Source organism: Castor canadensis, chromosome 2 (genome assembly GCF_047511655.1).
Source record: "Castor canadensis chromosome 2, mCasCan1.hap1v2, whole genome shotgun sequence".
Classification (NCBI taxonomy): domain Eukaryota; kingdom Metazoa; phylum Chordata; class Mammalia; order Rodentia; family Castoridae; genus Castor; species Castor canadensis.
The window spans coordinates 124,537,814-124,609,902 of NC_133387.1; the positions used below are offsets into that span (position 1 = coordinate 124,537,814).

General features: G+C 36.5%; 2 pseudogenes; both read left to right on the forward strand.

Annotated features, from left to right (window-relative positions):
- The first annotated feature begins 25,811 nt into the window (after window positions 1-25,811).
- On the forward strand, window positions 25,812-26,777 carry LOC109680583 (olfactory receptor 4F3/4F16/4F29-like; annotated as a pseudogene).
- A 16,017-nt stretch (window positions 26,778-42,794) lies between these two features.
- On the forward strand, window positions 42,795-43,685 carry LOC109680582 (olfactory receptor 4K3-like; annotated as a pseudogene).
- Window positions 43,686-72,089: the final 28,404 nt, after the last annotated feature.

Here is a 72,089-nt window from a genome sequence, read left to right on the forward strand (position 1 = left end):
TGAAAGAGCACAGAAGAACTATAAATTATTATAATTATATAATTCTAAGATGGAGAGACCTTAAAGTTATCAAAGTTCATTTTTTAATCATTACAAGTAACCTAAAGGCCAACCCGTATATTAAAAAGTGCTCAAAATAATTAATTATCAGGAAGTGTAAGTCAGGTTTCTCAAAAATTAAAATAGGACCACGGTGTGCAGTTCAGCAATAGAGCACATGCCTATCAAGCACAAGGCCCTGGGAAGAGGCTCTGCACTGAAAAGAAAGTCAAGGAGAAAATAAGATAGAATTTAAAAAATTTAAAATAGAACTTCCATATGATTCAACAATGCATTCTTTGGGTATATATCCATAGAAGATGACACCATTATACTCAAAAGATATGTTTTGATTTTAATTGCAGTACTATTTAAAATATCAAATACATGTACAAAACTTGGGTGCTTATTAACAGATGAGTGAACAACATACCTACACAGAAACACACACACATACATATATACATATATAGACACAAATGGAATATTCTCAAGCCTTAGAAAAGAAGAGAGTCTTGTGTTTTGTAATATTATGAATAAACATTTATGTCATTGTGGTAAGTGAAATCAAAGAAACAGAAAGACAAATACTGAAAGATCTCACTTCTGGAATGTAAAGTCACACTCATAGAAGAAGATAGTACAATGGTACATCATGGGCAAATGATGTGGGGTATGGAGATGGAATGGGAAGATACTGGTCAAAAGATACAAATATTCATTAATGGAATGATTATTTCTAGAGATCTATTTTTCAGAATGATTACTATGGCTTATTATAAGTGTATTGCATACTTGAAAATTGCTAAAAGAAGGTAGGGTGAGAAGGTGGCCTAGAGAAGAACCCACTGTTTGAATCCATTAATGAGAAGAGTTAAGTAACACTTAACTCTTTCTTTCTTCAAAGAAAGAAAGATGGCAGAAAACAATAGAGAAACCAAGGAAATAGAAAAGCAGCAAAGAGTGCCAAGCCCATCCTCAGCTGCCGGCAGTAGGAGGGGGAAATGGAGATGCCATCATAAGGTAAAACAGATGGCCCTGATGACAGACTGCCAATTCTAGCTGCAAGATAGGGTGACACATCCTGAAAGCCAAAAATCCAGTGCGAGGATTTATAAGAAAAATCCTTTGTGGAAGGCTAGACTTGATGACAAAAGATATTCTGTCACTCCCCTTATCTTGGAAGGGGACAGCAAGGTGCTATCTTAAGAGAGGGTCTAATTTTAAGACTCAGATATTCTGAGGGCCTGAAAACAAGGAAATCTCATGGCTCAAGATGTCTTGAGACACCTGTCACAAAGTCCAAATGAGGCAGTCACAAGAGGAACAGGGCTTGATGTGACCCTACAGAGAAGTTCCAACTGCAGGGAGCTGTGCCAGCAGATTAGGACATCACAGTGATCAGAGGGTTCACCTTTCCTACCAGAAGTAAGCCTAAGATTAGGGCAGAAACAAAGAACCAAGCTATGGGTGACTTAGTATTTTGCCTCTGGGGCCTTCCTCCTCCTGACTTTGTGTGGTGATTGATGAGTCAAGTAGATCTCTGCATCCACACCCTTTAAATCCCACAAATCCCACAATGTCCTGCTTCCACAGGGAAATAGGCTGTCACACAGGGTCTAAAGGCATTGAGATTTGCACTGAGAACTTCATCCTGTTGTGGGTTTGCTGATAATCAAAACTGAGGCCCCAAGCATGGACTCTTTGAATTATGAAACTTCCACAGCCACCTGCTCAGCAAAGGGAGGTCAAATTCTGGACAGCGTCTGTAAGCATTGAGACCAGAAGAATGAATTAATAGATCTTTCAGTAACCCCCATCCAAGGCAAAAATCAGTGCTCTGCTTACTCCCCTCCACTCTGATGCATTTGAAGGTCACCCCAAGGCTTGAATGTTTGCTTCCAATGTGGACATAAGCAAGGGATATGTGTAACAAGTAGGAATCTCCAAAGCCCACAAGCTGTAAATTACTCTACAACAATCAGCAGCTCCAAGTACAAAAAGAAGAGAAACCTTTATAGTGAAAGCATCCCAGCCAGAGAAAACTGACCCTTCTACAAGAGACTCCAGTTAGCTTACTTAGGTATTAGCAGTGCTGAGAATCAGGCCCAGTGACCAGAGTACCAGGAAAATACTTGTCTACCATTTTCCAGTGGTGAGAAATGCCACCCCAACCCAAACACTACACTATTGTTCCTGATAATTGAGACTCTTTTATAAGAAAAACATCCATCTGACAACTTAGCCTCAGATGCATAAATCCCAAAATAGAAATACATGTTGTGTGAAAAAAAACCAAGGCAAGGAGTCTCTACCAAAAGTCAAAGATTCCACAACAAAGGACTTGAATGATAGTGAGGTGGGTGAGATTTCAAATGATGAACTCAAAAGGACAATGACAATAATGGCCAATACAATTAAAGAGGACATGTAAAAACACCTGAATGAACAAAGAGACTTTGAAAAACAGATGAATAAAATAAGGAAGACAATGCAGGATATGACAGGGGAAATTAATAAAGATACAGAAATCCTGGAAAAAATCAAATTGAAATTCTGAAAATGAAAAGCTCAATAACCCAAATAAAAAACTAAACTGAAATCATATTAATAGAATGGAACTAGTTGAAAGTAGACTATCAGGGATTGAAGATAAAGAAGAATTAGACCAATAAGACACAGACAAAAAAAATTATATGAAAAAAATGAATAGAACATGAAAGGCCTATAGGACACCATCAAAAGACCAACCATATGAATCAAGGGAACAGAAGAATAAGAGACAAAAACTAAAGGACTAGAAAACATATTTCAACAAAATAACATAATATTCCTCCAGTTTTCAGAAAGAGATGGTCATCCAGGTAAGAGGCTTTCATAACACCAAACAGGCAAAATCAAAAAAGAAACAACCCCAGACATATAATAGTTAAAGCACTAAATATGCAGAACAAAGAAAGAATATAGAAAGAGAGAAGTGATAAGTCACAGGTAAAATAAATTCCATCAGAATAACAGCAGATATATTAATAGAAATTCTGAAAGCAAGGAGGTCACATAATTACATATTCAAAGCCTTGAAGGAAAATGACTACCAACCTAGATTCATGTATCCAGCAAAGTTGTCCTTCATGATTGAAGTAGAAATAAAAACCTTCCATAAAAAGCAAAAATTAAAGGAATTCATGACCACTGAGTCAGCACTACAAGAGATAAATAAGGGAATCAATACACAGAAGAGGAAGATAATGAAACCAGAGAATTACAGAAATGAATAAATCCTACTAGACAAGTAGATTAGCAAAAAAAGATTATCAAAGAAACAAACATCACAAAACAAGTAAACAGCAGGAAATACTACATACATTTCTGTATTAACACTGAATGTTAATGGTCTTAATTCTCCAATTAAAAAGACAGATTGACAGGTTGGATTAAAAATCAAAAACCAAACTGGTGGACTCAGAGCTATCCTCCAAGATGGTGGAAAGCTGTGATACCAAGAGATCTAAGATTTATGATTTCAGAAAAATACTTCAGATTCATACTAGCAATGATTAGATAACTCTACTTTTTGCCAAATAAATCATTAATACATAGGGTATAATGTTCAATGACTAATCTTTAAATTACCTTTTCATAGCCAGGGAAAGGCCATACTGGGACTGGCTAGTTAGTCTAGTCCACCTGCTGGGAATCCATTTCCCTCCCATTTTTTCTTCCTCTTTTGTGGCTTCTTTTCTACTTCCTTGGAAGTTAAAAAAGCAAAATTAGAATGTAGAGAACTGCAGAATGAGTCCTACAAGCATCTGGGAGGTCTTGGATCCACCATAATTTGTGAACATAGAACCTCCCTGTACTGCCTGACTTTGTCATTCCAGAGCTGAGTTAAACTGCAACCCTGGCAGGTAAGCACCACACATCATCTGCTCTGGAGGGAGACACACAGTCCAGAGCAGCTGGTGGGCAGACTGCACCATCCCTGAATTAAAAAGGTGGCCAAATAAATGAAGGGATTATTTCACCTGTACCTTGTCAGGGTGGGATGGAATGCTGAGCTGACCCAGTCTGAGTGGGGCAGGGCTGCACAATCACTGCCCAGTGAAAACAAAACATTCCACCACCTTGTAGAAACTGGTAGTGATTAGAAACTTACAAACTTCTAAAAGACAAGTGGTTGAACAAAAAGCTCAATTATACCTCCTAGTTCTGCCCAGAGAGCAGTAGGGGCTGGTGACTGCTCACATACCAACTCCTTGGATGACTTCAGAGATCCTGCCTACACAAGATAGCCCATTCCACCAAGGAAAGCTTGGGCTCAAACACCCTGAGCCAGTCCCCTCCAAAGCTGCCTGATAGAAAGGGACAACATCCACAGTCCAACAACCCAGCATGCTAACCTGATGAAGGGACAGAGACACAGAGAGAGGCTCTGCCCAAAGAGTCACCAACTGGATTTGAAATCAGAGGAAAGAGTACAGAACGCTCATTGAACTGATTTTTTGTGTGGTATGTTTACTTTTGTTCTTTTCATTATTTTCTTGTTCTCATCAAATTACTGTTACTTATCCCCTCTTCCACTCTGAAAGCCATTCCAGCAGAGTAGAACAAGTGGAAGACAGAATTTTAGGATTCTAAGACAAAATAGATATTAAAGGAAAATCAGAATTCTTAGATGAAAGACATAAGAGCTGTGAAAGGAAAATGCCAGAACCCTAGGACTCCAACAAAAGGTCAAATCTGTGAATCATGGGCATTGAAGAAGGAGAAGAGGTGCAAGACAAAGTTATATGTAATATATTCAACAAAATGATAGCAGAAAATGTCCAAAATCTCAAGAAAGATATGCCCATTCAGGTAGAGGAAGCCTCCAGGACTCCAAACAGACATGACCAAAACTGAACTTCTCCATGACATATTATCATTAAAACAATTAGCACAGAGAACAAGGAAAGAATATGGAAGCCTGTAAAAGAGAAAAATTAAATAACATGTAAAGTTACACCCATCAAAAAAGCAGCAGAGCAGATTTCTCAACAGAAAAATTAAAACAAGAAGGGCATGGAGGTAGATATTCCAAGCACTGAAAGAAAACAATTTAGGCCCTAGGGTACTCTACCCAGCAAAGGTGTCATTCAAAATTGAAGGAGGAATAAAAATCTTCCAGGATAAACAGAATCTAACACAATATATAACCACTAAACCACCACTACAGAAGATTCTGAAAGAAATCCCATACAAAGAACATGAAAAAAATATTGCCACAAAACAAGGGGCATTATTAAACCTCGAGAGGAGCAGACAAGTAATCAGAGAGTAGCATAAAATAAACTTCACACACACAAACCACTACACAGCAAAAATAACTAAATAGCAAGAATCAACACAAACTTTTCAACATTAGCACTGCATGTTCATGGGCTCAACTCCCCATCAAAAGACACTAATTGGCATTTGGGTTAAAAAGAAAGACCTGAAATTCTATTGTTTACAAGAAGCCCACATAACTGACAGAAACAAATACTGTCTTAGGGTTACAGAGTGGAACATTTATCTAGATAATGGCCCCCCAAAACAGGCAGGAGTAGCAATGCTTACATCAGATAAAGTAGACTTCAAACCTAAATTAATGTGGAGGATCCAAGATGGTGACTAAGGTACAGAACCAGACAGTGTGCACTCTGTGAATCGAAAACCTTGCTGAGATACTGGAGCCACACTTGCAGAAATAAAGCACTAAGGAGAATCAGAACTTTGGCATCCTGAACCCCTTGCCCATAGAAAGCTCCTCCATGGCACCTTACACTGAGAAAACTGGTGGGCTGCTGCTGCCACCAGCTGCCAGCTCCAAACCTGCTTGGGAGACATGTAGCAGAACAAACAGGTGAGCACCAAGCATCACATGGTATTTCTCCAGTCACCCCTGGGATAAACCAGCATAGCACTCTGGGCTGACTGACCCTCCCCCACAAAAGAAAACTAAGCAACAAACAATAAACTGAACACTAGCACATAGCAAAGGGGGCAGAAATGCTCAAAGTGCACTGGAGAATGGGGAAGGGGCAAGGAGCTAATCTCTGCACAAACTATCAGTAAACAAATGGCTGGAAGGGCATGAAGACTGACAGTGGGAGGGTGATAAGCCACTGCCTGAAGTAGCACAGATAGCAGACCACACAGCTCATCTCCTGAGCCAGTGAGCAACACCCAAATTCAAAGAGCCCTGCAAAATTGAAAAACAAACAGCAAACCATCAAAACACACTGATGGCAGGGTGCCATCTGACAGATCACTAACTTTCTCCCCAGAGAAAATGGGCAAAGCAAAGAAACAAACCCCAGGAAACAAGCACAGTGAAAACCCAACACCCAAGCAGAACAGCTGGTAGACTGCAGAGCTGATCTCTGAAAACTGAGGACAGCATGCAAACTTAAACTGCCACACCTCACTGAGGGAGGAGCTGACCAAGCAGCTGCCACTGAAATACAGAAGAAAAAAACCACTGCCCAGCCACCTGATGAGACTACGACAGAGCTTCTGCTTAAAAACCAACACCACAACTGGACACTAGAGGATTAACACCAGAACTTAAACTAGGACTAAAATTCTATTGTTCCTGAACCTTCAGTTTTGTTTGTTTATTTTGTTGTTTTGTTCCTTGTTTGTTTGTGTTTGTTTGTTCATCTCTCCCCATTGACTTCTTTGGGCTTTCTTTGTTAGTTTTATTATTGTGAATTAGTTAATACTAAATTACACCCAGGCCAGGAACAGAAATAGCACACATACACTTAGCTAAAAAGCCAATACAGCCACAAGACATAGAGAATCCAACACAGTGGTAGTGGGTGACTTTAATACTACTCCATCACCAATAGATAGGTTTTCCAAACAAAAAATCAGCAAAGAAATCCTAGAAATAAATGACACCATAAATCAAATCACTCTAACTGATATCTACAGAATATTTAATCCAACAACACCACAATATAAATTCTTCTCAGCAGCCCATGAAATGCTCTCCAAAATAGATCATATCTTAGGGCACAAAGCAAGCCTCAGCAAGTATAAGAGAATAGAAATAATCCTCTGCCTTGTATCTAATCACAATGCATTAAACCCAGAACTCAACACCAAAACCAACAGCAGAAAATATCGAAGCAATTGGAAACTGAACAACATATTGCTCAATGATCAGTGGATGATTCACAAAATAAAACAGGAAATTAAAAGGTTCCTGGAAGTTAATGAAAATGAAAACATGACCTACCAGAACCTATGGGACACACATAGGCAGTCCTAAGAGGAAAGTTTATAGTCATGAGTGCATATATTAAAAGATCAGAAAGATCTCCAATCAATGACCTAATGCTACATTCAAACTCCTAGAAAAACAAGAAAAAGTAAAACCTGAAACAAGCAGAAGGAGAGAAATAATAAAAATAAGGGCTGAAATTAAAGAAATAGAAACAAAAAAAACCTATACAAAGAATCAACGAAACATAAAGCTGGTTCTTTGAAATAATAAATAAGATTGACAGACTCCTGACAAATCTGACTAAAATGAGGAGACAAAAAACCCAAATCAGTAAAATCAGAAAAAAATGCTCACCATCTCTGGCCATAAAGGAAATGCAAATCAAGCCCACATAAGGATTCCACCTCACCCATGTTAGACTAGCTATCATCAAAAACACCACCAACAGCAGGGGTTTGTGAGAATGTGGGGAAAAAGGAATCCTCATACACTGCTGGAGGTAATGCAAGCTAGTGTAACAACTCTGGAAAACAGTATGGAGGCTTCTTTAAAACCTAAACATAGATCTGCCATATGATCCAGCAATCCAACTCCTAGGGATATACTCAAAGGAATTCAACTCAGGTTACTCCAGAGATACTGTACACCCATGTTCATTGCAGCATGATTCACAATAGCCAAGTCATGGAAACAGCCAAGACACCCCACTACTGATAAATGGATTAAGAAAATGTGGTATTTATACACAAGGAATTTTACTTAGTCATGAAAAAAATGAAATCTTATAATTCTCAAGTAAATGGATGGAACTGGAGAACATCATTCTGAGCAAGGTTAGCCAGGTATGTTCTCCCTCATATGCAGACTTTAGATCTAGGGCAAATACAGCAATGTGGTTGGATTTAGATCACATGCCAAGGGGACAGCATATGTGGGAGGAATGGGATAGGTAGGAAACCCAAAACTTGAAAGTGTTTGATGTCCCCACTGCAGAGGAGCTAATACAGTAACCTTAAAATGACATAGGTCACTATGGGAAGGTGAGACTGGGAAGTAGTGAATAGATAAGGTAGATATGAATCAACAATTCAGATTGTAATACAATTGTGCATAGAAGCAATGCTAGGAATCTCTCTGTATAGCTATCTTTATCTCAACTAGCAAAAACTTTATCTTCCTTATTATTGCTCATGTCTAATCATCAGCAAAATTGGAGAAAAGGGCAGAACAGGTTCTGCCTGGAATTGAGGGAGGTGGGGGGAAGAAGGAAGGGATGGGGGCCAGGGAAAAGAAATGGCCCAAACAATGTGTGCACATGTGAATAAATGAATAAAGAAAAAAATCTAAATTAATGTGAAGGGACAAACGTGACTTCATTCTAAAAAAAGAAATCACACATCAAGAGGAAATAACTATTAACTCATATGCACCCAGTGTTGGAATCCTCAACTTCATTAAACATATACTACTGTACTTAAAAACACTGATAGACCCCAACACAGTGGTGGTAGGAGACTGAAATACTCCTCTATCACCAAGAGATAGGTCATCCAGACAAAAAAAACCAAAAAACAAACTCCAGAATTGAGTGACACCATAGATCTAATGGGCCAGACAGCTATCTGTAGAGTATTCCATCCTGCAACAGCACAATATACATTCTTCTTAGCAGCCCATGGAAACTTCTCCAAAATAGACCATATTTTAGGTCACAAAGCAAGTCTTAACAAATATAAGAAAATTGAAATAATTCCCTACACACTGTCTGACCACAACAAACTAACTAGAAGTCAACAACAAAAGAAAGAGCAGAAAATACTCAAACATTGGCAGCTGAACAACATATTGCTCCATGATCATGGGGTTATCTACGAAATTAAGGAGGAAATCAAAAATTCCCTGGAATTGAATGGGAATGAAAACACAACCTACCAGAAACTATGGGACACATCAAAGGCAGTCCTAAAGGGAAAGTCTTAGATATGAGTGCACTTATTAAAAATACAGGAAGTTCTCAAATAAATGACCTAATGCTGGATCTCAAACTCCTAGAAAAACAACAAAAAGACAAACCCAAATCCAGCAGAAATAACAAAAATAAGGGCCAAAATCAATGAAACAGAGACCATAAAAAAACATACAATGAATCAATAAAACAAAAAGCTGGTTCTTTGAAAAGATAAACAAGATTGATGAACCCCTGGAAAATCTAACTAAAATAAAAAAGGGAAAAGATGCAAAGGAACAAAATTAGACATGAAGTGGGGGGGATACCAAAAACCCAAGGAAATCCAGGGAATCATCAGACACTACTTTGAAAACCAACATTCAAAGAAACTGGAAAATCTAGAAGAAATAGAAAAATTTCTAGACACATAAGACCATCTAAAACTGAACCAAGAGATATTAATCACCTCAACAGATATATAATACAGAGTGAGATTGAAGCAGCAATAAAGAGTCTCCCAAATAAAAAAGTCCAAGATTTGATTGATCCTCCACTGAATTCTACCAGACCTTTAAAGAAGAACTAATACCAACACTCTTCAAACTTTTCCGCAAAATAGAAAGGGAAGGAACACTGATTAATGCATCCTATGAAGCCAACATTACACTCATACCCAAACCAGATAAGGATACAACAAAAAAACAGAATTTCAGGCCAATCTCTTTAATGAACATAGATACAAAAATACTCAATAAAATATTGGCAAGCCAAATTCAACAGCATATAAAAATGATCATACACCATGATCAAGTCAGTTTCATCCCAGGGATGGTTCAACATACACAAATCATTAAATGTAATAATACAGCATATTAACAGAAGCAAATACAAAATCCACACGATCATCTCAATAGGTACAGAAAAAGCCTTTGATAAATTTCAACATAGAAGCTCTTCAAGATAAAACCTCTTATGAAACTAGGAATGGAAGAAATGTCAATATAATGAAGGTTACACAAATCTATAGCCAACATCATACTAAATGGGGAAAAACTGAAAACATTTCCTTTGAAGTCAGGAACAAGTTTAGGAACAGGAATTCTACTCCTACGGGTATACCTAAAGGAATGTAAGTCAGGTTACAACAAAAGCACCTGCACAACCATGTTTATTGCAGCAATATTCAAAGTAGCTAAGTTATGAAAACTTACGGATGAATGGATCAGGAAAATGTGATGCTATACATAATGGAATTGTATTCAGCCATGAAGAATGAAACATTGTCAGTTGCAGGTAAGTGGATAGATCTTAAGAACACCATCTTAAATGAAGTTATCCAAGTGCAGAAGGCCAAAAGTCACATATTTTCTCTCATATGTGGGATTTAGACCAAATACAAATATAGCAATATTATGAAAAGCATGTTATACTGAGAGGTCATTTACAAGTGGGGGATGGTAAAAGAAGGAAGTGAAGAAGGTGAATATGGTTGATATGCTCTCTATACAAAAATGAATGCAGAAATTTTAAACTGGTTGAAACTACCATAAGAAAGGGACTAAGGTAGAAAGAAGAAAAATAGAGGAGATGAATGAAATCAGGCTATAATACATATAAACACGGATGCGCCACATTAAACATCCTGTGTTGTTAATCTCAAATAAACAAAACTGTTATTTTCTTCTTCTTCTTCTCTTATATAAAATTGGAAAACAGGAGGGGGGAAAAGATCCTTCCTGGGGGGTGGGGGTGTTGGTACAGTGCAAGGGGGAGGAGGTGAGAAAATGGTTAAGGAGGGTGAATATGGTGCAAATACTGTTTACCCAAGTATGTAAAAGGAAAAGTGATATCCTCTGAAACTGTTCTAGGAGTGGGAGGGGATGAAGGAGGATGGTGGAAGGGGAGAATTCTAGTACAATATATTTGATATACGTAAGAACTTTTATAAATGCCCAGCACAACCATAAAAAAGAAAAGAAAAAAAGAACAAAACTGGCCATTTTCTGCCTGTAAGAAATGCATCTTACTGACAACAACAATCATTGGCTTAGAGCAAAAGGATGGAAAAAGATTTTCAAAGCAAATGGATCACAAAAGCAGGCAGGAAGATGCTTGTATCTGACCAAATGGGCTTCAAACCTGTTGTCAGAAGAGACCAACATCACTTCATACTGATCTAGGGAATAATCCATCAAGAGGAGATTACTATTGTTAACATATATACCAAACACTGACTCACCAATTTCATTAAACTAACACTTCTGGGCTTATAAGTATACATAAATCTCCCAACACAGTAAGAGTGATATACTTTAATACACACTCTCAACAACAGGCAAAGTCATCCATCAAAAAAAAGGATCTTCAGAATTAAATGACACTGTAGACCAAATGGACTAAGCAGACAACTACAGAATATTTTATTCAGCAGCTTCACAATATACATTCTTCTCAGCAACCCATAAAGCATTATCCAAAATAGATTACACCAAAAAAATAAAGATCTGAAAAAAACTTTTGGTCCTGTGGCAGATTATAAATGTGACATTCAGATATCAGTTGTTCTTCTACATACCAACAATGAATGGGTGGAGAAAGAAATCAGGAAACAATTCTGTTCATAATAGCCTCAAAAACGAAAATACCTAGGAATAGTTAATTAAGGGTGGTAAAGAAATTGAAGAAGACACCAGAAGATGGAAGGATCTCCCACATTCAAAGATTGGCAGAAAAATATTGTGAAAGTGGCTATAAGACCAAAAGCAATCTTCAGATTCAATACAACTCCCATCAAAATCCCAATGTCATTCTTCACAGAAATGGAAGAATCAATCCTAAAATCCATATGGAAGAATAAAAGACCCTGAATAGCAAAAGAAATACTGATACAAAATAGTGATGTTGGAGGCATAAGAATTCCAGAGTTCAAATTACCCTACAGAGCCATAGTACCACACAGCATGGTACTAGCCCCAAAACAGACATGAAGACCAATGGAATTAATGGAAAATCCAGAAATAACCCCGCACAGCTAAAGCCATCTGATTTTTGACAAAGGATCCAAATACATACATTGGAGAAAAGACAGCCCCTTTAACAAACAGTGCTGAAAAAATGTTTATCTATATGCAGAAGAATGAAATTATACCCCTATCTCGCACCCTGTGCAAAATCAATTGAAAACGGATCAAAAATCAGAATGTAAGTTCTGAAGTGATAAAACTACTATAGGAAAAAATAGGGACAACTCTGGAAGATGTAAGCACTGGCGATTATCTTCTGCCTAGGACTCCAATTGCCCAGTAAGTAAGAGTATGAATAGACAGATGGATTTGAATTAAATTAAAAGCATTTTGCACATTAAAGAAAACAATTTCCAGAATCAAGACACATCCTACAGAATGGAATAAATCTTTCCCAGCTATTTAACAGATAAAGGACTAATATCCAGAATATACAAAGAGCTAAAAAATTAAATAGTTAAAGGACATATAATCCAGTTAGTAAATAGGTAAATCATTTAGACAGCTATCAGGAGAAATACAAATGATTAATAAATTCTTGAAGAAATGTCCAACATCCTAGCCATAAAGAAAATGCAAATTAAAACTATACTGAGATTCTATCTCACCTCAGTCAGATTGGCCTGCATCAAGAAAATAATCAACAACAACTGCTGGCAAGGATGAAGGGGAGAGAGAAACTCTCATCATTTTGGTGGGGATATAAATCAATATATTCACTATAGAAATCAGTGCAAATGTTCATCAAAAATCTGAAAATGCACCTGCCTGAGGTTTGTGCCATACCACTCCTGGGCATATATCCAAAGAAGTACGAATGAAATTTAAGAGACACCCACATACCTATGTTTCAGCACTGTTCACAATAGCCATGCTGTGGAATTAACCCAGGTGCCCAACAACTGATGAGAAGATAAAGAAAATGTGGTATACATACCTCATGCAGTATTATTCATCCATAAAGAAGAATAAATTATGTCATTTGTGGATCATGATGTTCAAGAAATAAGCCAAAGTCCTAATGCCAATCATCACCTATTTTTGCTCATATGTGGAATCTAGAGCCATAATGATGATGACACAATCTGCAATAAGTTGTCCCTGGTAAATTTGTCCCTGGCAGCTGCCCACTTTTTCACAAAAAATTATTTTCAATCTCCCTTCAATTCTTCCAATTATTTAGACATGAATATACCAAAACATTTTTTTAAATGATATGATGATATGAAAGTGTAAAAGGGGACTGTCGAGGGCACTCAGCAAGAGAGGGAGAGGAAAAAGAGAGAGTGTACTTGAGATTTGAGGAGGGTGGAAGCACATGTACCAATATGAAGATAACCTAGTGAAACCCACCAAACACTGTTGGAAAAAGGGTGGAGGGCAAAAGGAACTTAGTTAAGGGATGAACTTGTCCAAACTACTCTGATTGCATCATTGGAATTATTGCAGTGAACCACCATGAATGCTTATAAAAATACCAAAAAAAGAAAATTTCTAAGATTGTACATCTTCAAATGTTCTCACTCAAATATGTGTGTGGTGATGAACAGGACAGGAAAAAGAAATAAAAAGAATTCAAATGGGAAAGAAAGAAGTCAAACTATCCCTATTTGTGATGACATGATTTTACCCAAAAGACCAAACAAACAAAAACTCCTCCCAAAACTCCTAGCTATCATTAACACCTTCAGCAAAGTAACTGGATACAAAATCAAAACAAAAAAGCAGTATCCTTTCTATATGCCAATAATGAACAGATTGGGAAAGAATTTATGAAAATAATCTCCTTTACAATAGTCTCAGAAAATTACAATACCTTGGAATAAATTTAATAAAGGAAGTGAAAGACCTCTATAATGAAAACATAAACAATTGGAGAAAGAAATCAAGGAAGACATCACAAGATGTATTGAAATAAAAGATGGAATGATCTCTCATCCTCATATATTGGCAGAATAAGTAAAAATAGCTGTGTTACCAAAAGTCATCTACATTTTCAATGCAATCCTTATCAAAATTCCAATGACATTCATCACATAGATTGAAAAATCAACCCTAAAGTTCATATGGATGCGCAAAAGACCTTGAGTAGCCAGGAAAATACTCAGTAAAAAGAGCAATGCTGGAGGTTTCACAATACTTTACTTCAAAGTACACTACAGAGCCATAGCAATAAAAATACCATGGAACTTGAACAAAAATAGACACAAAAACCAATGGACCAGAAGTCCCAGATATAAATCCACACTGTTATAGCCACCTAATTTTTGACAAAGGTACCCAAAACATACAATGAGGAAAAGATGGCCTCTTCAACAAATGGTGCTGGGAAAACTGGATATCTGCATGAAAAAGACTGAAACTAGAACCATGCCTGTCATCCTGTAGTTGTATCAACCCAAAGTGGACCAAAGACCTTAAAATAAGGCTGGAAACTGAAACTACTGCAGGAAAGAGTAGGGCATAACTTGGAATATATAAGCATAGGCAATAACTTCCTAAATTGAACTACATTTGATCAGCAAGTAAGACAAAGCATTGACAAATGGGACTACATGAAATTAAAAATCTTCTACACAACAAAGGAAATAATCACTAGATTAAAGAGGTAGCTTACAGGATGGGAGAATATCTTTGACAGCTGTACCTCTAACAAGGGATTAATAGCAAGAATCTATAGAGAACTGAAAAAACTCAACTCCCCTAAAATCAATGACACAAGGAGGAAATGAATATATGAACTGAGCAGAAATTTTCAAAAGAAATACAAAGGGCCCAAAAATACATGAAGAAAAGCTCAACTTCCCTGGCCATAAAGGAAATGAAATCAAAACCACATTAAGGTTCCACCTCACTCATGTTAGAATGGCTATCATCAAGAACACAAACAACAATAAATACTGATGAAGATGTGGGGGAAAATGAACCCTTGTATTCTGCTGGTGGGAATGTAAATTAGTACAACCAGTATGGAAAACTGTATGGAGGATCCTCAAAAAAATGAAAATGTGAACTGCCATCTAATGCAGCAATGTCAATCCTAGGCATAACTCAAGTAATGCAAGTCAGGTTGCACCCAAGTTTATTGCCTCATTATACCCAATAGTCAAGCTATGGAAGCAGTCAAAACACCCACAGACCCTGTCACGGATGAATGGAATAGAAAATGTGATATATCTATCTCTATCATCTAACTATCTATCATCTATCTATTTATGTATCTATGCAAAATGGAATTTTATTCTGCCATAAAGAGGAATTAAATTCTGTTGTTTGCTGGTAAATGGATCTAGATAACATTATATTCTCGAGAACATTTTGCTACATGTCGGTGTAGAGGGTCCTTGCCTTCACAAGCCAGAGAACTGGCTCAGGAGGCAGCTGAATGATGAGCCAAAGCTGGTATATAAAGTAGGATTTATTAGAGAGAAAGGAAAGGATACAGCTAGAGAAGAGTAGAAGATCCCAGAAGCTGGTAGCTCACTGCACAGGTGAATCACCTTGTGGCCAGAGTTGGCAAGGAGCAGCTGGCTTGACATCACGATGGAAAAGTCCCTCAGGAAGATGGGATAGGAAGAGACAGGCAAGGCAAGCAGTGTAAGGAAGTCTGCTTTTGACTAGTCCTCAGCAGGGGTTCCCCCAGCAGAAGTATCTAGCAGGGCACCGGACATTCAATGGTCACACCTTAGTCATGCTCCTGTTGGTTTGGTGCTCAAGTCATACCGAACTTGGTCCAGAAGAAAGGAAGTCCCTTCGTGCATCACCAAATGTTATGTGCCAGTGTCAAGGGTTCCTGCCTTCACAGGCCAGAGAACTGGCTCATAAGGCAGCTGAATGATGAGCCAAAGTTGATATATAAAGTAGGATTTATTAGAGATAACAAAAAGGCTAAGCTAGAGAAGAGTAGCGGAGCCCAGAAGCCAGTAGCTTGCTGCTCCAGTGAAGGCTAGGGTTTTTATGGATGTTTTAACTCTGGATCAGGTGGGTTTTTTGTATGTGGGCTCTCTTAGATGGGCTGGTCTGTTTGCCCCTTATTGGGGGGGCAGTCACTCTTGAACGCATTTTGTTTATTAGTCCCATGGCAGATTTATGAGACCCTGTATCTCTTTTTTAGGATGCAGAAATACAGGCCTATAACTGCTCAGGATGCAGGAATGATATTGTTCTCCATGGGGGATGGGATATTCACTCATCTGTCTTAGGCCTCCAACCCAACAACCTTAAGTGAAGTTATTCAGATTCAGAAAAAGTTCTTATGTTCTCTCTCACTTTTTCTTTCTTTTTACATTTACTTACATGTATATACGTTGTTTGTGCTACCTTCCCACTCGCCCCTTCCAGCTTCTTGGCAGAACATGTTCCACCCTCTTGTTTCCTGATTTTGTTGAAGAGAAAACATAGGTGATAATAAGAAAGACATAGCACCTTTACTAGTTTGAGATAAAGATAAAGAGAGCTGTACAGAGAGATTCCCACCATTGTTCCATGCACTTGTGTATTGCAACCCACATTGGTTCATCTCTGCCAGACCTCTTCACTACTTCTTGGTCCCCTTACCATAGTGCCTCAGCCAGTTCATGATTACTTTATTCACTCCTCTGCAGTGAGCACATCAACCACATTCAACTATGTTCTTGATAGGCTAGTTTGTGGTTTTAATTGCCTTTTTTCTTTCCCTTTATTTAATTTTTGTGTTGTGACTGACTTGGTTGTTAGCTAGGTTGATGTGTTCTTTCTGTCCCTGGCCTGGAGGCTTAATTTAGGATAACAAATGCACAGGTTCAATGCCAGACCAGTTGTTTCCATATTATATAGAAAATCACTTGGTGATAATATGTATAAACAATGGGAGTTGGGGACAGGTGATGGTTATTAGACTAGATGTAGAAATTTGGGTAACTGATCAAGGTGGCACTAAAAAGGGGGGTGGGAATAGATGCATGTGTGCAGGGGAAGAGGTATGCAGGCTGCTGTGTTTTGTGGCCCTTGTTTGTGTTTGGGTGTATTTCTGTTGTTGTAGTGGAGGGTGTTTGTGTCAGGGATTGCAGGGGGCTGGGGTGTGTGTAGTTGGTACAGTAGACTAGTTAGCAGTCAGTGAGTGTGTAAAAGGGAAGTGTAGTGTGGTGACAGGTTGGGCGAGGATAGGAGAGGGAAGTGAAGACAGGGTGAGAGAGTGGATGAGAAGAGGCAGAGAGAGTAGTTCAGAGAGAGAACAATGGATTGTAGCACAGGAAAAGGAGGGAAAGCAAAGAGGGTAAGAATAGGAATAAGAAAATAGTGATATTGAAGTTAATAAAAACCACCAGGTACAGGAAAAACAAAAAGTTCAGTCTTTTGGTAAAAGTTCTGGCATTATTCCTTAGGTGTGTCCAATCCTGATATTAGTGTACAAGTGGGAGCTCTGATGTGTTCTCACCAAGTGAATGTCTTGTGATTAGTATTTAGTTCCTTCTGTCCACAATCTTAATTGCAATTTTGAGGTGAAGTAAGTCTGCCAGATAGTGCAGGGTGGTCAGAGCTGTTGAAGTTTTCACTAAGCACCAGCTGTGTTGCCTTTAAGCTGCAACTCTGGTCAGCTCCTCCCCCGGCAAGGTGGGGCAGTTCAGTTTTGAATACTGCCCTCTGTCCCACGAGTTCAGCTGTGGGATGGTTGGCCTGTTGCCCTACCTCTGTTCTCAGTCTTTTTGCCTCTCCTGACCTCTGCTCCATACAAGCAGCTCCTCTGGGAGGTTGGCTTGTCACCTCAGCCCTTCTCAGCATTGTTGCTTTACCCACTTTTGTTCACTAAGAGTTTGGCACTGAGAGTTCAGCTCCTTCCTCACCCCTGCTCTCTGGGCAGGTTCAGTGTTCCAACCCCCACCTCCACTGATGGTATTAGATTACAGTTCACTTTTTATACTTTTCAGTTTTGTTAGGGAGGTTCAGTATGCCCGTGGGCTGTGCTAAATTATGTTCCCCAGAAGATAGGGAGGGGAGTCACACATGCTACATTATGCTCACCTGTTCATTCTGCAGATTCATGCAAGCAGGTTTGAAACAGCTGGCATGGTGTAGGGAAGCTTTCCACGAGTTAGTGGTCCAGGATGTCACAGAATTTGATTATGATTGATGCTCTGTGTTCTGCTTATTGGGAGAACAATAAAAATAAAAAAGAGAGAGAGAGAGCAATAGCCAGGGGACTTTTTTCCCAGGGCTGGACACACCTTGATGGCTGTGCTGTGTGAGATTTTTTTACTGTTAGGTGCAATTAAAGACTGATTTAAGGGTCAGTTTTTTAATTTTATGTGCATCTAATGTGATGGCAATTATTATTTTGGCTAGAAGCAATCAGAATTACCCAAGCGTAGCTCAGCAACTCAAAGTGGTTTCGGGAGTTACAGAGCTTAGGATTTCTGATTCCCTATCCTAACTGCACTCCTGGATCTCCTGTGTAGGAATTCCTTTGAGTACCTACTGGGGCACTGATTTCGTGGTCATATATTGTTTTAGTGTCTGTTTATAATTAAAGGTTTTTATTTCTTCATCAATTATGAATGGGAGTTTTTGCTGGGAGTTTTTGCTAGGAGTAAAATTGTTTTCTATCAGTTATCAAAATATTTCACTCCATTCCCTTCTTGTTTTTAAGGTTTCTGTTGAGAAATCTATTATTTTTATGTATTTACCTTTATAAGCTATTTGATGTTTCTCTCTTTGTTCTCTGTATCAATTGTTTTAACTATAAAATGCCATGAAGATGTTCTATTTTGGTTAATGTCTGTTTGGTTCCTAGAGGCCTTCTGTATTAGGATGTGCATCCCTTTCTTGATATTTGGGATATTTTCAGCTATTATTTTGTGAATATGTTTCTAATGCCTTTCTCTTGTATGTCTTCTCTTCTTCAATGTCCCTGATTCATAGATTTCACCTTCTAATAGAATTGCAGATGTCTGATGTGTTCCTTTCATAATTCGGCAAGCTTTTATCCATGTATTCATCTGTTTTTTCTTTTATATCTATTTTTTCTTCAAGTCCTAAGATTCTGTCTTCCACTTGTTTCAGTCTGTTGGAGTGACTTTCAACTGTATTTTTTATTTAACTTAGGAGCTTTTTATATCCAGGATTTCCATTTTTTTTTCTTTTTAAGATTTTCTATATCTTTCTTAAACTTATCTTTCACATCTGTATTGCCTTCTTTATTTCAATTATCTCTGTTTTCAATTATCCATGGTTTTGTTCTACTGTTTCTTTGTAGCCTCTTTGCATTTATTTGTTTCTGTGTCTTCTCTAGCTTTTTACCTAAATTCTCTTGGAATTCATTGAGTTGTTTTTGTATGTCCTCTTTGAGCTCCTCAAACTTTCTTATCAGCATTCATTTGATCTCAGAAACTGAGTTTTCATCCCCATTGCTCACCAAATCTTCTATTATGTGATTGTTAACTTTTTGAGGAGTCATATTCCCTTACTCTCTTCCATTTTTCATTTTCTAAATTGAGATTTTCTCATCTTTTATCAGTTAGTTGGTTGGCAGGTTTAGTCACCTGCAATCTTTCCCTTGACTTAAATACTATGTTTTGTCTAGATCGGTTGTTAGCTAGGTAGTTGTATGGATTTTGCTGACTGACTTGCAGGTATAACTTAGCAATAACAAATTCACAGATTCAATGCCAAACAAGTTGTTTATGTGATATATAAAACCCTTGACATATAACCTAAAAGGACAGGAGTGTTAGGGAAATAAATGTTGTTTGCATAGAGATGAAAACTTAGGTACTAAAAGTAATGGGAGTGGAAAAGGAGATGAGGAAGAAAGGAGATGTGGAGAGGGAGATAAAAAGTGTGAGGTGTGGGGGATACAGGGTAATATGATCTTATTTTGTGTAGAGGTGCTGTTCAATCACTTTGTTGTCAGGGATTACAGAGGGTAACAAAGGATGGGAGTATTGTATAAAGGTGTTGAAATAAAACATTCAGTGATTGGGTAAAGGGTAGAGAAGGAAAGGAAGATAAGAAGAAGGAAGGAAGAAAAAATAAAAATGGAGCGAAATAAAAAGAATGAGATGAAAGGTGTCTAGACAAATTGAAATTTCAACAAAATGGAAAAAATAAGTAAAAGAAAATGTTTTTTAAGTCTTTATTTTCTTCCTTGTTGGGGAGAGGAGTGGGTTTCCTCTGTGTTCAGTAATTACACTGGGTGGGAACCTCCAATTTCTGTGCTCCACAAGTCTTAGATTGTGGCTGTCATTCCAGGTGCTGTCCACTTAGACATGGCTTTCTCTTGCTCCCTGACCCTCAACAGGATAGATATGCCAGGCTGGGTTGCAATTGGTGGTACCTCTCCTTGTTGGGCAGGTTTTGGGTGTTCCACTCAAGTTGTTTAGCTACAGACTCTTCTGGGGGAGGGGAGGGCAGTCAGGTTCAGCTTGCCTGGGTAGGCAGATTTCCAAGGTATTCCTGAAAGGACCTGATCTGAGAGAAGTGGCCAGCCCCTGACACCCATTGGTCAAACCTGGGAGTTGTACCTCAGGGTGTTTGGGTTTTCTGGTGAGGGGGTGTCAGTCAATTTCAGCTATATACTTGCTTCTCAGAGGTGTTAGAATGAGTTATTATGGTTTTTATTTCCCACTGGTTGTTCTCAGGCTTGGCTAGTATGCATCCTATACTATTTTTCTTGCATAGAGTAATACTCCCTCACTCACCAAGGGAGATTTCACTCCATTTATTGGGCCAAAAGCTTTCTTCTGGAGTGGTGCAATCAGCCCACAGCTGAGCTAGATTATGCAGTCCCGAATGGATTATAGGCAGCTTTTCTGCTCTCTGCAGAAGAGGTCAGGGCCACAGGCAGCAGACAGCACTTCTGTAGTGAATTTCTTCCTATCTTCTTTGAAGTCTGGGACTTTGCAGGTACTTTCAGGGCTCAGTTTACAGTCTTGTGCATAGATTTTTAGCCCTTCCAGTAGTCTTTAATGGACTGGAGCTTGCTTCAGTCCAAACAGATAAAAGAAATAAAACTCACATGGTGGTGCAGCCACTACCTTGCTTCTGGAACTGTTTTTCTTTTTAAAAGACTTTTCCTAATGTTTGTCATTGTAGATAAATTCTGCCTGTTTATTAGTGATCACCTACCCTTGCCATCTCAAGCCTACTTTGTGCTTCAGGCAAAGGGCCAAAAGTGCCCATCAGCTTTTGTCTGATGCCCAGGAAAAGGCTTGCTGGCCAATACTGAACTCTCCATGCAGTGCAGGTTTTGGGGTTTTTTGGGGAGTAACAGGATTTGTTTTGTTTTGCAGGTTGGCACACACAGGTGGCTGGTGACAGGAACAACAACCAAAAAAAAAAGAGCAAGGAATGTGACTCAGGTTATTCCAAAGGCACCTGAACGCCCATGTTTGTTGCAGCACTACTCACTATAGCCAAGCTACGGAAACAGACAAGATACCCCACTACTGAAAAATTGATTAAGAAATTTTGGTATTTATACCAATGGAATTTTATTCAAGAACAAAGAAGAATGAAATTTTCTCATTTGCAAGTAAATGGATGGAACAGGAGAACATTGTCTTAAGCGAAGTTACCCAGGCTTAGGGAACTAAAAATCATATGATCTCCCTCATATGCAGATCATAGACCTAAAAGAAATTCAGTAATATTATTGGACATGGGTCACACACTAAGAGGAGAACACATATGGAAAGGGGAGAAAACCTAACATTTGGATGTTGTTGTGCTGTCTGTATAGGAGTGAATAAAGTTATCTTAAACTAGCAGAGGCCACTATGGGAAGGTGACCAAGAAGTGTGAAGAGGTCTGGTAGGGATGAACCAATATGGCTTGTAATACGCATATGCATGGAAACACTAGGAATCTTGTTATATAACTATCTTTATCTCAAACTAGCAAAAATGTTATTTTTTCTTTATTATCTCTTATGTTTTCTCTTCAATAAAATTGGAGAACAAGATGGCAGAACACGTTCTGCCTGGAAGCCAGACTGGTGGGTGGTAATGGGGAAGGAGGAGGAGGCAGGGGGAAAGGTGACCCAAACAATGTATACACATATGAATAAATGCAAAATCAATTAAAAATAAAAATTAAAAAATAAAAGGACAGCCACTATCTACATGGGAAAAATAAATAAATAATTAATTAATTAAAAAATAAAAGGACAGTCACTATCTACATGGGAAAAATAAATAAACAATAAATAAATGAGGTCATAGAAAGTATTTCTGGAAATCACATGTTTATTTGAAAGCTTTATGACATGATGGTTCTTCTACTCCAGTAATGTGCAAATAACAAGACAGTATCTCTGCTGGAAAGAGTCTGAAGCCTGAGATCCTGGGTTTGGGGCCTTGTTGACTGCAAAACATGTAGAAAACCAAGACCACCAAAGTGAAAGATAGCCTTATGTTCTGTGGTTTCTCATTTTCTTGGCCCCCATTGTCAGTTCAGAATAGGCAGACACTCTTTCTCCTTCCAGCTCTGCTTCTCAGGTATTCTGAAGTGCTGGATTTCTCACCAGTTACTCCCCCTGAGCTCCATTGAGAAAAACATTCTGTGCTTCCATGTTGGTCCCCATTACATCTGGTACCCAGAAGCTGCTTTTTGTCTTATGTTCTTTTGTCCTTTTTATTCCATGGTGGAAAGCAGTGTGGATTCTGAGGTGTAATTCCCACAAAAACCTAATCAAGGAAGTACTAACTATTCCCCCGACTCAGTACTGTCATTTGGTCACCAGGAGTCACATCACTAATTAGAAACTTCTTTAGATGAGAAAAACAACATAAGCTTCTTTGTTTTAGAAAAAATTATGAACTCAGCCAGAATGTGAAAATTTCCTCCTCCAAGTCTGCAGAAATGCTCCCATCTCAGGTGCTATCTGGTAAAGCATACATGGAACAAATGTTTTACGTTTTAGTTATTAACCCATCCTATCTTTGAACAGAGCATCTGTGTCCAGCTATTGCCCAGTAATCATTTTCCTCCTCAGTATAACTCAAAATTCATTTCTTATTTCACACTTTTGTTACACGTGTGTCCTTGGAGAGGCATGGATGGCACCAAGTGAGCAGCTATGAGTTATGTTGAAAAGACACAGCTGGAACTTGAACAAAAGGGGAAGCTTCACCAGAAGAAAATGTTCCAAGAGGAGGCAACAATATGATAGTTTCTGGTTTTATATTCCTCAGTCATTTCTATCCCCTTATTCTGTATTTCCTTTTAGTTTTCCATGATAAATAAGTTCCTAAGTTCTACTTTCAGCTTATATGTTGATAAAGTCCCAATTTCTGTCGTTTAGTTCTCAGGATAATACAAAATAATTCTGATTTTAGTCTTTAAGGATGACATCTCTCGTGTAATTGAAGCTTTTTGTGTTCTTCCAATTTTTTGAAGGAATTGACCTTTCATCTGAGATTAGATTAGATTTTTTATCTAACTAAGGTAAGAGAGAGTTCTGTTTCTGACTGCATTTCTTTGTAAATCGGGTTGACATTTGCATCATTGTATTGAATCACTTCTAAGGATTGCAGATTTTCATTTTTATCTCCTTTTTATTTTTTAATGCAATTAATATGAAGAAGACTGCAATTCTCATGAAAAACTGCCATAGAGTCTAAGCAAGGGGTATGAAATGTTTCAAAAGTGGAATGTAAGGTTTTTTGTAGCTTTCCCAAGTGTGCAAGGTTGACAGGGTGAGAGTTAGAGAGTTATAGCAGCCTTTGATACTCAGGATGCATAGCACAATTAAGTACATATAAGAGTCACATATGTGGAAGTCTTTGGACAGCCAGAGAGGAGTATAAAGGTAGCAGATGTTGCAGCAGGGTAGATGGCACTGTGATAAGAGGTGGCAGAGGATCTGAGGATAATGTCTTAGATGCCAAAGAACCACATTGTCTTCTATAAAATTCTACAGACTACTCTGGTGGGAAGTATGCATTCTCAAAGTTTTGAAAATTATCTTTGTAGATTATCAGTGAGTTAACAAGGTAGTATAATGAAAAACTGCTTAACTCTGGAGTCAACTTGCTCTTGAATGTTTTTCTTTAAAGAGAAATACATGTGAATAATAGAAAATTTACAAAATAAAAGTAGAAAGGAGAAAAATCGCCTATAATCCCTTCTTAGGAAGATTACAACTGTTTAATTTTTAGTATTTCCTGAGATAGTTTACTTCCCTGCATTTACCAAACAATTCCAAGAACTGGGCTTGAATTTACTCCTTATCTAAACAAATTATGAAATTCATTTAAAATCACTCAGTCCTTATTTTATAATCTATGAAGAATGGATCATCCTTCACTGGATATTTTGCAAAAAAAAGCCATGAAAGCGTTTTAGACTCTGTAAACATTCAGGACCAAAGCAGCTGAATACTAAAATATTAAAATTTTTTGAATTTCTGTCTTCAAGGAAATGTTTAATTAAAAAGACTTTTAAAATAAAGAGCAGACTTTATGATAGGACAGAATTTGAAGAAATTGTCTTAGCTACATATATGTGAGAGAATAGGAACACTGAATACATACAAGTTTATAACTCAGAGGGCTAATCACCAGGAGCTGATTTTAATGAGGGCAGATTATCCATGAAATTCACATCTGAGGCTGGAACACCACGGTCACTGAACATTTTAAACTCATAGCATAAAGATGATGAAATGGAAATCATGAAAACAAGATATGGAGGATAGACTCAGAGACAGAACATGTAAAGCCTGCAGAATTTCCAGAAGTATGAAAGGAACTGACTTTAGGTGGGAAGGGGAAGGAAACAAAGTGAGGACAAAAGATTTCTGAAGATTTTGTCTTAATTGATGTTGGGGGGATGAATTAAATTATGACATATTATAATAACTTTGGTAAATGTCACAATGTACCCCCAACACAATATAATTTAAAATTTTTTAAATGGTGTTGGGGAAAAGTAAAAAGGAAATGGAACATATTGATGAGGGAAAATCTGACATCTGTTTTTTTAAAACAGTAGAGCCAAATGTCACTGGAAAAAGGACAATGACCATGAAAAGAACAGAAAAGAATGGTAAGACTTCCATGTTAACAGAGGGTAATGAAATGAATGCAAACTTAAACCACAAAATGAATTGATGATATAACTGTAAACCTAGGCAACCAAAGACATGCCAATAAAAAAGCTCGAGAATGTTTTGAGGTTTCTGTGTATAACCTGCTTGGTTTAGAATGTTTCCATTCAGTGATTCTTGTCCCAAGAAGAAATTAGGAAGTATAATGCTCTCCATTTCCTGAAATTCCTGTCCCTAACTTCTGAGGGGAGTTGTTTGTATTTTCCTTTGTTGATTATACAGTAAAGCCCAAAACTAAATTTGAGATTACATGAGCAAATAAGCCTATAATGGGGAAATGTCTGGAGTTGGGTCTGTGCACTGTGTAAAACCCAACTGTGTAAAATGTCAAGGAGGTCTTTATCTTTTATACTCAAGTCATTGCTTTATATCCAGGACATCCCTCTCAACTTTGAATTAAGTTTTTCCCCTTGTGCTCTTCAGGTAACAGTAACTTCAGCATTATCCTTGCATGTGAAGTTGATGGATGGAGGAAATCACTCAGTGGTGTCTGAATTTTTGTTGCTGGGACTCACCAGTTCTTGGGAAATTCAGGTTCTCCTTTTTCTGTTTTTCACCATATTTTATGTAGCAAGTATGCTGGGAAACCTTCTCATTGTGCTCACAATCATCTCAGACCATCACGTACACTCTCCAATGTACTTCTTGCTGGCAAATCTCTCCTTCATTGATATAGGTGTGTCCAGCATTGCAACTCCAAAGATGATTTATGACCTCTTCAAAAAACTTAAAGTCATCTCCTTGAATGGTTGCATCACTCAGATGTTTTTTATTCATACTGTTGGTGGGACAGAGATGGTGCTGCTTGTAGTCATGGCCTATGACCGATACGCTGCTATCTGTAAGCCCCTCCACTACCTGACCGTCATGAGCCTCAGAATGTGCATTTCTCTTCTGGCTCTGGCTTGGACCATTGGGATCATCCATTCTGTGGCCCAACTGGCTTTTGTTGTGAACCTATCCTTTTGTGGGCCCAACCAAATGGATAGCTTTTATTGTGATTTTCCTCGCTTCATCAAACTTGCATGCACAGACACCTATAGACTGGAGTTTCTGGTCACTGCTAACAGTGGTTTCATCTCCATGGGCACCTTCTTCCTCTTGATTGTGTCTTATGTCTTCATTCTGGTCACGGTTCATAAACACTCTTCAGGTGTTTCATCCAAGGCCCTCTCCACTCTCTCAGCTCACATCACTGTGGTGTTTTTTTTCTTTGGTCCCTGCATTATTGTCTATGTGTGGCCATTCCCTACCTTACCCATAGATAAATTTTTAGCTATCTTTGATGCCATCATCACTCCTTTTATGAATCCCATCATCTATACATTTAGAAACAAGGAGATGAAGGTGGCAATGAGGAGACTCTTTGTTAGGGCTTTAAATTTCAGGATGAATTTTTTCATGCACAGTTGAAGAAATTCAGATTAATATAGACAATACGAAGCCAGGCATCAGTGGCTCATGCCTGTAATCTTAGCTATTCAGTAGGCAGAGATCAGGAGGATCATGTCTCAAAGCCAGCCCAGGCAAATAGTTTGTTAGCCCGTATCTTTAAAAAAGAAAACCTATCACAAAAAAAGGGCTGGTGGAGAGGCTCAAGGTGTAAGTCCTGAGTTCATACCCCAGTACCACAAATATAAATTAAAATTTTATATATTCTTAGAAATAAATATTTTTATTTAAAAGATTTCAAAAGTCTTTTCAATTTGTTGTTGTTTTAAATATGCACCATGAAATGTCTTTGCAAGTACTGTAGTTTTACATGGTTAGTTCTTCAGAACCCTGCTCTAAGGATTCTGACTATATTGGGGGAGTGAATTCAACCTTGGAATTTTGTGTTCATTTTTGGAAGATATGTCTAATATTGGAAGTTTTAGTGATGGTGATTGCTGAAACCTAGTGTATTGAGCCCACTTTCCATTAATATCAGGTATTGCACACTCTTATCTTTGTAATGATTCTCAAAGTCATGTCTCAGCTAATCCACGTTTGTTCCTACATTCATGTCTTCTGAGTTTCACCAGGTCTATGCACCAATAGGAATAAACAAAATGAAGATTGTATGTTAAATAGCATTGAGAATTGAGTGCTTTAACATCTGAAAATGCCTACCTATATATTTAATTAATACTAAGATTTTTAGATTTAATTAGAATTTAGCATAAATCTTAAAGAGACAACTAGGAAACTCTCCTTTTATTATTAGCCAATAAATATTTTGAGACCAGGAGATGCAAACATCTATACATTCAGTGTGTATGATAATTATTTCACTCCAGTTTTTCCTAAATGATAGTGATTTTGTCAGGAAAGAAAACTATATTATATTCAAATGATTGTAAATGGTTTAACTCTTTTGTATCTAAAAAGAGGAGACATTGATTTATGAACAAAAATGTATTTTGTGTGAACCAGATTTACAACTAAATTGACAGCAAATTATATAACTAGAAAATAAATACAGGAAAAAATTTGAGATTTGTTGAAAGGTGACCTATCTTTAGTGGAAGTTGGGCAGCACTGTGGGAAAAATGAATTAATCATCTATATACATAGCTGAAGTCTATGCTTCCCGAGTACTGGTGGATTTTCCTTAGTCAGGGGCTCCTGGGAACCATACATCCACACACACCAAGACTCTACTGTATTTACATCTAAAAATCATACTATCATGCAGAACTACAATATGGAGCAAATCTGGAACTTTGCAACATTTTATTTGACTGCAAATCCAATATAGACCAACAATATCCTAACTCCTGAGAAAGATAATAGAATTTTTAAAATTATTTCTGTTAATACAAGTTTACAGTTCAGAACATGGAAAATAGAATTCTGTTGTTCTGCACACTGGCCACACCCCAGACATATTATTATGCCAAAAGGTAGACACCAAATGTTACTGGATTTGTTAAATTTCTGAGAATTTGGGCATACTATACCAAGTGTACACACTACCAGCCCTCTGCAATCCATGACACAAGCACCTCCACTACAACAGTGGAACTACACCCAAATACACACAAAGGCACCAAAATCCAGCAACCCCCACAACTTGTACCCACACATACCACATCACCATTTCTCCCACCCTTTTGGTGCCACCTTTACCAATTACCCATTTCCATCTCTAGCCAAACAGCCTTTAACCCCCCTCAACTTCCAGTGTATAGAGATATTATCACCAAGAGTTTTCTTTTACATAATATGCAAACAACTAGTCTTGGAACCTGTGAATTTGTAATTGCTAATTTACACTTCCAGGCCAGGAACACATTTAGCACATCAACCTACATAACAATCAAGTCAGTCACAACACAAAAACTTTCAAGGGAACGAAAACAGCCAATAAAAACCACCAACTAGCCAATCAAGAGCATATTTACACAGCACCAATTAGTACCATGGAGAGGAGGCAAGGAAACTGAAATCCTCAAGAAAACAATTCAAGGGAGGATTTTGTGATAAATGATGATAATGGATACCCAGTTCCTGAACCCAACAAAACAATGATAAATGTTACTAATGAGCTAAGAGATACCCACAAAAAAATCTCTCAAAGAGGAATTCATGGAAGAAATTACTGAAAAATTCATGGAGAAGCTACAAGACATGGTTAACCAGAAATACAAGATACACTCAAGAAATATCAAGACACCACAGATAAAAAACGAGAAGACACAGAAACAACTGAATGAACTCAGAGAGGATTTCAACAAACACCAAAGTGAAACAAAAGAGACTATTAAAAAAGAGATATGAAATAAAGAAGACAGCACAAGATATGAAGAAGGAGTTGAATTAAAATATGGAAAACCTCAGAAAAAAGAATCAAACAGAAATCCAGGAAATAAAAAGTCCCTTTAGTCAAATAAAAATGACAATGGAAGGTCACTCCAGCAGACTAGAACAAGTGGAAGACAGAATCTCAGAGCTCAAAGATAAAATACATATTAAAGAAAAAAATAGGAAAAATTTTAGTCAAACAATTCAAAGGCTGTGAACAGAGTATGCAAGAACTCAGTGACTCCATCAAAATGCAAAAACTTAGAATTATGGGCATTGAAGAATGACAAGGGGTACAATCTCAAAAGATACATAATATATTCAACAAAATAAAAGGAGAAATTTTCCCAAATCTCAAGAAAGAGTTGCCCATTCAGGTACGGGAAGCCTCCAGAACACCAAAAAGATTTGACCAAGATAGAACCTCTCCATGGCATATTATCATTAAAATAACAAGTACAGAGAACAGAGAAATAATATTGAAGGGTGTAAGAGAGAAAAAACAAATAACGAATAAAGGTAAAGCCATAAAAATAACAGAAGATTTCTCAACAGAAACCTTAAAAGCAAGAAGGGCATGGAGTGAGGTTTTTTGAGCAGAGAAAAAAAAACAATTTCAGCCCTAGGATACTCTACCAAGCAAAACTATCATTAAAAATTGATGGAGGAATAAAAGTCTTCCACAACAAAAAGAAACTAAAACAATATATGACCAATAAGCCACCACTACATAAGTTTCAGCAATGAATTCTAAACACAAAAGTCAAAAGCAACAAAACCACGATGTGATGGGAAATATTAAACCAGAGGAGAAGAAAAGACATATAATTAGAGAGTAGCATTGATTCACCTGCATACACTCAAATCCTTCAAAAACAACTAAATGGCAGGAATCACCACATATGTATCAATATTAACACTGAATGTCAGTGGACTCAGCTCCCCAGTCAAAAGACACCATTTGGCAAACTAGATTAAAAAGGAAGATCTCAGAATATATTGTTTACAAGAACCACCTTATTGATAGAAATAAACACTGGCTTATGATGAAAAGCTAGAAGAAGATTTACCAAGCCACTGGCCTCCAAAAGCAAGCAGGAGTAGCAATAATTAGACAAAGTAGACTTCAAACCTTCATTGGTGAAATGAGATAAAGAAGGACATGTCATATTAATAAAAAGGAAAATAAAAGGAAATAATAATTATTAACTTATATGAACCCAAATCAGTTCATGCACATCATTTAACATACAATAAAGGACCTAAAACCACATATAGACTCCAACGCAGTAGTAATGGGAGACTTTAATAACCCTCTATCAAATAAAAGGGCCCAAATTAATGAAATAGAGACAAAAAACCCATATAAATAACAAAATAAAAAGTTGGTTCATTGAAAACATGAACAATATTGGGAAGCTCCTGTCAAATCTGACAAAAATGAAGAGGGAAAAGACCCAAATTAGTAAAATCAGAACCAAAAAAAGGGGAGAAAAGAACACCAAGAAATCCAGAGAATCATCAGGGACTACTTACTTTGAGAACCTACATTTGAATGAATTGGAAAATCTTGAAGAAATGGACAAATTTCTAGATACATATGACCATCCAAAGTTGAACCAAGAGAATGTTTACCACATAAATAGATCTATAACATGCAATGAATTTGAAGCATCAATAAAGAGTTTGTCAAAAAAAAGAAAAGTCTGGGGCCTGACGGATTCTCAGCTGAATTCTACCAGACCTTTAACGAACTCTTTCCAATATTCTTTAAATTTTTCCATGAAACAGAAAAGGAAGGAACACTGCCTAACCCATTTCATGAAGCCTTTATTACACTCATCTCAAAGCCAGACAAGGAGACATCAAAAAAGGAGAACTACTGGCCAATTTCCTTAATGAACATTGGTGCAAAAATCCACAATAAAATAATGTCAAACTGAATTCAGCAACATATATGAAAAATTGTACATCATGAGCAAGTCAGCTTCATCCCAGAGATACAGGGATGGTTCAAAATATGCAAATCATTAAATGTAATATAGCACATTAACAAAAGCAAAGACAAAAACCTCTTGATCATCTCAATAGATGCAGAAAATTCTTTGATAAGATTCAACACCATTTCATAATAAAAGATCTGAGGAAAATAGGAATAGAAGGAATGTACCTCAATATTTTAAATACTATATATGACAAACCTATAGCTAACATACTTAATGGGGAAAAACCAAAACCATTTCCCTTAAAGTATGAATGACACAAAGGTCCCACAATCCCACCACCTATTCAACATAGTTCCAGAATTTCTAGCCAGAGCAATAAGGAAAGAAGAAGAAATAAAAGGACTATAAAGATGTAAAGAAGTAGTCAAAGTATCCCTATGCATAGATGACATGATCTTATGCCTTAAAGTCCTGAAAAATCAACCCTAAAACTCCTTGACACCATAAACAGCTTCAGCAATGTAGCAGGATACAAAATCAACTTACAAAAATCAATACCCTTTGTATATACCAACAATGTGCAGAATGAGAAAGAATAATATAGGGGGAAAACCCATTTACAATAGCCTCAAAAACATTAAATACCTAGGAATAAATAACTAAGGATGAAAATGACCTCTAGAAGGAGAAATACAAACCATTGAGAAAGAGATTGAGGAAGACTACAGAAGGTTGAAAGAACTCCCATGTTCATGGGAGTACAAATGGCTATGCTACTAAAAGCAATCTACATACTCAATGCAATGCCCATCAAAATCCCAATGACATTCATCTCAGAGATTGAAAAATCTGTTCTAAAGTTCATTTGGAAACACAAAAGAACATGAATAGCCTGGGCAATGCTGAGCAAAAAGAGCAGTGCTGGAGGTATCACAATACCCAATTTCAAACTATATTACAGAGCCATAGCAAAAAGAAAAAAACAGCATGGTGCTGGCACAGAAACAGACATGAAGACCAGTGGAACAGAATAGAGGACCCAGATATGAATCCACACAACTACATTCACCTAATTTTCAGCAAAAATGCCAAAAACATATGATGGAGAAAAGAAAGCCTCTTCAAGAAATATTGCCGGGAAAAGTGGTTATCTGCCTGCAGAAAACTGAAACTAGATCCATTCCTGTCAACCTCTATTAGTATTATCTCAAAGTTGATTAAGGACCTTAATATCAGACCCAAAACCTTGAAGCTAGTGCAGAAAAGAGCAAGGAATACACTGGAAGCAATAGGCATAGGCAAGGACTTCCTTAGTAGAACTAAAGTGGCTCAGCAACTAAAATAAAGAACTGACAAATGGGACTACATGAAATTCAAAATCTCTGCACAACAAAAGAAGCAGTCTCTAAATTGAAGAGGCTACCCACAGAGTGGGAGAAAAATCTTTGCTGGCTATACATCAGACAAGGGACTGAGAACAAGAATATATATGGAGCTCAAAAAAGTAAACTCCCAAAAAATCAATGACTCAATAAGAAAAAATGTATCAAAAGAAGCGAAAGTTCACATGGACACAAGTCATGAGCACAATGACAATGTGCCAGTGTTGATCTGACTGTCACTGCCATCTGTATATAACTCAGTTAACTTCTACTGGCACTGGAACAAATATCTTGGATCTGTTGTATTATGTAGTAGGTACGGAACAAATACAGTTGTTGTATACTCCGAACAAAGTAGAAACATATTTCAAGCATCAATTTTTTAGCAACATTTTTGTTGTTTTACTAGAATAACTTCAATACCACTTTGATAAAATTTCTTTATCACTTGAAATATAAATTCAAAGAAAGTAGGTGTCTAAAGGATCACCCAAGAGAATATGAAGGGAAATCTTTCCAACATTTGGCTCTTTAAAATTCACTGCTGAAATGTATCTCCACTCAGACACTATACTACATGGTGTTCCTCACTGTAGAGGACACATCTCACTAAAATTCAGCATTACAATAAACAATCTGGATGATATTTCTAGCTTAAAATGCAAGCTACAGATAACAATCAGACAAGAAGGATCTGGTTTTAAAGGTGATTTTATCACAATCTGTCTGATTTTGGAGCTTTCAGTCACCAGATTTTGGAAGTCTCACTTATTATCCCATCTATGAATTGAAGATTTTTTTCTGCATAATTTTCCATATTGACCATAGAGTTCTGAATGTGTTATTTAGTTGATGTGTTTACCCAGAAATCTCCACAAAAACCTCCTAAACAACATAAATAGCTTCAGCAAAGTAGCAGGATATGACATCAATTTGCAAAAATTAGTATCTTTCCTATATACCAACAATGAACAGATTGAGAAAGAATATAGGAAAACAATTTAATTTGCAATATCCTGGTGTGTAGGAGGTTTTTTTGGTGAGTTTTTGGGTCTAAAGATCATGTCATCTGTGAAAAATAATAGTTTGACTTCTTCTTTACCTCTTTGTATTACTTTTGTTTCCTCTTCGTGTCCTTTGCTCTGGTTAGGAATTCCAAGACTATGTTGAATATGAATGGAGAGAGTGGGCATCCTTGTCTTATTCCTCACTTTAAGAGAAATGGTTTCAGATTTTCTCCATAAAGAATAATGTTAGCTATAGGTTTGTCATATATAGCCCCTTATAATGTTATCTTCCTTCTATTCCTAGTTTCATTGGAGGTTTTATCCTGAAATTATGTTGAATTTTATCAAAGGCTTTTTCTGCATATATTAAGAAGATCAAGTGTATTTTGTCTTTGCTTCTCTTAATGTGCTGCATTACATTTGATGAATTATGTATGTTGAACCATCTCTGCATCCATGGGATGAAGCCGACTTGGTCATGGTTTATGATCTTTCTGATATGCTATTGAATTTGCCTTTATTTTATTGAGGATTTTTGTATCTATGTTCAGAAAGAAGATGGGCCTGTAGTTCTCTTTTTTGATATGTCCTTAGCCAGTTTTGGGATGATTGTAATACTGGCTTCACAAAATGAGTATTGCAGTGTTCCTACCCTTTCTATTTTTATGGAAAAATTTAAGGAGTGCTGGTATTAATTCTTCTTTAAAGGTCTGGTGGAATTCAATGGACAATCTGTCAGGTCCTCAACTCAACTTTTTTTTTTCAGAGACTCTTTACTGCTGCTTGAATTTCATTAAGTTAAAATCTTCTTGGTTTGGTTTTGGACAGTGATATGTGTCTAGAAATTTGTCCATTTCTTCTAGATTTTCCAACGTATTTGAATGTATGTTTTCAAAGTAGTCCGTGATGATTCTCTGCATTTGCTCGTTATCTCCGCATTTTCATTTCTGGTTTTATTAATTTGGGTCTTTTCCCTCCTCATTTTAGTCAGATTTGCCAGGGAATTGACAATCTTGTTTATTTTTTCAAAGACCCAGCTTTTTGTTTCTTTGATTCTTTGTATTTATGTTCTCTATTTTATTGATTTTGGCCCTTATTTTTTATTACTTCTCTCCTTCTGCTAGTCTTGGATTTAGTTTGTTCTTGTTTTTCTAGGAGTTCAATATTCAGCATCAGGTCATTCATTTGAGGTCTTCTGTGTTTATAATACTTGCACCCATGGCTATAAACTTTCCTCTTAGGACTGCCATTGCTGTGCCCCATAGGTTCTGATAGGTGGTGCATTCATTTTCATTAAATTCCAGGGATTTTATGATTTCCTCCTGGGAACCATGAGCCACAATCTGACAAGGTCGTTGCACCTTAGCAGGATCCTGACAAGGTCAGGACATGGTGCAGGTGCACCAGGTCTCTCACTGGGGTTTTGAGGGAATATGGAGTGGCTCCCTTTGTCTGGAGAAAAGAAACATCAACCTGAAGGTATTTGTTTATGAAATGTTAAGAACAGGGCATCATGCCCTTGGTAACCAGACCAAGGCTTTGTGTAGGTGAAACTAGGGAGATCTGGGTTTTGTTTATGAAACTAGAGAGGTCCGGGTTTCTTTTATGAAACCAGGGAGTTGGGAGTGAGGGCATTGTTTCTCAGGTAGAGAGCATTGTTTCCCAGGCATAGAAGTTCTCTTTGTATTGTATAACTTCCTGCTTTGTACTGCTTATAAGCTTGATACAAAAATAAAAAATTTGCCAGTTGGTCATCAGCCTTCTGGTCCTCTCTATTTGTGACTTGTCTGTACATTCCTTTCCTGAGCCCTTTCTGGTCAAGAACCTCTGAGGTCCCAGCATCCTCCCTTGTTTCTTCCATGACACACTGGTTGTTGAGCAATGTGTTTTTCAGCCACCAATTTAATGTGTAGTTTCTACTGTTTCTTTTGTTCTATAATCCTAGTTTTATTCCATTGTTGTCAGACAGCATGCAGGGGGCTATTTCAATTTTCTTATATTTATTGAGGCTAAGATATGTTCTTTCTTGGAGAAAGTTCATGGGTTGCTTAGAAGAATGTATGTTGTGCTGTGTGGGGTGGGATACCCTGTAGACATCTGTCAGTTCCATTTGATCTATGGTGTCACTCAATTCTGGAATTTCTTTGTTGATTTTTTGTTAGATGACCTATCTATTGTTGATAAACATGTATTAAAGTCTTCCACTACCACTATGTTGGGGTCTATCTGTTATTTTAAGGTTTTTAGTGTATGTTTAATATAGTTGAGTTCACTGACATTGGGTGCATATCAGTTGATAATTGTTATTTCATCTTGATGTGTTGCTCCTTTTATTAGTATGAAATGACCTTCTTTGTGTTTTCTGACTAATTTAGGTTTGAAGTCCACTTGATTAGATATAAGTATTGCTAATACTGCCTGTTTGGGGAGCCATTAGTTTGGTAAATATTTTTTCCACTTTTTCACCTTAAAACAGTGTTTGTTTCTGTCAATAAGGTGGCTTTCTTGTTAGCCACAGATTATTGGGTATTCCATTTTGCTATTGTTTGCCAAATGGTATCTTTTGATGGAGGAGTTGAGTCCATTAACATTCAGTGTTAGTATGGAGAGGTATGTGGTGATTCCTGCCATTTAGTTCTTTTTCTTATTTAAGGATTTGAGTTTGTGTTTCTGATTCAATGCTACTCTCTGAGTGCTTGTCTGTTCTCATGAAGTTTAATACTTCCTGCCCTTGCATTGTTATGTTTGTTTTTGTCTTCTGTGTGTACAATTCCTTTCACAATCTTCTGTAGTGATGATTTAGTGGTCATATACTTTTTTAGTGTGTTTACCATGAAAGACTTTTATTCTTCTATCCATTTTGAATGATAGTTTTGTTGGGCAGAGTATCCTAGAACTGAAATTGTTTTCTTTCTGTGCTTGAGATACCTCATTCCATTCCCTTCTTTCCTTTAAGGTTTCTGTTGAGAAATCTGCTGTTATGTTGACAGGTTTACCTTTAAATGTTACTTGTTTTTTCTCTCTTATACCCTTCAATATTCTTTTCTTGTTCTCTGTGCTAGTTGTTTTAACAATAATATGCTGTGGAGATGTTCTGTTTTGGTTATGTCTGCTTGGTGTCCTGGAAGCTTCCTGTACCTGAATGGGCATCTCTTTCTAGACATTTGGGAAATTTCCTGATATTATTTTGTTGAATATATTTTGTATCACTTTCTTCCATACCTCTTCTCCCCCTTCAATGCCCATGATTTGCAGGTTTGGTCTTTTGATGTAATCACTGAATTTTTCATATTCCTTTCTCAGTTTTTCAGTCTTTTGTCTAAGAATTCTCCTATTTTTTCTTAAATATCTACCTTATCTTCAAACCCTGAGATTCTGTCCAGCACTTGTTCTAGTCTGCTTGAGCAAATTTCCACTGTAGTTTTCATTTTGTTTAAGGAAATTTTTAATTTTGAAATTCTGTTTTATTCTTTTTTTCTGAGATTTCCATATTTTTGTTAAATTCCTCTTTCATATCTTGTGCTCTCTTCATCATTTCATATTTTTCTTTTTTTATAGTCTCCTTTTTTCATTTTGAAGTTCATTGATATTGTCTTTGAGTTCATTTAATTGTTTCTGTGTCTTGTCAAGTTTTTTATTTGTGTTGTCTTGATATTTTTTGAGTTGACTTTATATGTTCTCTCTAACCTTCTCTTGAAACTTCTCCAAGAGTATCTCAAAGAACTTTTTCTTGATTTTCTCTTTGAGCAACTCTTTACATATGTTACTGTGCTCATTGGTCATATTCTTTATAAGTCTTTTGGGGTGAAGAACTGGGTATTCATTTTCTTAATTCCCCCTAAATCCTCTATTGAATTGTTGATCTTTTGAGTGGTGGTATTCCCTTGCCTTCTTTTTCTGTCATGCTTCTATTTTCTTCCATGCTCCTATGTTATTGATTGGCTAGTTGGGATTTTTAATCACCTGTTATTTTTCCTTTGACTTAATAACTGTGTTCTGACTGGGTTAGTCATTTGCTAGGTTGATGTGCTATTTCTTTTCCTTACCTGGAGGTATAAATTAGTAACAGCAAATTCACAGACTCAATTCCAGATCAGTTGCTTACATACTATATGGAAAAACCCTGGGTTATATTATTAAGCAGTGATATTTGGGGGGTAACAGTTGTTTGGTTAGAGATAGATGCTTAGGTAATTTTAAAAGATGGTGCTACAGGGCAGGCAGAAAGCTGTGTATGGAGGGATGGGGAAAAGAGGCATGGGGGCCCTTGTGTGTATTAGAGTGTAGTTCAGTTGCAGTGGTGGTGGGTGCTTGTGTAGGAATTGCAGAGGGATAGGGCTGTGTAGTGTTGGTACTGTAAACTAGTCAGCAAGTGATAAGTGTGGAGGAGGAAGGGGCAGTGAGGTGAAAAGTAGTAGGAAGACAGGAGGCAGAGGTGAAGACAGGGGGAAAGAATGGATGAAAAGGGGCAGAAAGAAATAGTTATGGGGAGAAAAATGAATTGTAGTATAAGAAAAGGAGAGATAGTGAAGGGAGTAAGTTAAGATAAGAAAAAAATAGTAATAAAATTTAAAATACTAAAAAAGGAAATAACAAAAATAAAAAATAGAATAAAGTAAAAAATAATCCGTTCCGTGAAGGCTCTGGATTTACTCCTTTGGCATCAAATCCAGGTACTATAGCTTATGACTGGAGCTTTCTCAGCATTCCTGTCTGGGCCATGTGGCAAAGGATGCTGTCCCTCTTTGTCAGGTAGTTAGGAAGGAGTCACCTTAGGGGTTTTGACTCCTGTGTTTCCTCAGTCTGATGGGCTGTCTGGTGCAGGCTGGATCCCTGAAGTAGTCTCATCAAAGGACAGGTTGTGAGCAGTCATTGCCCTTTCTGCCCATATGGCAGGTTGTAATTGAGGTCTGGGTTTGCTCATTACCATACTGTCCAAGGTGGTCAGATATGTCATTGTTTTTGCCAGGTGGCCACAACTAAGGCTGGCCAGATTCTCCCCCCACAAGGTGGAGCACTCAGTGTTGTGCCCTGCTCACAGTCCCACAAGATAAGCTCAGTGATCCTCCATGCCCCTGCTATGGGAGATTTGTTTTCTTACTCTGCCCCTGCTCTCAGAGTTCCTCTCCTTGCCCTCCCCCTGTTCTCTGCGTTTGGTTCAGTGTTCCACCCAACCCCTAATGACAGTGGTGAATTATGTTAATTGTCTCTAGTGTTCAATTTTGTTTTGAAGGGGTGGGTGCAATCTAGCCATGAGATGCACTGGATTACTTTTTGTCTCCCAGTTTTATTGAGAATTAGAAGAAGGTTTTAGAAAGACTCATAAATTTGTCAAATTAGCACTGGGTTATTTGATCAATTACACCTTATCACAACCCTTGCCACAATTCTTCTGTGACCTGCTGTTACTCTCCTGGTCAGGTACCCATCAATCAAGATGGGAATAGTCCCATCTTGGAAGAATCCTTTGTTTTTAATACTAAAATGTATTTACATACAAAATTCTTTCTTATCCAATTTTTTCTTGATAATTTCTTTTTTTTTTTTTGCATCATCTTGTCTCCTCCTTCCTTGTTCCTTTTAACTTTGTTTCTTTTAACACAAACTATATTCATGACAGAACAAAATATAATTGCCAGTCCACACATAGCTGGAGATATTACGTAACTATTGTTGCCATTTGGATTTTTAAATAGATACTTTAAAATAGATACTTTAAAAAATTCTTGGTCTTACATGAGTCTAAGAGTTACAGAATGTTACATTCCAGCTGGGGTTGGCTAAAATAACAAAATTCCCAAACAACCTTGAACAGATCTTAGTAGAAGCAAGAGGATGCAGAAAGAGAGAAAATACCCAAAGAACACAGAATCTTTACATGTCAATCACCGTGCACTTGGAAATAACAGTACAAAAAGCAAATTGATTGGTCTGAGTCATGAGAGGGAAGAGGAGAAATTCACTTGCGCAAGTTTGCAAAATGACAGTCCACATTGGAGAGCAAAACTAAAAAGTCAGTTTTCCATATCAATAAGGACTCAGGGAGGCTTTCAGTATCAGAGAAAAATAAAGTCACCTGCTCCTTGACTAGGGGTCTTCTTGAGTGTCCTTGTTTGTCTTGGCAAAACATGTCATTGGATTTTGGTCAGTGGTTTCATAAGCTAGAAATTTTTGTCTCTTCAGAGAAAAAATTTAAGGATGGATGCAGGGAGACATAAGCAGAAGAAGTTTTATTGATGCAAAACAAATGTGCACCCTCAATACAGGAGAGTATGCAGGCTCAAAAAGGAGCAATACACTGGATGTCCCAAGAACCCAAGCTTGTATCAGAGTCTGCAGACATGGTGGTGAATCCTAGATTGACCTGGAATCTGGGGAATGTGTCACTAACTTCTGGAATCTGGGTTGTGTGTCAACAACTTCTGCAAGTCAGGTGAAAGAGTTTTTTATCCTTGGATGGTCAGGCTTGTGCTGTCATTTTCTGCAGGTTGTGGTGACTGTAGTCATCAAGACCTTGGTGTATGTCACAAGTTACTCTGTTAACATCAGTATCCAGGATGTGATTTCTTATCAATATCCAAGCCACATTCAGCCACCAGGCTTCCTAGCTCCTTGACTAGTATCTATATGACTAGGTCATAGATGTTCTGTTTTTATTTTTTGAAGAAATTTCCACACCGTTTTTCATAACTGCTGCACCATTTCACATTACCACCACCAACATACAAAGATTCCAGTTTCTCCATCTCTGGGCCAACATTTTTATCTTTCATATCAACTGTCTTATCTTACATTCTTGTCTTACTTTTTTCAACATACTTAACTTGAGACCAACACTGAAAATGGTGCAGCATTTCATGATATCTTCAATTCAGGGAAAGTTTGGGGCTAAGGATCCCCACAGAGTGTGAGAGTAAAAGTCTCTCCAAATACTTGGCCATATTTTACACGTGGAACTGAAAAGATTCCAGCTTGGATGCTAATTTCCAGAGTATATATGCAATCCCAGTGAATCCACCATTGCTATACTGGTCACAGCAGAAAATGAATTGGACATAACTTCAGATTTAAGGTAGGATTTACAGTAAGCCTAATCATAAAGGAAGAATTTCATTTTAGAGGTGATTGCTACAGGTAAGTACATCACAAAGTCTGATTTTTACACTTTTATCACCTGCACTAATTTAAGAATAATTTTTCCTTATTGTTTAGAATTTTTATGTAGTTCCAGGTTAATCTTAGAGTTCTGTTACTTAGCTTATTTGTTTCCCCAAACTATTAAAGCTTACTTTTCCAGTGAATCCTTGAGACATTTACACTCCATATAGCAGAGTTTTACATACTCACAAAAGACAATATCTTTCTATATTAAGTTCCCAGACCACTAGGTGGGGTAAATGGCTTTTACAGAACACTTAAATTCTTCAAATATCTCTAATTCTTTTTGGATTTTGTTGGTGCTACCATTTCTCAGTCATTAGCCATTAGTAGTTCAATTTAAAGATAAACAGTGAAATCAAAATAATTTTAACATTAACATAGTCTTCTTAGCTACACTTACTGGTCATTTAAATTTATCTATTTCCTGCTCATACAGTAAAATGTCTTATTTTACAAACATCATTAATGAATCTTCTCAAAATCAAGATTCTGATTCCTTCCCGCTTTGAAGTTATGTTGTAGACTTTTGTGTCAGACAGAACTCATATTATATTCTAGTCACTTCTCAGCTGCTAGAGTTGAAAAAAATGGAGATTTTCACATGTGAAAATGCCAGTAAATGTTGTGATTATTAAAGAATAATGCATTCAACTTGCTTAACACAAAACAGATGTATAATATCTACTAAACACTTGATTTTCTTGGAAGCACTGGGGCTTGAAGTCAGGACTTTGCAATAGCTAGACAGGTGCTCTACCACTTCAGCCATTCCTCCAGCCCTTTTTGCTGTGGTTCTTTTTGAGATAGGGTTTCATTTTCTCTCTAGATCTGCCTGGGATGTGATCCTCAAATTTTAAGCTTCCCATTGCTGCTGGGATGACAAGCATGCATCCACCATGCCAAACTTTGTTCCATTGAGATGGGGTCTCACAAACATTTTGCCTAGACTAACCTTGAACTGTCATACTCCCAATCTCATCCTCCCAAGTAACTAGAACGACAGTTGTGAGTCATCAGAACCTGGTTTAATTAGTTGATTTGATTTTAAATTTCCAGATTCAACCCTAAACATGGTAAAGGAAAAAAGTAGGAAAGTTGATATGAAGAAATAGGAAGAATCAGGAAAAAAGAATAAATAGAATGAAGGAGGTTAGAAACAAAGGAAATGTGAAAGGATGGCAAAAGGTTAAAGAGGCTTGGAGAGATTGCACAAGGAAAGAATTAGGAAAAACAACCTTGTGCTCTGGTTTATAAAACATAAATATTTCCATGAGAGAAATTTATATAATAAAGATGACTAGTTTTAAAATGAATAAACATAAAATTTGTATTATCTCCCAGGAATGACACTCAGAATGAAAAGAAGCTGTAACATATTATTCAAGCTAGTCTCTAAAAAGAAATTGCCCTTACCTGTTGGTTAAGGACCAGATAATTTATGATAATATGTGACATTCCTCAGGCCAGGGCATATATGATTTTGTGGAAACATGCTATCATGAGAAAATTCAAAGTTTAAGAAAATACAGTATATAATTATAACCCTAGAATGTATATTTAGCATCTTCAGTCTCAGTTGGAGTATGGAATTCACTCTCCAGGCATTTGATGACCAATTTTTTCCATACTTTGCGATAGACTCGTTCAATCCACTCTGCTCATGTGTATCCACTTAGCAATAGGTTTATGTCCAAGAATTATGTGTTCATATCTTAAATGTATTGCTAGATGATTTCCTGGTATTCACTCTGCTAAAATAAAGACACTCCACATATATTTTACAGCTATGCACTGAAGAAAATTCTTTAGGATTCTGCAAAGACAACACAGATTCAAGGCTTAGAAAAGATGTTAACAGAAAACATTTGCTGCTCACATTTTCAATTTAAATATTCATTTCCACACCTGTGTGTATTGCACTTCTGCTGAGTAATTGTTGACCTGACTTTCTGCACCTAAGTACCCTCCCTGCTTAGACTCATGTCTGTGCACATTTCCGCATTCAAGAAACACCTATTTTAAATTCTGGTTTTAGTGAAATGCCAAGGCTTTGATTTGAACTGTTTTGGTCATTGCAACCTAAACATTTAGTTCTACTTTCTATTCCAGGAGTGCTCAGTTCAACTCTTTGTTTTTATATATGATTAGAACATAGTATACTGGATGGAAGAAACAAACAAGTAGGAGGTGTCTGAGTTTACTTTTCAGGGACTTTGCACCTCAAAGGAGCTACAGATCTTCCTCTTGCTGCCATCTTCCACAATCTACCTGATGACTGTGGTGGGCAACCTTTTTATTGTGGTAGTGACCATCACTGGCCACCATCTCCACTCTCCCATGTACTTCCTAGCTAACCTCAGTGACCACCCCTAAGCTGACCATCGACCTCCTACAAGACAATAGGACCATTTCATTTGGAGGCTGTATGATTCAGATCCTCTGTGTGCATTTTTTGGAGGGGGTGAGATGGTGCTTCTTGTGACAATGGCCTATGACCATTATGTGACCATCTGCAAGTAACTCCATTACAGCAGTATCATGGACAGACAGAAGTGCATTGGGCTAGTATCATGGGTCATTGGCTTTTAACATGCTATGAGTCAACTCCTCATGATATTGGAACTACCCTTCTGCAGACCCAGACTAGTGGACAGCTTTTTCTGTGATATTCCCTTAGTGATAAAATTAACCTGCGTGGATACTGATACCTTGGGAATAGTGATAAATGCTGACAGTGGTGCTTTAGCAACAAATTGCTTTATTCTCTTGCTGATCTCCTATACTTACATCCTATTAACTGTCCACCTTCACTCTAAAGATGGTGCATCAAAGGCATTCTCTATTTGTACATCTCACATCATAGTGGTGGTGCTGTTCTTTGGACCCTGCATTTTCATCTATTTGTGGCCTGTCAGCATCACTTTAGTGGACAAGTTTCTTGCTGTGTTTTACACAGGGGTCACACCTCTCCTAAATCCAACCATTTACACACTGAGAAATAAAGTGATTAAGAATGGCATAAAGAAATTGCTAATTGTTAGATATCTCATGTAATCAGGTAGTCCACTGAGACTCCTAAGTTTGGTGACATCTTGACTCACAAATTTGACTGCATATATGACTCATTTATTTCTGTGTGCTTTGAGTGACCACATATATACAGTTTATATATTTTCCACTATGAAAATATGTTTTAAAATCCAATATTTATATTCTTGCCACTAGAAAACACAATACTCAGTAAAAATTCCTTTGTGAATGATCAAAGATTGTAAGATGATGATAATTATGAAGATTCTGAAAGTAAGAATTACCACAATTCATTATACACTACCTACGTTGCTAACTCTGTGTGTGTGACATTGCACTATTTACTGTTTACAAAGTCACCTGAATTAGTCATCATTATTCACATTTTAAAAAATACAGCATCACATATCTAAATTAGCTAGAAAGAATACTGTAGATATTTGCATGGTCTCTATCCATATAGAAAAATGATAATGAATCTAAGCACATTAAGGCTGCCTTTGTCCTCCATGACATAATCACTGTCAGGTTTTGAGTCTTAACTATTCATGTACATGCATAGTTTCCCTTGGCTTTTTCCTTAAATATGCAGGAAGAAATGTTGACAAAACTTTGAAACACACTTTCTTAGTTAATAAATGATTTTTACAATTTTAGTGTACCTTGCATGAAGAAATAACAAGTATAAGTAGTCAGGAGAGGCATGCATTGTTCCAACGCAAAAGAAATTTAGACTCATGCAATGAGAACCCATTAGCAACAACACAGTACAACTAACCATTCATTCTCTGCAGACTTCAGATAACATGTGGTAATGCACTGTGTACACAACAAGTTTCCGGCTTTTTAAGAAAACCCTCACATGACAACAGCCCCCTAAAAAATCTCACACATACACCCCACACATACATGCACACATTCACACACATCTGTAACACATTAAAATATATAAAATATAAAATATACATATATATAACATATATGTCTGTGCATGTGTGTGTAAATGGTAAAATATACAGAGAAGGAAATAAAACAGCAAGAATGGTCACATTCAAAACCAGGAGTGAAAAGGAGAACACTCAATGGATGCTGTACCCTTACAGGCATAACATGATATTGTGTACAGCTTTATGCGAATAAATTTTAAATTACATGAAATGGTGTAACAAAACATAGTTACTAAAGCAAGAACATACTTTATTAGTGGGTCTCATTATTACATTTTCAAACAGTTATATGATGCACTTTGACCATATTTATGCACTCGTTTCCCCTGCTTACTCTTCCCTTTGCCCCTCTCATCATTCACTTTGTAATTCATGATAGTCCTACTTTTACTTTCATGTCCTTTTTAATTTTTTCCCTAAATTCCACATAAAAGAGATAATTAGGAGAACGACCTTCCAGAGACTGGTTCATGTCATTTAACTTGATGGTCTCCAGTTCTATTTGTTTTCCTGAAAACATGATCTTACTCTTCTTTGTGGCTGAATAATAATCTATTAGGAGTATTTACCACATTTTCTTTATTTGTTCATCACTGAGAGGCACCTAGGCTGTTTTCATGGTGTGGCTTTTGTAAGCAGTGCTGCCAGAAGCATGGTTTCCAGGAGCTCTGTTGTGTGCTGCCTCTGATTCCTTTTGAATATGCCCAGCAGCTCCATTACTGGATCATATGGCTGCTCTATTTTTAGTTTTTTTGATGTACTTCCATACTGATAACTGTAGTTTCCATCATGTTCAACTCTGGTACAAACGTTAAACAACAAATGTAATAAACATAACTACATTCATAGTACTGTGTTATTGGATAGACATTTTATAAAGAGAGATATAAACTGCAGTACCACAACCCAATTATGAAGGTGGGGTGGACAAGTAAAAGAATGACTTTTATTTGTGAGCAATCGAGTTGTGCTTATGTAAAAATAACATGTTATAACTGTAAGATATTTTATGTAAGCCTCATGATAACCACAACAAAATGCAAAGAGTTAAATATGCAGTGATTAAAGGGAATAAGTCAAAGCACATACCTTTAAATCCAGCAAATCCTTAAGGAAAACTGTGAGATGTGAACAAAGAAAATAAAGGAAATGTAAAAAGTCATAACAGAATTCATTAAGTGGCAATATTAAACCTTTAACTCTCAAAAATTATTTTAAATATAGTTGGATTATATTCTCAAGAGACATGTAGCTGGAATGATAAAAATAAAATGTGTATTCATTTATCTTTTGGATCTACCTGCTACATATGAGAAAAAAAATGTTACCATGATTTCTCTAAACCTGGCTTAACACACCTAACATTCTTCCTTTAAGCTGAGTAATTCTCCATTGTGTATATATACCACATTTTTTTCAACCATTCATGAATTATAGGGCACCAAACTATTTTTATAGCTTAGGTATTGTGAATAGTGCTGCAATAAACATGTGTGCAAGTGTCTTTACTGTATCCTGACTTCCATTCCTTCAGACATTTTCCCAGGATCATATGGCAATTCTATTTTTAGTTTTTTGAGGAGCCACCACACTGTTTTCCACAGTGGCTGCAAAAGCTTACACTCCCACCAGCAGTGTATGAGGGTTACTTTCCCCATATCCTCACCAACATTTGTTGTTGTTTGTGTTCTTGATGGTAGCTATTCTAACAGGAGTGAGTGTGGTTTTGATTTATATTTCCTTTATAGCCAGGGATGGTGAGCATTTCTTCATGTGTGTTTTTGTTTTGTTTTGGGTTTTTTTTGGCCATTTGGACTTCTTCCTTTGAAAAAGCTCTGGTCAGTCCATTTGCCAATTCTTCTTTGGGTCACTGTTTTTTTTTTTTTTTTTGGAGTGTACTTTTTTGTGCTCACTGTATACTCTGGTTATTAATTCTTTGTCAGATCTATAGCTGGCAAAGATTTTCTCCCATTCTGTGTGCTGCCTCTTCTATCTGGTGACCATTTCTTTCATTTGTGCAGAAGATTTTTAATTTCATATACTCCCATTTGTGAATCCTTTATCTTAATTGCTGGGCTACTGGTATTCTATTTGTGAAGTTATTACCCATGAGAAGAAGTCATCCTCTGTCTTTTCCTATAGATGTTTCAATGCTTTGGGCATTAAGGTCTTTGATCCACTTTGAATTGAAAGACAGAGTGAAAGACATGGATTTAGTTTCAGTTATCTACATGTAGATATCTAGTTTCTCTAGCAACATTTATTAAAGAAGAATGCCTTTTCTCCATCACGTGCTTTGGGCTCCTTTGTCAAAAATGAAATGACTGTAGCTGTGTGGATTTATGTCTGGGTCTTCTATTGTGTTCCCCTTGTCTTCCTGCCTCTCTCTGTGCCAGTACCATGCTCTTTTTATTGCTGTGTCTCTACAGCTATAGTGTAGATTGAAATTGGTGTTGTGATACCTGAAGCATTGCTCTTTTTGCTCAGTATTGCTGTGGCTATTTGAGGTCTTCTGTGTTTCCATATGAACTTTAGGATGGATTTTTTTATCTGTATAAAGAACGTCAATGGAATTTTGATGGGGTTTACACTGAACTCCATACATACAGATTTTTTGTAGTATTGCCACTTTCATATTAATTCTGCCTGTGCATGATCATGGGAGATCTTTCAATCTTCTGATGTCTTCTTGATTTCTTTCTTCAGTGATTTATAGTTTTCATTACAGAGGTCTTTCACTTCCTTTGTTAAATTTATTCCTAGGCATTTTATTTTTTTGAGGCTACTGAAAGTGGAGTTGTTTTTCTGATTTCTTTCTCAGTCTGTTCCTTACTGTCATGTAGAAAAGCTAATGAATTTTTATATTGAATTTGTATCCTGCTATTTTGCTAAAAGTGTTGATGATGTCTAAAAGATTTTTGATGGAGTTTTTAGGATCTTTAGGTATAATAATTAGACCTTTTTTTTCTTATTGAATTCCTTTTATTTCTTCCTCCATTCTTAATGCTCTGACTAGGAATTCCAAAACTATATTAGGTAAGAGTGGAGAGAGTGGGCACCCCAGTTTCACTTTTTACTTTAGAAGAAATGGTTTCAGTTTTTCCCCATATAGTAAATGTTGGGTATGGTTTTACTGAATATATCCTTTATTATGTTGAGGTTCATTTTTGTTCCTAGTTTCTCCAATGAAAGGTGTGTGGTAATTCCTGCCATTTCATTGCTGTGCGTGTGTGTGTGTGTGTGTGTGTGTGTGTATGTGTGTATGTCTATGTGTGTCTTTGTGTGTGTGTTTCTGTGTGTTGTGTGTGTCTAACTTTCTGTGTATATGAGTGTGTGTGTGAGTGCATGTGTGTGTGTGTGTGTGTGTAACTGTCTACATTGACTTATCAACTAACTTCATGAGACTTACTTCAGAGTGGCTTTCAATTTTTTTAACTTAATGAGCTTTCTATTTCCAGAGATTCCCCTTTTTGAGGCTTTCTATACCTTTATTAAATTCCCCTTTCACATCTGGTTTTGTTTTTCTTATTTCATTTTAATGTTTATTTGAATTTTCCTTCAATTCATTCAGATATTTTTGTATCTTACTTAAATTCATTTAGTTATTTCTTTACATTCTCCTTGAATTTTAGCTATTTTGTTCACAGTCTCTTTGATTTCATTGACTTGTTTTTGCATTCATTAAAATAATTGTTCTTACCATCCTTTTGAGCTCAGAAATTCAGGTTTCATCCCCTTTGCTCTCTATCAGATATTTTGTTGTGTGATTATTGACCTTCTGATGAGTCATATTCTCCTCTTTTCATATTTTTTGTGCCTTTGTTTTGAGATTTGCTCATCTGTGACTGGTTAATTGGTTGGGGTTTTAGGCACTTGACATCTTCCTTTGTATTTATGTCTATGTTCTAGAAAGACTGGTTATTGGCTAGGTTTTTATGTTGTTCATGATCACTGATATGGAGGTACAATTTAGGAATAAAATTCAATTCATTATGAAACCAGATATTTATATGAGGTATAATACTTTTGGTGGTATTATCTATATACAGTAAGTGGCTGAAAAATGAAACTGTTTGGATAGAGTTTAAAACTATTAGTAAAAATAATGGGGGTGGGAGAAGAGATCAAAAGGGAGGAAGATGAGGAGAAGGGGTGTGAAGTGTGAGGGCTACAACTAAACCACCCTACTGTGCAGAGATATTGTTCAACTGTGGTGGAAGAGTGCTGTTGTCAGGGATTAAAGAGGAATAGAAAGGCTGAAATAATATAACCACTAGTTGAATGGTTTGTAAATAAGAGATAGGAAAATTGAGGGGAAAAGAAAAGAAAAAAGGGGGAAGAAATGAAAAAGTAAGGAGAAAAAAATTGAAATATAAGGATAGGCAAATTAAAACTTTAACAAAAAAAGTTAAGGTCTGAATTTCTTCCTCATTGAAGAGAAGAGTGGATGTCTTCTGTGCTGTGTCAGTACACTGACAGTCTCTGGTCCTTAGGTTCTTGTCTGTAAGGTCTTCTGTTGTATTACCCACCTGTGTCCTGAGGACTCTGGACTGACCAGGTGTAATCTGGAGGGGAGAGCTGTGGATTGGGGCAGCTGCTGGAGTGAGGTGAGGTAGATCCAGGCAAGTAAGTAGCTATTGTGGGTTGGTTGTGTTTTAGAAAGCACTCTGACTTTCACAGACTCCACATTTCCCTGTTAATGGCATTCAATGGCTGCTGTGGTTTGTCCCTGATGAGCTCTTTTTCTTTTTCCACTTTTCCATTAAGTCCTCCATTTTAATGTTGCATATGGGGAGTGAGGGGCAAAAAGCTCCTGTCAATGTATATCCATATGCTCTTGGCTTGGATGGGAGGTTAAGGGCTTTAGCTAGCTGGCCAGATCACTTGGATGCCCTCCTTGTTTTGGGATAGAGATCAGGATGCTGAGTTCTAGGCAGTTATCCTGTTAGCTCCCTGCTCCTATAAGCTGAGAGCTTATACCTGTCCCCCACTGGACCAGTCTTGGAACCTACAGTCAATCTGCTGAGCCAAATGCTAGCCTTCTTAGCCTCAGCTATACTGGAGGTTGGATGGATTATTTCCCATGAACTGATCTGGTCTGCTCAGTAAGCTCAGGGTTGAAACTGGTTAGCTGACCTGATTGGTTTGCAGACTCTTCTATGTGGTAGAGGAGGGAAGGCAGGACAGTTATTGGCAACTGTCCTGTGGCATGGGAAAGGCTCTTATCCTTGCATATAAATGTTTAGAATGTTGGGTTGCCCTTCTGAATGGGAGGCAACTCATGTCAGGACCAAAAAAAATCAACAAAACTCAGATGGTGTTGTGGGATGGATCAGGTCCCTGCCAGTGCCCATGTGCCTGCAGAGGATTAGCACTTCAGAGACTTAATCAGAGGTTGTTCTCTTTAGCTGTATTCTATCCTTATACTGATACCCTCTTTTTTCAGCAAACTAACTTGACTACCCACCTTTGCAACAACAAACCTAAGGTCTTCTTTCAAGTTCATTAAGATTCAGAAACATGGTGACTGTCATCAATCTTCCTTCCATCTTCTTTGCAAATGTTTTCTTGAGATCAGTGAAAATAAAAACTCTCATGTCCCACATGATCTCATCCTAGAAACATACTGGGGGTGATGGGAGCACAGAAATGACAAAAGACAGAAGACCAAACATGCACATGCTGGGGACAGGCAGGCTGGGAACTCAGATGGAGACACACAACAGCCCCCTCCATCTCCTGTGAGGTTATTATATACAGTGTAAAAACCAGGTGGAGCAATAGTTCTCAGGGGGAGGGGGTGTGGCATTCTACTGCTTCTCTCTAAATGTAAACATCTTAGGAAAAACAACAACTGCATCTTGCCCAGCTTTGCATCTGGGGCTGTGCCAACCTCAAGCCTACAGTTTACTGGGCACAACTGCACTTGCTCCCTTCTATGGCTTGGGCCATGCCAAACTCACCCTGTAGTTTATTCGATACAGCTGGGCTTATGTACTGTGCTCTCCACAGAAAACAGCACTCTAAAACCCCTAGGCCACAGGAAAAGAAATTCTAAGAAAGAAGTTTATATCTATAAGTGTCTACATCAAAATGAAGAAAGATCTCAAATAAACCAGCTAATGTTGAAACTCAAGAACTAGAAAAGCAAGAACAAAGTCAACCTAAACTTGTTAGAAAGGAGTAAATAAAAATAAGAGGGGAAATAAATGAAATAGAAAGTAGTAAAACAATAAAAAGAGCAATAAACACAGCCATTTTTAAAGACAAACAATATGACCAACTAAGGATAAAAGGTGTAAGACTCAAAGAAAATCAGAGATGAAACAAGAAGACATTGCAACTGATGCAACTGAAATACAAAGAACCATAAGAGATTATAATGGATAATGACATGCCAATAAGTAGAAGAAACAGATAAATTCTTAGAAACATGAACTTTATTGAGACTAAATTGTGATAAAATAAAAATAAAAACAGTCCATAAGAAGTCATTGAATCATCAATAGAAAGTCTCCCATTAAAGAAAATAAGACCTACTGGTTTTACTGCTGAATTCTACCAAACATGGAAAGAGCTAATACAAATTCTTTTCAAAGTCTTTTAAAAAAAAAAAAGAAAATTGAAGAGGAAAGAACACTCCAATCTCATTCTAAGAGGACAGCATTACCCTGATACCAAAGCATACAAGGACCATATTGTAGAAGAGAACGTCAGACCAGTATCACTTAACGAGCATAGCGGCAAATACACTCATCAAAAGATTGTTGAAGAAAATTCAACAACATATCAAAACCACATTGACCATGACCATGTGGGTTTCAGCTCAGCTTTGGAAGAATGGTTCAACACATGCTAATCAATAGCATGATTCATCATGTTAACAGAAAGAAGGACAAAAATGATCATTTTAATAAATCCTCAACAAGAATTTGACAATCAGCAATCATGATTTAAAGTCTCTGAAAAAATTAGATGCAGAAGGACTTCATCTCAACACAATAAAGGAAAATATAACAAACTCACAGCAAACATGTTGCACAAATAAATGATAAAATTGATTCCTCTTAGTCTAGAATAATTCAGGGTTGCCACTTTCATGACGCTTATTCTACATACTACTGGAAATCCTGCAATCTGGCAGGAGGAGGAACTATAGGGCACCCAAGTTGAAAAGGAAGTTAACAGGCCCCCGTTTGGGGCTAACATGATATCATTTAAAGAAAATTCTAAATATTGCACCAGAAAAAATATGTTAAAAGCAAAAACAAATTTGGAACCCCTGAAGGATACAAAATCAACATACAAAAATCAATCACATTTTTATACACTAATGAAAAACTATCTGAACAACAAATCAAGAAAGCAATCTCATCTATAACAGCTATACAAAATTAGGAAAAATTAACCAAGTGGGTGAAGACTCTCTATCCTAAAACATACAAAGTAAATTGAAACACCAATGTTCTTGCAGACACTGTCCTTTCCACTGTGGCTTTCCAGCAGCACATGAACATTAAAATTCCTCCTCATATTCTCCAACACTTGTTCTTTAACTGTATTAATTTTCATGGTTTTTTAACCCAATCTAATGGATGTGAATTTGAATCTGGTTGTGGACCATAAGAACATATCTGAGTGGAGGATGAAGAAACAAGGAAAATCAACTGAACACAACCATCCCAGACACAGCATTCAAGAGAGACCCGTTTTGATAGCTGCTTTAAATTAGGCTTAATTTTCTTGGTCCTTTTCCTCATCCTGTGCTCCATCCTTGTGAAAATTGATTTTACAACAGTTATTCCTGTCATATGTAACTAAATGGAGAATAGAAGACACAGGAAAACCTCATGAACTCTCTCATAAACCCAATTCAAATGACTTTGCCATGAATTTACTAAAATTTACTATGACTTGAAGGCTGACTTCTAACTGACACAACCTACTTGCTAATCACACCTCACTAGCTCTTACATAACACTACCAGTGTCAATGTATTTTCTTTCAAAACAACTCTCATAAGTACTCCTAATCTTTTCCTTAGTCTGTTCCTGTGACCCAGATTGCGATTCTATTCTTCACTTACTTCCCAATAAAACCTTTGTGTTTAATGTGTCTTTATATTTTTGTTGGACTCTTACATTCCTTACTGTAACTTTTTTTATTGTATTCTCTTTTGAGTATTTTTAAATTATTCTTCATTCATGATTTTCATCTTGTCCAAATTTTCTATTGCATCATTAGTTCTCATTTTCAGTGCTATACTCTTATTACCATGCAGAGATTTTGAATTTGTTATTCAGAGTGTTCGTTCACATCTTGAATTGAACACATTTAATTTATGATGAAATATTTGGCTTTTTGTCTACCTGATGCCTAGTATCAGTGTCAGCATAGGCCCAAATTTCAACAGTCCTTAGAAGGCCTTGGTATTCTGTATACACATTTATGGCCATAGTTTATTTGGTCAAAGAATTCAGTGAAATCTTACTGTGCATATTTGTGGTGACACTGAATCGTTCTTCCTCAAAGAACCAGTAATCAAGAGTCTGCGTTAGAAATGAGTTCAAATCAATGAGCTCAAATCTAAACCAGATGAGGAACTACAATTTTTCTGTTGCAAAACCTGGTAGCTCTCTTCTTCTGACCTGCTTTATATGTTGTTATGAAGGGCAAGAAATGCCCTACTCCACAAGTAATGCTTGTCTTCACCACAAGAACGTCATGGTCTACCCACCATGACCACTGACCACTGAGATAAATGCTGCCCCTACAGACTTACTGCCTGCTATGGTTTGGAAGTTTCCTTTCCAAAAATGAAGTGTCACTAATAAGACAGAATGAGGAGGTGGGGACTCCAACATGTAATTATGCTATCTGGCCTCTCCATTAAAGAGATAAGACTCTCTTGAAAGAGTTCTCCAAGCCTCAAGACAGCCTTGCTTACCTGCTCTTCTGCTCTTCTGCCATGATGCAACAAAAAGGCTGCACCAGAAGCTAGAGCCTTGATTGTGGACTTTCCAACTTCCAGAACTTGGAAAATAAATGTTTTTTTAAAGAAATTAGTAGTCTGTGGTATGTATTATGGCATCAAAAATTGACTAAGATACTGTGCATGTTAATTTACTAGGTCTTATATAACACAATAACCTACACTGAAAGAAATGTATTTATTGACAGAACTAGAGTATAGAACTCCAGGTCAAGGTGCTGGCAAGTTCGGTTTCTCCTGAAGTCTCTCTCATTGGCATGTAAGTGTCTGCCTTCTTTCGGTGTTTTTGTATGACCTGTTCTCCATACATGAACACTCATGGTATCACTTTATTTATCAGGAAATGACAAAAATTGCATTAGGGCCCCACTTTCAGGGATCATTTTTAACTTACACAGATCTTAAAGCACCTTATCTACACATAGGGTTACAGGTGGTGCAGGTTGGGATTGCAACGTATGAAGTTAAGAGAGATAAATCTCAACTAATAACAATAACCACTGCAAAAATTATAACCACCTTGAATTTAAAAGTTAAGTGCTTCCATCTGTCCATGGATATTGTAGAGGCTAGAGTGCCTGCCTAGCAAATGTGAGGCCCAGAATTCAGCACCAGTACTGTGAAAAAAAATCTTCAACAAATGACAACATAGTCTAGAATGCCTTTAAAATGTTCAGCAAATTGGATTCCAGCCAATTATAGGCAATATAATGAAACCACAAAATTAAATAGCTTTTATAATTCATTTGTATGCTTTTTACAACTTCTTAAAAAATCAATGGCATTATAAAATAGCTGTTGAAGAATATACTGTGCATTAAAATTTAAATTTATATTCTAGGTTGTTTCATAATGAAAAACTTATCATGAACTTTTCAAATAGAAAAGTTTTGAGACCTAGTATACTTAGCCTCATAAGGATTATTTAATCTTAGGAAGACTTTTTTATTTCCAAACAAGAAAAGGCTATACTGTGGTTGATACTTTATTATTTACAATTCCAGATTATAAAGTTTGTAATACAGTGTGAAAATTACAGGGAAGCAAATTTCACTCAGTGTAAGAATAAAAGGCCCATATAATGTAATGTAATGCAATATAACATAATGTAATATAATATAATATAACATTACATACTATAATATAATTAAATGCTCAGTTTCCCAGACCCAGTGGTCTAAAACTCAGACTATGCCCTTGAGTACAGAGTGCTATTCATCCCTGCATTGAATCAGTACTCCATATCAGGTCCCTGTCTTTAACAATTCTTCAATCCCAGCCTAGTTTTACTTCATTGAATGAATACATCTTCTACATTCATAAGTTTTGTGCCAGAACACATTTAGCGGCATGGTTAAACTCAAGTTCAGAGAAAGAAGATGAAGTCTGTCCACTTGGTAATCAGATCTCCAAATGACTCTTTGTTAACTTTGTGACATTAATATGTGAACACTAAGCAATATTTGCTTTCCAAAACAAGTTAAATTTCTTTCAAAAACTGTATTCCTGTTCCCAAGATTGTTCATTAATATAATACAATGAAGTAAGAAGGGAAGGACAAACAAACCTGAATCCACACTAAATGTGAACCTAGTTTGCTTGGAAAAAAATCTGTGATGAGAACTAACCATTCATTCTCTTTAGACCACAATATTCCTACCTTAATGAAAGGAAAATATCAAGAAATTCCACAAACTCTGAAAACACACACTTTGGATTAGAATTAATAAATACATTTAGCTTTTCTATGAAGTAATCACAATATGAGTTATATAAAGAGTTTGTTGTAAAATTGTTCATAGGTAACCAGGTAAATAATAATCACATTATCAGTGAATAACCATTAATAAACTATCTAAAGTTTTCAATCTTCTAGAATATGGACAATAAATTGTCTCAAGATAGAGGAGACCATTAATCACTATGTTGACAGTTCAGCTTCTTAAAGACACCAGTTGTGGTCTTGTAAGCTATTTATTGGATTTTCTAAAGATCGAGAGTTGACTACTCAGTCTTCACATTGCCAGTTTCACATCAATTTGCAGAGGACAAATGATTGGGATCCGGTTAGAATGACACAGATCCTTGTGTCCATAAAAAGCTTGCCTTTTATCCTAAGAGCAATAGAAATTTCAATGATCTTAAGCAGTATCTTTATCATTTTTTGCTTTCAAATGGTCACAAATGCTTCAATGATGATAGTGAAGTGAAAGAACAAAGTGAGCTCAAAGATACCTAGTGAAGAAATACAAAACATCAGTTCACATTGGGTACACCAGTCAAATAACAATGTTCACACAACAGATAAAACCTTTGTCTATCATCATAAACTCTATGAAATTTTAAATGATTGCCCAAATAAGAAGAGAAAGATACCAAATGAAAGTACAGGAAGACTTAGACAAACATTGTTAGAAAATTCATTCTAAGAATAGCCCATAGTCATTAACTCATGGAGGAAATAATGAATACATTATTCAAAATATTAAGACACAAGTGATATTTTATATATGTGCATATTTACATAGGTACACAAAGAGAGTGCACACACATATGCATGTAGATATTTCTACATAGTGATATAGTAGTTTGAAAACAAAAGCAAAATGAAATTTTGAAAAATATTGCATATCAAATATTAGCAGTAATATAAAACCTGTCCCTCAGATTAATAATAGATTAAAAAGCTTGTGAACCAATTTAAAAATAAATAAAATATATAAAGACTATATAAAGGCAAATGTTATAGATATATATAAGTAACATATTTTCATATGTACACATATACATACAATAGAATGTTTTTGAAGTATATCAATAAATGGTGAAGTTATTATTCACATTATAGTACACATAAACAATAAGAAAATATACAAATACTAAAATGAACTAAACCAGTATATGATACATAAGACTGGAAATATTTCCAATTTTAGTATTAGAGAATGCATAATGAAATTAGTAATATGCAAAGTGTGTGTAAGAGAAAGACAAAATTCTCCAAGAATGCTCACCAAATAACACCAGTGGTGAATCCTGGTAAATAAGGGTTCCACGTGGCATTCACTTCCTAAGGCCTATATTCCTGTACTGTTTAAATGGCCTAAAACAACCTTATGTTGCTATTGACTGAAAATGTAATTATGTGAAGTGCAGAAAAAGAGAATTGGGATCAACACCCCTGAAAACTCAATAGAGTGATTTCAGAATCATAAAATTAAAGCAAAGTTTCACAAACTTAAGAAAAACTGTTCTCTCATTTTAAAAAAAATCACAATTCTCACTTAACAGAGAATGTTCTCAGTAAGGGATTCATCACCAAGATAAAACCTTATGTTCATGTGCAGTGTATTGCTAGTTTCTTTTAAATACATGTTATTCAGTTGGTTGATGCTAGTAAAGTAGGAGATGAAAGGCCAAATTAGAAGAGAGGAGAAAGAACATGGACAAGGAGAGGAAAGAGATGGGAGAGAAGAAGAGAAGTAAGCAAAAAGGAATACATAAACACTGAAAGATAAGCAGTTAAACAAGCACAGCAATGGAATATATCCCAAGTCTTCTCCTGGCTACTACTTCTCAGAATCCACAGTGACTTCTGCCCTCAACATCTCAGTATGCAGAACAGCTTGGTAATCTGTCTTCTGCCCTTCTACCACACTCAGATGGCTGCCCCTCACACAAACCTAATAAGTACACATATTCCTGTTCTCTCGTGACTACACAGGTTCACTCATACATTTTATGTTAAAATTATCCCTGACTTCTTACTTATTTAGCTAATTACTTCTCATTGTAAAACTTCCATCTTATGTGTCATTTCATCAGGGATGTCCCCCCCACTCCAGTCTGGAATAGATATTCCTTCACTGGACCCCGACATCATACTTACAAGCCTTATATTACCCTCTCCATGATGTAATTTACAGAGATCAGTCTCATGGTTCATGAGATTTTGTGAATAGGGAATGTATCTTATCATAAATTCTTGCCCAGGGTAAACTGAGAATTTGAGAGAGAGGTGAGTGTTTGGGTGCATGTGCACCTGCATATGTATATTAATGGAAAGATAATTGGTGATAATGTTTTCTGGATAAAGAATGTTCACTCTCCATCTTAATACTACTGAGTATGGAAGATAATAGAATCACTAAGGCAATCACTATCACTCTGGAAATTCTCCCATACATATGGCTGATCATAGAAAAATAAATATAAAACTGATTTCCTAGTTCTTTTAGATTCCTATGGAAATATAATCTACACTTAGAAACTTTCCTGCAAATCAAGACAAAATATACACACATGTAGCAATGAAAATCCTAACTTTCCCGCAGAAAGGCAGCATAAATAGATGTTCAGTTAGTGCTTTTGAAATGAAAAATAGAAATGAAGGTGAGAGATAATTTAATATTGTGGCAAGGGTATTATGCATTACCTTTAGAAGAAAACTAACTGATAATTTTAGAAGGCTATTGACTAATTGAACCATTCCACCTTACCTGCCTAAGATGGAAAACAACAGGAATCACAATTTCCATTATTGCTTGATCTTTTAAGAAGTGTTTCCCTCTTGGACATTGTGTGCTTTGTGCTTCTCATGAGTGCTGCAGCTCTAACAACCTAACAAATGCATTTGGTGACCACCTAAGAGCTTGGTATCTGTGTCCCAACGCCATTTACCATGGGAATTCTGCTTTTGAGTCTCTGTTGCCTTAAAGGAAGAAATATTTACACCTTTGTAAAGAAAGTAAATGGAAAGTAAAGATATCTGAAAAATATAATAGCAGAACATTAAAGATAATCAAAACTGAGCCATTTAACCTTTATCAATTATACATTTAATTTCTCAATGGAAAAAGGATATGTATAAACAAACAAATTAAGTAAACATCATTTAAAATTCTGGAAGAAACATATCTGTGGAATTTCTTTGCATGTAGTCATCTAGCAGGCCCAATAGCATTGGTTGGAGAGAATACACCTTTCCCGCTTGAACAGTTTTGACATTCATGTTAAGAATCAATTATCTTAACAATTAACACCAAAGAAATCCAGGAAATCATCAGGGACTACTTTGAAAACCTATACTCAAATTGGGAAATGTAGATGAAATGGACAAATTTCTAGATACATATGACCAACCAAAATTGAACCAAGAGGATATTAATCACCTAAACAGATCTATAACATGCAATGAAATTGAAACAGAAATAGTTTCCCAAAAAAGAAAAGTCCAGGACCTAACGATTCTCTGATGAATTCTACAAGAACTTAGAAAGAGTTAATATCAACTCTCCTTAAAATTTTCTATGAAACAGAAACAGAAGGAACACTGCCAAACTCATTCCATGAAGCTGGATTATACTCATCCCCAAACCAGACAAGGACACAACAAAAAAAGAGAATTACAGGCCAATCTCTTTAATGAACATAGATGCAAAAATCCTCAATAAAATAATGGCACACTGAATTCAACAGCATATCACAAAGATCATACACCATGACCAAGTTGGTTTCATCCCATGGATGTGAGGATGGTTCAACATATGCAAATCATTAAATGTAATACAGCTTATTAGCAGAAGCAAAGACAAAAACCACTTGATCATCTCAATAGATACAGAAAAAGCCTTCAGTAAAATTCAGCACCATTTCATGATAAAAGCTCGGATGAAACTAGGATAGAAAAATGTACCTCAACATAATAAAGTCAATATATGACAAACATATAGCCAGTATCATCCTTAACGGGGAAAAATGGAAACCATTTCCTCTACATTCAGAAACAAGGAATGTGAGTCAGCTTACAACAAAAGAGTCTGTATATCCATGATTTTTGCAGCATTATTCACAATAGCTAAGCCATGGAAATGGCCAAGATGCCCCACCACTTATGAATGAATTAAGAAAAAGTGGTATTTATGTACAATGGAATTTTATTCAGCCACAAAGAAGAATGAATTTTGGTGTTTGCAGGTAAATGGATGGAACAGGAGAACATCATCTTAAGTGAAGTTAATCAGGATAATAAGGCTTTGAAAAGCTGCATGTACTCTCACATATGTGGAATAAAGACCTAATAGAAATACATCAATATTATGAAACATTGGTCATGCTAAGGGGAGGTCCTATACGGGAGGGGTAACGTAAAAGAAATAGACTAAGAAGTTGGATATGATTGATATAATATCTATACAACATTGAATACAGAAATATCAAATCAACTGAAACCACCATAAGAAAGGGACTAAGGTAGAAAAAAATTAGAGGACATAAACCAGTTGGGGTTATGATACATACATACCTGGAAATATCATAAGGAAACTCCCTGTGTAGTCACCTTTATTTCAAAAAAAGCAAAACTGTCATTTTTTTCTTTTTTATTCTACAAAAATAAAAAACAGAGAATAGGAGCATGGAACAGATCCTGGCCAGAGGGCAGGGGTATTTAGCACCACTGGGAGGGGAGAAGTAGTGAGGAAAAGGGTAGATGGTCCAAATAATAAAATGAAAATAATGTATAGACATGTATGTAAGTGTAAAAATGATACATGTTAAAACTATTCCAGGAATTGGGCAGCAGGGGATAGGGGAGAATGGTGGAGGTGGTGAATCCAAATGTGATATATTTGATACATTGTAAGAACCTTTGTACATGCCACAATGTTTCCTCCCCGAGCACATAAATAAAGGAAAAATGAACAAATTAAATATAAATTAAATTCACAAAAAATTCAATAAGCTTGCATGCATGGGTTTATTTCTGGAATTAATTGTGTTCTACTTCTCTGTATAGATATTCAAATTCCAACAACACACTATCTGTACTATAATTGTTTTTAGTAAGTTTGGAAATGGGGAAATGTGATCTCTCAAACTTTGTTTTATTTTACTCAATGTTAAATCATGAAAAATGATTTTAAAGTCACAAAATAATGTAAAGTGAAAATTAAATCTAGCCCAGGAAACAACTGTTAATATGTTAGGTTATTTTATATGTATACTGAATATTTTTTATTAGTAGTAGACTATTACAGAAGTTTTAGATTTACAGAAAAATGAGTAAAAGTTCACAAATATACACCCACACTCTGGACACATCTCCCTCTGTTATTAACATCTTGCATTACTTTGGTGTATTTACTATGATTAATGAATCAATATTAATACAACTATTATCAGTTAAAGCCTATAGCTTCTTCAGATTTTGTTAATTGTGCAAATGCCATCTTACTGTCATGCCTCTTTAGGTTGCTCTTTTTGTGTTCCCCACATTTCCTTATGTTTGATGACCTTGGCAGCTTAGAGGGATACAGGTCGGATAAGTTTGAGGGTGCCCTTCTATGCAAATTTGTTTGATGTTTTTTCTCATAAATAGGCAAGGATTATGAGTATGAGGGAGGAAGACCATAGGTAAAGTGAAAGTTTTGTCACATCACAGAAAGGAAAGAGTCTATCAACATGATTTATGAATCTTGATACCAACTTTGATCATCTGCATAAAATACTTGTCAGATTTCTTTACTGCACAGTTATTTGTCCTTCCTTGTCTTCTATGCTTTTGGGGAAGAAGTCACCATGTCCACTTCATCCTTAAGCAGTGGCTTGTTTTGCTCCTCCTCCTTTAGGGTGTAGTATCTACATAATGTATTTGGAATTCTTCTGCACAGGAGTTGATTCTTTACAATTACTAATTTATTTAGTCAATCATATTAATGTGGACTTAAGGATATTTATTTTAAAATATAAGTTTCTACTGGAACTAGTAAGTAATTATAATGATACAAAATTAACTTAAAATGAATTATGGACCTAAGTATAAACCTGGAGAAGGTGTTCAGCTTCTTCTGCACATCAAGTATGATGTTAGCTATTCTTTTTACACATAATCTGCTTACCAAATTGAGGAAATTTCCTTCTATTTAGTATGCTGACAATTTTTATTAAGAATTGGTGTTGGATTTTGGTGCAAACAAAATGTACAAAATCTTTTGCTGCCACAATAGCTGTAATCACATTATTATCCATCTTTACATGTTGATTTCATGCATTGCAATAATTGATATTTAAAAACTAAGCTAATCTTGCATGACTTGAAAAATTTAGTAGTTGGCCAGAGTTAGAATTTTTATATATTATTTGATTTGATTGTGTAATATCTCAAATTTTTGCATCTGTGTTCATAAGAGAAATTGGTCTCTTTTGGCAGGGAGTTCACTCCCTCACATGGTTTTTGTTTGTTGGTCTTTTTCAAGGAACTGGGCCATTTTATCTAAGTGATTAAATTTATGAGTTTAAAGCGTCCTTTTTTTTTTTTACAATTTCTTTATTTTTCTTATAATATCCCATGTGATTAGTAATGAAGTCTCCTCTTTTATTTCTGATACTTGTAATTTGTGTTTCCTTATACTCTTAGTTTGTTGTTGTTAGAGATACTGATTTTCTAATCTTTTCTAAAACCATCTTTTTGTTGTTATTCAGTCTCTCTATTGATTCTTTGGTTCTTTGTTTTCAATGTCATTATTTTCTGCTGCAATGTTTATTTTTTTTCTGTATTAGGTTTACCCTATTCTTCTGCTATTGATTCCTAAAGTAGTTTTCATTATTGATTTTCCATCTACCTTATCTTCTATTTTTCATTCAGTACTATAAATTTCCTCCCAAACACAGAGCTAATTGCTTCCCAAATTTTTGATACATTGACTTGTCATTTCATGTAGTTCAGAACACTTTCATATCTCTTGAGACTTCCTCCTTGACCAGCTTCTGTTCAGAAAAGGGTGGCTGGTTTACTCTCTAAATATTTTGTGATATGTCAGCCTTTCCGGTATTGACACCTACTTTAATTTTTATTATGATCTGAGAACATATTTGTACAGTTTCTATTTTTTAAAAGTATTATATGTATTTTATGGCCTAGAATGTGTTCTGTGTTTCCACGTGTTCTATATGAGATTGAGAAGAACATGAAATCCACTCTTCTTAGATGAAATATTCTAAGTGTTAATTATATTGAGTTCATTTATTGTTCTAGTGAGTTTAACTGTGTCCTGACTGATTTCCTTCCTTGAGGATCTATCGACTACTGAAAACAGAGTACTGAAACATTTAAGTAAAATAGTGGGCTTGTTTGCTTCTCATGGGAGTTCTGTAAGCTTTTGCCTTATATTTTCTCAGGCTCTGCATTTACATAGTTACAAATTCAGGATTGTAAGGACTTTTTGGAGAATGAATGAATTCCTTCAGTTTTGCATCACTTTTAACTTTTTGTGACCATATTGAAAAGTGTTCAGCTCAAGTGTGCTGTGCTCAATCCCAGCACAACACACACATGCACAGTCATTGTCATGGTACACACTAGACACACAGATCTTGGTTTCTAATACCATTATCCAATGAAAGGAACCAAGGCTCCTTGATTCTATGGAGAAATGGCTGATTGCATGTCTGTGAAGTACTGGGGTATAACATAACGCATAAAATAAGTATCCATAATTCAATATCAATATAAAAATCATTGAATAAATAGGGAAGACAGTGCCTATGCAGGAAATTTCCAAATAATATGTGTAGATACTGCTCTTCAAAGACAGAGAATGTAATTACCTACTCCTTTTGTACCATTAGTTGAAGTTCTGTTTAATGACGTACAGGGTTTAATATTTGTTTCATTTTTATTTTTATTGGTGTATATAATTTTACAAATATGTTTCATTGTGATATTTCCATAAATTCCTATCGTGGACTTTGATTATATTCACCCCTATATTACCCTTTCTTAAATCCCTCACCCCCAAATTTAAAAACAACATTTAATAGGTTTCATTGTGCTATTTTCAAACATGCTGATAATGTAATTTGATTATATTAATTCCCCATCACCCTTGCCATTGGCCCTACCCATCCTACTGATCCCCCATCCAAAAGTAAGCACTTTATATTCATTTCATTTTTTTAGGAAAAGACTTAACAAATGAGGGAAAACGTGATATTTGCTTTTCTACTTTGGTTTAATTTGCTTAACATCATGATCTCCAGTTACATCCATTTTCATGCAAATGGCATTAATTCATTATTCTTTATGACTGAATAATATTCCATTGTGGATATAGACCACATTTTCTTTATCCATTCATTAATTTATGGGACTCTATGCTAATTCTATAACTTGACTATTGTGAACAGTGCCATTGTAAACACGGGTGTGCATCTGTCTTTTTGTATGCTGACTGACATTTCTTCAGATATATGCTTAGAAGCCCTATAGCAGGATCATATGATATTTCTTTTCTTTGAGGCTCCTCCATGCTGATGTCCATAGTAGCTGCACTAATTTACATCCCACAAACAGTATTTAAATGTTCCCTTTTCCCTGCATTTTCTCCTTGATTTAGTCATTCATTTCCTAATGAGGTATAATGGAATCCTAATGTCATTTTGACTTGCATTTTCTTTATGGTAGAGATTCTTGAATATTTTTTCATGCATTTACTGGCCAGTTGTAGTTCTTCTGTTCAATTTATTTGCCCACTTATTAGTTAAATTATTTGTTCTTTTAATGTTAATTTTTTAGGTCTTTAAATATTCTAGACATTAGTCCCTTGTCAGAGGAATAGCTGGTGCAGACTTCTACCATGCTGTAGACTGTCTCTTCATTCTTGTCATTGTTTCTTTTCAATGCTTTTTTTTGTTTGATGCTAATTCCATTTGTCAATTCCTGCTCTTATTTCTTGAACTGAAGTCCTATTCAGAAAACCATTGCATATACATATGTCCTGAAATGTTTTCCCATAGTAATTTCAAGTTTCAGGTCTTATATGAAAGTCTTTGATCCATTATGATTTGATTTTTATTCGGGTGAGAAATAGGGTCTAGTTTCCGTCTTCTACTGTGGATATCCAGTTTTCCCAACACCATTTGTTAAAGAGGCTGTCTTTTCTCCAATGGATGTTTTGGGCACCTTTGTTGAGAATCAGATGGTTGTAGTTTCATGGCTTATTTCTGGATCCTCTGTTCTATTCTGTTGGTCTTCAGGTCTACTTGTGCACCAGTGCAATGCTGTTTTTGTTACCATGGCTGTGTAGTGTAAATTGAACTCAGGTATTGTAATACCTCCAGCATTGTTCTTATTGGTCAGGATTGCTTCATCTATTCCAGGTCTTCTGTATTTCCATATGAAGTTGGGAATTATTTTTTTCTACTTCTGTTAAGAATGTCATTGGAGTTTGATGGGGATTGCCATGAGTCTATAGAAATAGCCAGTTTTTCAAACTATGAATTATGCTGATCCATGAGCATGTAATGATGTCATTCAACTTCTTTCTTCAACATTTTATAGTTTCAGTTGTAGAGGTATTTTGCCTCCTAGACATTTCTGAGGGTCTTGCAAATGAGATTGTTTTCTTCATTTCATTCTCAACCTGTTCATTATTGGAATTTTAAAAACTATTGATTTCTATATGTGATTTTTTTATCCTGCTACTTTGCTGAAAGTGTCCATTAGATCTAAGAGATTTTTTGTAAGGTCTTTAGGATTTTTTAGTATAGGAACATATCATCTGCAAATAGTGACAGTTTGATTTCTTTCTGTCCTATTTGTATCCCTTTTATTTCATTCTCTTGCCTTATGGTTTTGGCTAAAATTTCAACTATATTGAATGAGAGTAGACAGTGTTGACATCCTTGTTTAATTCCTGACTTTAGAGGAAATTGTGTCAGTTTTTCTCCATTTAGTATAGATGTTGGCTGTATACAGTCCTTATTATGCTGAGGTACATTCCTTGTATCCCTAGTTTCTTCAGGGCTTTTATCATGAAGGGATATTGAATTTATCTTTTTAAGAAACCAACTTTTGTCTCACTGATTATTTGTATTGTTGTTTTAGTATTGACTTCTTGTTTAATTTTGGATAGTCATATGTATCTTGAAATTTGTCCATTTCTTCTAGATTTTCCAATTCATGTGAATATAGGTTCTCCAAGTAGTCCTGGATTATTCCATGGATTTCTTGGTGTTTGTTGTTATCTCCCCTTTTTGGGTTCTGATTTTACTAATTTGGGCTTTTTCCCTCCTCTTTTTAGTCTAATTTGCCAGGGGCTTGTCAACCTTGTTTATTTTCTCAGTGAAACAACTTTTTATTTTGCTGATTACTTGTATGTTTTTTGGTCTCTATTTCATCAATTTTGGCCCTTATTTGATTGAGGGTAGTCTCCCACTACCACTGTGTTGGAGTCTATATGTAGTTTTAGGTACTTTAGTGTATGTTATATGATGTGGATGCACTGATTTGGGTGCATAGATGTTAATTGTTATTTCCTTTTGATGTATTGCCCCTCTTATTAGTATGAAGTGTCCTTCTTAGTCTTGTTGGATTAATGTACATTTGAAGTCTGCTTTGTCTGATATAAGTATTGTTACTCCTGCCTGTTTTGGGGGGCCATTAACTTGGTAAATCTTCTTCCAGACTTTCACCCTAAGCCATTGTTTATTTCTGTCAATAAGGTGGGTCTTTTGGAAACATTAGATTGTCAGATCTTCCTTTTTAATCTAGTTTGCCAAATGGTGTCTTTTGATGGGAGAGTTGACTCCATTGACATTCAGTGTCAATATTGATGGGTATGTGGTGATTCCTGCCATTTAGTTTTTTTTGTTGTTTAAGGATTTGAATGTGCATAGCTGAATCAATGCTACTCTCTAATTACATGTCTTTTCTTCTCTTGCAGTTTGATACTTCCCATCCCCTTGTGGTTTTGTTTTCTTTCATATTTTGTGTGTAGAATTCATTGTAGAATTTTCTGTAGTGGTAGCTTGGTGTCATATATAGTTTTAGTTTCTGTTTATTGTGGAAGATTTTATTCCTCTGTCAATTTTGGATGATAGTTTTGCTGGGTAGAGTGTCCTAGGGCTAAAATTATTTTCTTTCAGTGCTTAAAAAACCTCACTCCAGGCCCTTCTTGCTTTTAAAGTTTGCATTGAGAAATCTGCTGTTATTTTGATAGGTTTATCTTTTTTTGTTATAGGTTTATCTTTTTTTGTTATTTGTTCTTTCTGTCTTACAACCTTCAATATTCTTTCTCTGTTCTCTGTGCTTGTTCTTTTAATGATAATATGCCATGTAGAGGTCTATTTTAGTCAAGTCTGTTTGGTGTTCTGGAGGCTTCCTGTGTCTGAATGGACAACTCTTTCTTGAGAATTGGGAAATTTTCTGCTATTATGTTGTTGAATATATTACATATCCCTTTGGCTTGCACCTGTTCTCCTCCTTCAATGCCCATGATTCTATGCTTTGGCCTTTTGATGGAGTTGCTGAGTTCTTGCATATTCCATTCACAGCTCTTGAGTTGTTTGACTAAGGGTACTTTTGGTTTTTTTTCTTTAATATCTATTTTATCTCTGAACTCTGATATTCTGTCTTCCCCTTGTTCTAATCTGCTGGAGTGGTCTTCCACTGTGTTTTTTATTTTACTAAAGGGACATTTTATTTACAGTATTTCTGTTGATTCATTTTTCGGAGGTTTTCTATATCTTTGTTCAACTCTTCTTTCATGTCTTGTGTTGTCTTCTTTATTTCATATACCTCTTTTTATAGTCTCTTTTGTTTCACTTTGGTGTTTGTTGAAGTCCTCTCTGAGTTCATTTAGTCATTTCTGTGTCTTCTCATGGTGTTTATTTGTGGTGTCTTGATATTTCTTGAGTGCATCTTGTACTTCCTGGTTAACTGTGTCTTGTAGTTTCTCCATGAGTTTCTCAGTGATTTCGTCCATGAATTCCTCTTTGGAGATTTTTTGTGGGCATCACTTAGCTCATTAGTAACAGTTATCATAGTTTTGTTGGAGTCAGGAACTGGGTATCCATTTTCATCATTTATCACTAAGTCCTCCATTGAATTGTTTCCTTGAGGAGTTCTATTTCCTTGCCTTCTTTTTCTCTCCATGGTTCTAATTGGTGCTGTGTAAACATGTTCTTGATTGACTAGTTGGTGGTTTTAATTGTCTCTTTTCTTTCCCTTGATTTAATTTTTGTGTTGTGACTGATTTGGTTGTTACCTAGGTTGATTTGCTAGTTCTGTCAATGGCCTGGAAGTATAAATTAGCAATTACAAATTCATAGATTCAATGCCAGACCAGTTGTTTTCATTTAATAGAGAAAAAGCCCTTGGTGATAGTATCTAAATACAGTGGGAGTTGGGGATGAGGGTAATGGTTGTTTGGCTAGAGATGGAAACTTAGGTAATTGGTAAAGGTGATGCTAGAAGGGGAATAGAGAGGTTGGGTGGCGTGGAGGGGGAAGACTTGTGGGGGTTGCTGGGTTTGGGGCTCTATGTATTTGGGTGTAGTTCCACTGTTGTAGTGGAGGGTGCTTGTATCAGGGATTGCAAAGGACTAGGGGTTTGCACTGTTGGTATAGTAGGCTAGTCAGTGGGTGGTGAGTGTGTCGGAGGGAGAGGTAATGTGAGAGGTTGGGGAAGGTGAGGAGGGGAAAGCAAAGACATAGGGAGGGGGTGGGTGGGAAGGAGCAGAATGAATACCTGGTGGGGAGAACAATGGATTGTAGCACTGGAAAAGGAGACAAAGTGAAGGGGGTAAGAATAGCTATAAGAAAATAGTAATAGTAAAATTGACAATAGTATTAAAAAGTAGGTACAAAACAAAGTTCAGTCAGCTTGCAAAAGTTCTGGACTTGTTCCTTTAGTGTCCAATCCTAGTATTGGCTCTCAGCATTCTGGGTTATGTGGGGAAGGGTGCTGCCCATCATGTTGGGGGAGGTGGCTGAAGGGTTTGTCTTCCCCTGCTTTCCTTGGTCTCATGAGACATCTGTTACAAGCAGGAACTCTGAGGTTGTCTCCTCAAACAGTGGTCTTGTGTGAAGTATCTGGTTCCTTCTGTCCACAGTGCACTGTGCAGGTGACTCACTACCAGTTTCTGCAATGTGGTCAGAACTGTTGTTATTTTTTCCAAGCAGTAGTTTGCCTTTCCACTGCAACTCTGACTGGTCATCTCCTCCCCCAGCAATGTGGGGCAATTCAGTTTTGAGTCCTGCCCTCAATCCCACAAGACTGTCTCAGTGATTGGCCATGACCCTGATTTGGGCATTTGGCTTGCAACCACACCCCTGCTTTCAGTACTTATTCCTTGCCCCACCACTGCTTACTGAGAGTTTGGCTTGTTGCCCCCACACCTATTCTCCAAGGTTGGTTTAAGTTCCACCCCATCCCCACTGTCAATTGAAGATTACAATTCACTGTTTATGTTTCTCAGTTTTGCTCAGGGGGGTTTCAATCTGCCCAGGAGCTGCACTGGATTATGTTCCAAGGAGATGGGTGAGGGAGTCATGTGTGGTGCATGGCACTCACCTGTTAAGTCTTCAGATTTAGGCAGGCAGCTTTGAAATCAGCCAGCAGTGAGAAATGGTATGCTGCTTTTCTCAAGGCACTTACTGGGACTTGTTTCAGTCTGGTGGGGCATAGGTAGGCTTTCCACAGGCTAGGGGTCCAGTTCTACTTGATGCATTATCTTCTGCTTTCTGACAAAAGAAAGGAAGGAATAAGAAAGGAAGGAAGAAAGAAAGAAAGAGGAGAAATTCTTTTTCTCAGGGCAGTTATACTGGGATTTTCTTGTCTGTTAGGTGCAATTAAAAAGCTGTTTTAAAGGTCAGTCCTTCAATTGTATATGCACCTAATGTGTGGGTGGATATTATTTTGGCTAGAAACAATCAGAATCACACCAGTGTATCTCCCATGTCCTTAAGTGGTTTCTGAAACCCCCAGCTCAGGAATTCTGATACCCTATCCTATCAGCCATCTTGGACCTCTCCCCCCTGTAAGTTTTAGTTCATAGAAGCTAGGATATAGAGAGGAAAACAAGGGATATAAAAATTATTTTAGGTAATAATATTAACATTTGAATAATAGAGGAAGGTGGCATTGCAAAAGGAAAGAGTCATCATGAAGACAGGAAAAAGAGCTAAAGTTATGCCATGAAGGTACAAGAAATAATAGAGAAGGAACACACAAATAAATGTATAAGAAGACAAACAAACAAATAAAACAGTCAATAATTCTCTCTTTTTTGGAGCGATTGGATGGACATGCTATTTGAAAATTTTTCTCAGGTTTGTCATTGTTTCAGTGGTGGGTTATACTCAGTCATTTCCTGTCTGATGCCCAAATGTCTTAGACCAAAAAGGACTGTTTTCAGATTGTGCCCTTACCTGCGTATGTCCTCTGTGGCATCAGCTATATCCTCTGCTGGACTGAATTCCTGCAAGTGTTTTCTGTATGGACACTCAAAAATGCAGGAGCCATATGAGCCACCATCAAGCTATTCCCATCAGTGAGCAATGGACCACCCAGATGGATGCATTCTCACACCAAAGTGCTCTGCCAGTGCCAGGGTGGGTTCGTAAAATATCCAAACAATGGCTGTGTTTTAACCAAATGTCTCTGAACCTTGGAACTTATAAAGCAGTCATACCAAAGCAACCTGCACAGTCATGGGTGAGGAAAGGGTCAAGCTATTCTGTGTACCCTAGCCACTCATATCTACACCCTAGCATCCCCAGTTCATATTCACCTACAGTTGGCCTCTCTCATCTCAGAAGACAGACAGAAGTACACCAAATGTAAACACCCATGGTTTTCTTCTGCAGTGTGTCCTGAAATTCCCTCTGCCAAGCAGACCTGTGTCCATGAATCTGCATCCAAGTCACAACTGGATTCCTGGGTTCACAGTGAGGTGGTTATTCACTTTGCAAGTGGAGAGGGGAGGGATTTGGAGTTTGGAGTTATAGCAATGGAGAGATTTCTGCTCTCCTTGATGAAAGGTTTGACAGTAAGTCCTCTCCTAGTATAATTCTCCACCATAGACCTGATGAGCAAGCTGGGAAGGAAGAGAGGTCAGTCCAGCACCTGCTGGTTGTACACATCACAGATCTCCCATCTTGAACTATATTTTTGCAGAGTGACAATGTGGAGCTTTGTGTGGCTTTCCTTTTCTCCTTTTCTCGCATCCCCATTAGGATGTATTCTTCCCCTTCCCTACTATTTTACCTATCACCATATGTTAGGCTCTGTTTTTTCTTTTACAAATCTAAAGTTCAATATTTCTACATTTGACCTGATTGCTCCTGTTTACAGTTGCACCCTTGTTCCTTTCCATGCTAGCTAACTTTCCCTGTGATCTCCCATCTGATTTTTTTTTCATATTTGTAGAGGTGCAGGAAACTGTTGGGTGTCTCTAATCCACAATCTTCAATGATTATCCTTTCATGATAGAATTACTGCTAAACTTTGTACCATTCTGTATTGTATGATAGTCTGTAAAGATCATCTGTTTAAATTTATTAATGCATCAAAACGTTATAATGTGTATCATTTGCATATGTATTTAATATGAGCATTGTATAGTGAACACTCAAATTATCAAATATTAAATAAATCAATTAATATTTGGTGTCTACCTTTTGGCACAAAAATATGTCTGTGGTGTGGCCAGTGTGCAGGACAACAGGTTTCTATTATCCTTGTTCTGGACTGTAAACTTGCATTAACAGAAATAATTTTTAAAATTCTATTAGCTTTCTCAGGAGATAGGATATTTTTGGTCTATATTGGATTTGCAGTCAAATAAAATCTTGCAGATTTCCAGATTTGCTCCATATTGTAGTTCTGCATGATAGTATGATTCTTAGATGTAAATACAGTATAGTCTTGGTGTATGGGGATGTATGGTTCCCAGGAACCCCTCACTAAGGAAAACCCACCAATACTCGGGAAGCATAGACTTCAGTGCTGTATACAGATGATTGATTCATTTTTCCCATAGTGCTGCCCAACTTCCACTAAAGATAGGCCACCTTTCAACAAATCTCAGATTTTTACCTGTATTTATTTTCTAGTTATACACATTGCTATTAATGTGTAATTAATAAATCTAGTTCACATAAAATATATTTTTATTCATAAATCAATGTCTCCTATTTTTAGTCACAGAAGAGTTAAACCATTTACAATCACTTGAATATCATACAGTTTTCTTTTCCAATTAAATTTCCATTGTTTAGAAAAAACTGGAATAAAATAATTGTCATACACATTGAATGTATAGATGCTCACATCTTCAGGTCTCAAAACTTTTATTGGCTAATAATAATAATAGAGTTTCCTAGTGGTCTTTCTAGGATTGATGCTAAATTCTAATTAAATCTAAAACCTTAGTAAAAATTAAATCTATATGTATTTTCAGACGTTAAAAGCACTCAATTCTCAATGTTATTTAACAAAAAATCTTCATGTTGTTTATTTCTATTGGTGTACAGACATGGAGAAACTCAGAGGACCTGAATGTAGATACACATGTGGTTTAGATGAGACCTGCCTTTGAGAATCAGTACAAAGAGAAGAGTATGCAATATCTGATATTAATGGAAAGTGTGCCCAATACTTGAGGTTTCAGCAATCACAACTAAAATATCAGACAAGTTCCAATAATG